The sequence below is a fragment of the Chiloscyllium plagiosum genome, unplaced genomic scaffold (assembly GCF_037043375.1).
Source record: "Chiloscyllium plagiosum isolate Xiang-an unplaced genomic scaffold, Cpla_swu_hap1 HiC_scaffold_12, whole genome shotgun sequence".
In the NCBI taxonomy this organism is placed as follows: Eukaryota; Metazoa; Chordata; class Chondrichthyes; order Orectolobiformes; family Hemiscylliidae; genus Chiloscyllium; species Chiloscyllium plagiosum.
This window is the reverse complement of record NW_028270150.1, coordinates 30,230,237-30,287,111: the sequence shown is the minus strand read 5'-3', so window position 1 is coordinate 30,287,111 and position 56,875 is coordinate 30,230,237. Positions and strand designations below refer to the sequence as shown.

General features: G+C 43.0%; 1 protein-coding gene across 1 annotated transcript; it reads left to right on the top strand.

Moving 5' to 3' along the window:
- The first annotated feature begins 1,921 nt into the window (after nt 1-1,921).
- Nucleotides 1,922-42,540, top strand: LOC122548070 (interferon alpha/beta receptor 2-like). The gene is made up of 9 exons (XM_043686636.2): nt 1,922-2,123; nt 3,093-3,221; nt 7,592-7,679; nt 11,268-11,397; nt 14,035-14,258; nt 14,832-15,010; nt 18,352-18,523; nt 26,487-26,605; nt 35,485-42,540. The coding sequence occupies exons 3-9, from the start codon at nt 7,631-7,633 to the stop codon at nt 36,109-36,111; spliced, it is 1,500 nt and encodes a 499-aa protein (XP_043542571.1). The 5' UTR covers nt 1,922-2,123; nt 3,093-3,221; nt 7,592-7,630; the 3' UTR covers nt 36,112-42,540.
- The last annotated feature ends 14,335 nt before the right edge of the window (nt 42,541-56,875 follow it).

The window sequence follows — 56,875 nt, the reverse complement described above, 5'->3', positions numbered from 1 at the left end:
CAAGTCCTTGACCTCCTCCACTGCCAAACTCAAGCCACACAATGCCTGGAGTAAGAACACCTCCAGTTTTTTGAAGAAGTAACAAAGAGGATTGATGAGGGCAGAGCGGTAAATGTGATCTATATGGACTTCGGTAAGGTGTCAACAAAGTTCCCCATGGGAGACTGGTGAGCAAGGTTAGATCTCTTGGAATACAGGAAGAACTCGCCATTTGGATGTAGAACTGGCTTAAAGGTAGAAGACAGAGAGTGGTGGTGGAGGGTTGTTTTTCAGATTGGAGGCCTGTGACCAGTCGAGTGCCAATCTGATCGGTGCTGGGTCCACTACTTTTCATCATTTATATAAATGATGTGGAAGTGAGCATAAGAGATATAGTTAGTAAGTTTGCTGATGACAACAAAATTGGAGGTGTAGTGGACTGAGAAGAAGGTTACCTCAGATTACAACGGGATCTTGATCAGATGGGCCAATGGGCTGAGAAGTGGTAGATGGAATTTAATTTAGATAAATGTGAGGTGCTGCGTTTTGGGAAAGCAAACCTTATCAGGACTTATACACTTAATGGTAAGGTCCTAGGGAGTGTTGCTGGACAAAGAGACCTTGGAGTGCAGGTTCATTGTTCCTCGAAAGTGGAGTCGCAGGTAGATAGGATGTTGAAGAAGGCGGTTGGTATGCTTTCCTTTATTGGTCAGAGTATTGAGTACAGGAGTTGAGAGGTCATGTTGCGGCTGTACAGGACATTGGTTAGGCCACTGTTGGAATATTGCATGCAATTCTGGTCTCCTTCCTATTGGAAAGATGTTGTGAAACTTGAAAGGGTTCAGAAAAGATTTACAAGAAAGTTGCCAGGGTTGGAGGATTTGAGCTATAGGGAGAGGTTGAATAGGCTGGGGCTGTTTTCCCTGGAGTATCAGAGGCTAAGGGGTGACCTTATCGAGGTTTATAAAATCATGAGGAGCATGGATAGGATAAATAGACAGGTTCTGGCAGGTGGACTAGATTGGGTTGGGATATCTGGTTCGCATGGACGAGTTGGACCAAAGGGTCTGTTTCCGTGCTGTACATCTCAATGACTCTATGAACTTATCTTCCACCTTGGGACCCTCCAACCACACAGAATCAATGTTGATTTCACCAGTTTCCTCATCTCCCCTGCCCCCACCTTATCCCAGATCGAACCCTCTAACTCAGCACCGCCCTATCTGTCCATCTCCCTTCTCACCTATATGCTCCACCCTCCACTCCGACCATCACCATCACCCCCCACCATTACCTACCTATCGCATTCTCAGCTACCTTCCCCCCAGCCCTGCACCCCTTCCCAGTTATCTATTAATCCCTTGCCTCCCACCCCCCCACCATTCCTGATGAAGAGCTTAGTCGACTCTCCTGTTCCTCGGATGCTGCCTGACCTGCTGTGCTTTTCTACACTTTTTGACTGATCTCTAGCATTTGCATTCCTCACTTTCTCCTTTGGAAAGTGCTGTCTGAGGAAACTGTTGCCACTGAAAGCCAGGGGTGAAGGGAGTGGACGTGATGCCATTCAAGCAGGTTGCTTCGTCCTGGGTAGTGTCAAGTCTTGTTTCAGTCCCACCCATCCTGGCCAGTAGGGAGTGATTTATGTTAAAAGTTCAATGTAAAGTTAATAACTGTGGGGCTGACGACCATGTGTTCTTTACAGGTACTTGTACGTGTAACAAGCAGGGGGAATTGCAGTATTCCACAGTATCTGTGTTGCTATGAGTAATAGTTGCCTCCCTCCCTTGCGCTTCCATTGGCAAGTCCAGCCCTGAGTCACGTGATTGTCAGTAAAGGCTGACAGCTGCGGGCTTTGTGACCTCACAATCTGTGGGCGGGGAAGGGGGAAATGGGTGTGATAGACAGGTCTCGGGGGCATGGCCCACCCACTGCGGCCTGCCAACGATATCGAACCGAGGCAAGGGAGACCGACGTTCATGGAGCCTGACGGGAAGCTGGAAGAGGAAGCTTTCGCCTCGGTGCTGTTGCTCTGATGTTTGTGGAGAAAGACGTTTAAATCTGTATGGGGCGGGGGGGAAACGCTAGAAAGGTCGTTTCTCTCCCACGTAACTAGCGGATTTTTATTTTCCTCTCACGGACATCAGGTAAGGTCCCGAAAATGAGAGATTTATTATTATTATTATTATTATTATTATTATTATTATTATTATTATTATTATTATTATTATTATTATTATCGGAGGGTGACGAGGAAGTGCAATGTTAGTGAGGTCGGGGGTTCAGGCTGAGGTTTGTTCTGACCTATTGAAACGGTGTAACGTTTTATTACAATGCACAGGTCACCTCCTCTTAAAACTTCCCCGTTTGAACCTCCCGCAAAAGTCTCCCAAAAAAAAAGGTTGAGATGAGCTTGCGAACATTTCAGTTTCAGGCCCCCAAAGGGAAGGGGATCCGTGTTAACTGTTATTTCTGCCGGCAGCCCTTGGGTTACAGGCTGTGGAAATGCCGCAGGTGGACAAGGTCAGAAAACGACCTAGTGTCGTTAGATTTTTGACCTTAGGCTACATGGTCCAGAACGAAGTGTTCATATTGTCAATATATCAGCTCGTATGAAGCCACTCGGGACCACGAACGCAGCATCTTCAAGTGAGTGTTAGAGTTAACAATTTTTTTTTGCGTTTGGAGCTTTTTCTACTACGGGTTCTTGTTTCTGTTTCACTGTAATGTTCAAACCTGTTGTTGTCTTAATTCGCAAGAGCCGGTCTTGGGCTGGGGTGGATAAAGTTTTAAAAATCACATAATTGAATTGCATTGAATTTATTGTCTCGCATACCGATGCACAATGAAAAGCTCTGTCTTGCGAACAATACAGGCAGATCACTTAGTTAAATAGCGTAGGTAAGTAAATAATAGGTAAACAGTGGCAAAAACTAAAACATACGTACAGGTAAATGCTAAGAGTTTGAGTCCATGCAGTATTCTAACAATAGGGTAGAAACTATTTTGAAACCAGCTGGTGCATGTGTTCAGGCTTCTGAACCTTCTCCCTGATGATAGAGGTTCTAGAAAAGCTTCATCAGTGACTTGTATTCCATCTAATGTCTGTATTAAAGGTCTGCATAGAATATGAATGATGGCCAAGCTGTAGGAATTTGAGGCCACTGAAAGATGAGTTGAAGTTGCAAGTGGGAAGACACAAGTGATGGAGTTTAAATGAGTCTGAGAAGGACAGTGATTGAAAGGTATGAAATTGTGCAGTGTGAATAATTTTAAGAAAGCTACAGTTATTTTTTTTCTCAGTGACTGAAAGAGCATTCTAGTTTTGAATTAATTACTGCCAGATTTGCGTTGCAGCCCTGCTTGCTGACAGCTTGATACTATGTACGATCAGTTTAGTTGAATTTGTAATGGATTAACCATGGCATATCTGCACTGAAAGGTATGCAGTTAGCAGATGAAATTAAATAGATTCGGGATGTCTTGGTTCTTTAAAGATGTGTCTTTGTTGTACATAGAATTCATTAGATTATTTGTGACTGACTCATGATTTTTTTTAAAAATGTATTGAAGCTAACTTTAAATTAAAATGTTTAAATTAGTTTGATTAAATCCTTGACTCTGCTGTGTGAAGAGGTTCTTGAAAATATAACTTTAATTTTGTACAAAAATTTGTACAATGTTCCATTATTCCATCCTGTACTGTGCCTTGCAACTACTTCTCAGACTCCCTTGCTAACTTATCTTTTATTTATGTTCAGGCCTGTTCATAATTATCCAGTTTAACTGTCCTCACTTCTAATCAAGCCATATATCACTCTGGCCAACATGTTAATTAACCATGTTCCAGCAACAGCTAGTTTTCTTCAAGCTTGTGACTATTACCATCTGAAACAACAAGGGTAGCAGATCAATGCTGAAACCAAATGGGGGTGGGTAAATGAATTTTCCCTAAAATTCCTGGGAAAGCTACAATTACGGGGGGATGAATCAAAGACTGACCGAATTAGTGAGGAGCTGCCCCTCCAATCATGGGCTAGTTCTGTCTTGCATTTGCTGTTCTGTTCTCTATGAAAGAAAGCGTTGAGGGGATTATTTTGACCATGCCACAGAGATGGGAACTTCACCTGCAAGTTCTCCTCCAAGCCAAATACCATCTTGGCTTTGAACTATATGGCAATTTCCTCAATACCACTGGGTCAAAATCCTGAAACTCCCTTGTGACAGCAATGTGGGGTACATTCGGACCATGATATCTGTTTGCTTAGTTGGCTAGATGACTGCTTTGCAACATTGCCAGCAGTGGAGTTTTAATTCCTGCATTGCATTGGTCACTGTGGTTCCATCCTCTCCACCTCACCCACTCGGGTGAGGGCTTTCTCGCTTGCTGTTTTTCTTTCTCGTTTCCGTGGTATGAGAGTCTCCAAATAAGTGGAAAGAATCTTCTGCTCATGAAAAGATTAGAGAAAAACAAGCCGCAAACATTAAAAATAAATAGCAAATGAAGCAAAAGTAATGAGAATTTTTTTTCTTTGAGCACTTAAAGTCTATAGTACACTGCCTGAGTGTGTGATGGAGACAGCTTCAATTGAAGCATTTGAAATGGATTCGTTTGTTGAGATGTAACAGGATTGAGGAGGGCAGAGCAATAAATATGATCTATATGGACTTCAGTAAGGCATTTGATGAGGTTTCTCAGAGGAGACTGGTTAGCAAGGTTAGATCTCATGGAATGTAGTGAGAATTAGCCATTTGGATACAGAATTGGCTTAAAGGTAGAAGACAGGGTGGAGGTGCATGGTTGCTTTTTATACTGGAGGCCTGTGGCCAGTTGTATGCCACAGATCGGTGCTCGGTCCGTTGCTTTTTTTTATATATATTATTTGGATGTGAATATTGGAGGTATAGTTAGTAAGATTACACCAAAATTGGAGGTGCAGTGGGATCTTTATCAGATGGGCCAATGGGCTGAGGAGTGTCAGATGGAGTTTAATTTAGATAAATGCGAGGTGCTGTATTTTGGAAATGCAAATCCGAGCAGGACTTATACACTTAATGGTAAGGTCCAGGGGAGTGTTGCTGAACAAGGATACCTTGGAGTACAGGTTCATAGTTCCTTGAAAATGGAGTCGTAGGTAGATAGGATGTTGAAGGCGGCGTTTGGTATGCTTTCCTTTATTGGTCAGACCATTGAATATAGGAGTTGGGAGGTCATGTTGCGGCTGCGCAGGATATTGATTAGGCCACTTTTGGAATATTGCGTGCAATTCTGGTCTCTACTAATCAGAAGGATGTTTTGAAATGTGAAAGAGTTCAGAAAGTATTTACAAGGATGTTGCCAGGGTTGGAAGGTTTGAGCTATAGGGAGATGCTGAATAGGCTGGGGCTGTCTTCCTAGAGTGTCAGAGGCTGAGGAGTAACCTTAGAGGTTTAACCTTAGAGGTTTATAAAATCACGAGGGGCATGGATAGGATAAATAGACAAGGTCTTTTCCCTGGGGTGGGGGAGTCCAAAACTGGAGGGCCTGGGTTTAGGATAAGAGGGAAATGATATAAAAGAGACCTAAGGAGCAATGTTTTCATGCAGAGGGTGGTGAGTGTATGGAGTGAGCTGCCAGAGGAAGTGGTGGAGGCTGGTACAAGTACAGTATTTAAATGGCATCTGGATGGGTATATGAATAGGAAGAGTTCAAAGGGATATGGGCCAAGTGCTCCCAAATGGGAGAAGGTTAGGTTAGGATATCTGGTTAGCATGGATGAGTTGGACTAAAGGCACTGCAATGATAATGTGTTGAGGATTTTATCTGAAGTTCAAATTTCCAAATTTAACAGTGCGGTTTAATTTGAAGAGAAAGTTTCACCATACAAAGTATGCTAATATAAAATATGGTCAAGCTTTTAAATTTTGTCATCTTGTATCAAATTGGTCATTTTCAGAATTGAGACCAGTAGGTAAGTGTTGAACACAGTGAAGAGAAATAAGGCATCTCTGTTCTTTGATTCTATGCAACAGGAAGATGTTGATTGAGGTTCCAAAAGGGAGTAACATACTGTGCAGCTGGCAAGTAACTATCTTTTAACAAGTGTGGCAAGGCAAATTTGAGGGAGGATCATTGCAAAAGATAGGGAAAGGTCTCATATGGTCCAGGCTCAAGTCCCATCTGTTCTAGAAGTATGAAAAAACATTTCTGAACAGGTTGATGAGAAAACACCTTTTTTTTTAATCATTGCTCGAGGCAAGAATCATTAGCAGTCTCAAAGGCAACCTATAAGTGACTAATTAGCATCAGTTACTCTGCCGTATTTAATGATGCCAGGTATTTGTGAAAGCTTAAATCAAATATTTGGAGCCTTCCTGTTAACCCCATCTGGAAATAGGTCAACTATTCCGATACCAAATTATTATAAAAGACCACAATAGGAAATGAGAGTTCTGGCAAGCACAAAATGTTCTGTAGTTGTGGCCAGTTTCTTGTTCTGCAGAGCAAGGTGTATGCTTTATCCAAAAATGAGCAGCTGAAATTAATTATGATCCAATATAGTGCATGAATTCTTCTAGTTTATCATGGGACTGAATTGCAGTTATTTATCAAATTGTTACATTCATATTGCTGTTAATGTTACCATCATGAGAGATTGACTGACAACATAAATTTCAGGTTTTGTTTTAATTCCCTCATGGGATGAGGGGGTCACTGTTCAGACCAGCATTTACTGCTGATCCTGAATTGCCTGGAGAGCAGTTGAGTCGGCCACATTACTGTGGGTCTGGAGTCTCTCACAAGCCAAATATCAGCTTCCCTAAAGGACATTGATGAATCAGGTGGGTTTTTCTGATAATTGGAAAAGGATTCATTGTCATCATTTAACTCTTAATTCCAGAGTTTTATTGAATTCAAATTCCATCACTTGCTGTGGCAGGATTCAAAGCTGGGTCCCCAGAGCATTACTTGGGTCTCTGGCTGAACAGTCCAGCAATATACCACTAGGTCTACTAGGAAAGCAAATTTGAGAACTAAAAATTATAAAGAGACTAACCAACTTGTTCTGCATAAATCTTACAGCTCTGCAATTAAACTTCTCACTTATGGTTTGTCATTATTCAAGATACTTTCTGCCAAGTCTCTCATATCTAACAAATTAACTCTTATCTGCAGTAGCAGCTGTGGTGAACATGGTCACCATATTCTACTTGGAGCAGTAAATACAATGTAGACCAAAGTTGAAGGAACTATATCATGAAACAGCAAGGAAATTTTAATAAGCTGTCAGGTATTACAGAATTTATAAAGGCTTATTTATTGGCACCTTGTAACTTGTTTCAGAAGGTGTAGAGATTCCTCAATGCAAGGGAAATCTTGTGTTATTTGAGGGCATGTTGTCACAAGAAAGCTGTGCCAAATATTAACTTTTCATTCCTGATGAAATCATCTCGTGGCAGGTTGGTTAACCAATTTAATCAGGAAAAAATAGTCTGGGTAGAAAACAAGTCTTGCTATTTGATTTCTACTTCAAAAAGCTGGTTAATTTGTTTGAATTTGTCTCTGCTCTTGAACTCTCTCCTTTTAATTATATGATGTAATGCATTACACTCTTTTAAATCTTTTTTATTATAGGATGAATGAAGGGGAGAGCTAACATTTTAATCAGACACAATGTTTATAATATTGGGCCTATTGTGTTCTCATCAATTTCTGAACACTGGTAAATATGCAATTTTTCATTGTAAAATCAGAACTGATATTTTTTTGCAGATGTCTCTACCATGTAATTTACCAGCCTAATATTTATTCAAAGATTTATTCTTTTTCTCCTGAAACTTGTGATTTTTTTATTGAAGTTGATATATTCCATATTTAGCTTCCAGAATTCAAATCCATTTCCAACTTAGTTTGAAAGCTCAGTTTGTGCTTCTGAGAATTATGGGTAAAGTTAGTGCGTTATTTTGATCTTGAAATATTGCTACTTTGGGTGTTACTATTGGCTTAGTTATAATGCCCCTGCCACTGGGAGAGATGAGGCTTCAAATTCTTTCCAAGGATTTGAGATCTCAATGAATATCTTTTGGTGCTGCATTGTCAAGGGTACTACTTCTTGGATGTAACTTTGAACCATGAGCTTCATCTGTCCTCACAAGTGTGCATGAAAGATAAAATAGAAGTGACCAAGAAAGTATCGAGGAATTCTTCCAATTTTGCACCTTACCCAATGTCGCCAAATTAGATTATCAGATCATTAATTTTATGCCTTCCAGTGATCCTGATTTCTGCAAAATTGATTACTGTCTTTCACTACACTACAGCAGTGACTGCACTTCAATGTACGCTAGTTGACAGAGGCATTTTGGCATGCTGTAATGTTGTGGTGACTGATTTCCTAATATTATGACAAGTATGAGAAAGATGCAAGCTCATCTTGCCATTTCTTCCACCCCAGCTTTAAAAGAGCTACTCTGAATCATGCAACAGCACAGTTGTAAGAAATGCCTCCATTAGATTGCTTTTGCTTAAGCTCTGTCCTTTGCTTATAATGATCACTATTCAATTTCTCAAGGTATTACTGATGCCGCGCTGAAGGAAATGGTATGCTCTTGAGCTGAGAGAGGTTGTTGAAATATTTCTAAAGCTAGCAGTTCCTGAAATTATTTTTGTGGTAGCAGTTCCATCCTATGGAGAAACACAAAATAGCAGCTATTAATGTTTCAGATAATATCTTTTTGATGCATTGCTGTACCTTCACCTTATAGTGGACCTTGCCTCAATCCATATTCCAGCTTCAGTTTCAGCCATATGTATTGAGCTTATGCTCAGGTGACACTAATGCCAACTAACCCTAAAATGATAGCTTTAAGTCCAATTCTTCAATTCTAGCACTTAACCTTCAGTCCCAATGGTACACTGTCTTCTCAGAAATGCTGTCTTTCACCTGAGACATTAAATTTGGACACTGCCATTTTATTTTTAATCTTACATAATTTAACATTTTAGAAAATGCTGGAGAATCTCTTCAGACGTCTGAAGAGATAAACAGTTAATATTTCAAGTCCAACGTGACTTCTTTTTGACAGGCTCAGCACTAATTTCAGCAGTGGATGCTGGATCAGTTTTTTTTGTTCAGCAATCTCAGATTTGAAATTATCTAAGTTATTAAAAGATATGAGCCAAAGACAGGAATATGGAATTAGGCCATAGATCAACCATGATCTCATTGAACTATCTTGAGGACTGAAGAGCCTGCACCCATTCTTATGTCCATATTTCCCCATCTCTTATCTGTTTATCTCTTCATAGTGAGTTGCCAACCTACTGCGTACCTCCAATATTTTCTGTTACTGCAGATGCTGAAAATGAAGAAAAATTTTGCTTTTTCTACCATTTACTTAATTTTGTTTTTTCCATTTGTAATTTATAGGATTTAGCTTTTTCCCCATTTATTATTTGGTTTGCTTAAGTAACAGTAAAGTCTATACTTGGAGCATTTTATTTCCATGATATCTTTTTAAAAATGATTATACTGATTTCCCCACTAGGTGTTTGAAGTTGATTCATCAGTTTACCCCGAGCATTCCATCAGCATTTTGACAAGTCTCCAATGTCTTTTTGACCTTTTTTCTCCAACAAAATATTGTGATGGAACTGCAGTCATAATTAGAGCATGCACTTTAAAAGCTATGTCGCAACTTAATATTTCAACTTCTTTGAAAGACAGTGCTTGTTTAAGATATGTTTTTTTTTTGCCACCTTGCAAGACCATGGGCAGCATCTTTCCTTTCAGTTCTCATTTTGATTTTATTTTACTTCAAGTACTTTGCTGCTGGAAGTTTGCAACACATCTCCTACTATCTAATCTCCAAGATGAATCTGGTGGATAGGTTGGTGTGTGTATTTCTAGCCTACCATATTCTGCAGTCTGCTGATTGTTGAGTAATGTTTGTAGGAAAAAGGACTGCAGATGCTGGAGAGTCAGTTGAAATGTGTGGCACTGGAAAAAGTACTGCGGAGCAGGACAGTCATACCTCTTTCCTATCACTATCCCATCTACTTTCCACGCCCCTCACCCACCCCCATCCCCTCTATTTATATCTCAGCCCACTTCCTTCTCCACATTCCTGATGGGCTTATGCCCTTTGATTCGCATGCTGCTCTGAGGCTACCTGATCCGCTGTGCTTTTACCTGCGCCTCACTTTTCAACTCTGCATAATGCATTTGCTAATCTGCTTGAATTTCGCCCATTGATGCAGAAACTATTAAAATTAGTGATGTGGGTTATTAAGGTTTTTTTGTTTCGTAATTTTAAAAGGCAAAACAGTTCACTCCTGGGGAATAACATTGAAATGCAATGAAGTATTGCTAATTTCAATAGAACTTCAGTTTAAAAATAAGTGGATCCCAAAATTAGGGACCACTAATGTCAGATGGTCATTATAAATCCAATAGGCAGCTCAGGAGCAACCTTTCTGTCCATGAGAATAGAGCGAATGTGGAACTCCTTCCCATAAGGTAATGCAGCATAGATGCATTCTTTTAGATGGGATAGAAGCATGTATTGGTAGAGAAGGATGAAGCTTGAGAGCATCTTCTGGGGGGCTGAATTGCTTTATTCTGTGCATAAATATCTGTATGCTTTGCAATTAGTCAGATATACAGCACGGAAACAGACCCTATGGTCCAACTTGTCCACGCCGACCAGATATCCCAACCTAATTTTAGTCTTACTTGCCAGCACCCTCCAAACCCTTCCTTTCTTCCTATTCATATACCGATCCAGATGCCTTTTAAAATGTTGCAATTATACTAGCCACTACCACTTCCTCTGGCAGCTCATTCCATACACATACCACTGTCTCTGTGAAAAGGTTGCCCCTTGGGTCTCTTTTATATCTTTCCCCTCTCACCCTAAACCTATGCCGTCTAGGTCTGGACTCCCCGACCCCAGGGAAAAGACTTTGTCTATTTATCCTATCCATGCCCCTCATGATTTTGTAAACCTCTAAGGTCACCCCTCAGCCTCGGACGCTCCAGAGCAAACAGCCCCAGCCTATTCAACCTCCCCCTACAGCTCACATCTTCCAACCCTGGCAATGTCCTTGTAAATCTCTTCTGAACCCTTGAAATAGATTATTCATTCCATCAATTTTAACTAATTAAAAGACACATGGATTCTCAGCATTTATTATCTGATCACAGTTGCTAGTAAAAGTGTAAGGGAATTTGAGATTTTTATGCATAACTGATTTTACTTCTGATTTTTCAAATGTAATTTGATGCTTATACATTGTTTAAATATTTCAGTTATTGCTGTACTGCTTCCACCTCACAATCTATCATATACATCAGAAAACTTTCATCCTGTCTTAATGTGGGAATCAGGGACGGACATGCCATTCCCTACACGCTATACAGTGGAATACATTGCTGTAAGGTTTGTATACAATGGTCTCTGTTTTCACAAGGCTATTATTTTCATCATTATTTCAGTTTATTCTGTGCAAGTCGAATTGTGTATTTGGATGGAGACTAGAATGGAGCAGCCTCCAAAATGACGAATGGAAAATGCATTCAAGACAAGGAAATAAAACTTCTTTAAATATTTTCATTAATGCCTCAATGATCAATGTAAAGGAACAAAGCAGTCCCTTCCCACTCTTCCCTTTCAGATTTGACATCCTCAGCATCCTCCACTTGCAGACTACCTCTACATTTCCAACCTTGTACCCTCTCTCCTCAGAGCATTTTTCTGTCTACCAAATCCACTTTGCTGTAATTCCATGTTTAAGATTTGCCAGTCAGTCTTTGTTTTTCACAACATTGATATCCCCCTAATTATGCAAATAACATTTCATGATAAACAGAATGCTAAGCATACTATGTAGCTTTGACAACTTAGCTCAAGACTAAGAAACCTAATTAATGTTTCAAGTTGTTAATTCTCTTTTGTCCAAGTCTTTGGTCACCCTCTTAATATTTTCATATGTAGTTTGCTGTCTTTTTTTTTTTGCCTGACTAGGAGGCAAGATATCATGGGGCAGTCTGAGTTGGAGTGACTGTTGTCAAATCAGAGGCTACATCTTCAATAAGAGATGAAATCCCCCGTTAGAATGACAAACGTTTAGAAGTATTTGTGTGATCACTGACCTCTGCTGGTTTTCAAGAAATTCATGGATTTGTCTTTGTTGCTTCTGTTATTTGATGTGCAGATTGTCACTTATGTTTGACCACAGTTCATCTGTTCATTCATGTTTACTTTGTTATTCTGAATGTTAGAGTATTGAGATAATGTTAACTGTTTGACTTAGTGGCCCTTCTTTAGTAAAATATCTTTTTGTTTGAAACTCTGGAAGCTTGTAGTTTTATTTTCTTAGGATTTCAAATTTTATTCACAACCAAAGCTACTGGTCCCCAGCTGGATCAGAATAAAATATGGGGGTCTCATGTGGGCTCAAGGCAAAGTTTGGGATCTCTGCTAGGATCGTAAAAGAATACATAAAAATCCGTAATCGCAGGAGCACAGGTAACTTGGAGGGTTGTGAAATTGGAAGGAAAGGCAATTGAGGAATTTGAGAAGTAAGAGTTTGCACAAACATTTCATGACCAGGATTTTGATGTCGGGGGGAAAAACAAGGGTGAGAGAGCAATGGAACATGCTGCGAATTAAATGATAGTTTGCAGGGTGTCCAATGTGTGACACAACCAGGAGTGCATTGAAATAATTGGTTCTAGAAGTAAATGCCTGGTTGAGGGTTTTAATGGCAAATGAGCTGATATATAGCAACAAAATCCAGCAATGTTACGGTGGAGAACAGGTGTAGTCTTAGTCTGGTACAAACAGGACATTGGAAACTCAACTGAAGATGAATTTGTAACCAAGCTCTCTTTCCCTCTCTCTTGATGGATGGAGAATGAACAGTGTAATAATGGTGCTGTTATTGTAATAAATCTAAATCACACTATTTAAAAGAAATACTTTTTTTAAAAAACCATCAGAAATAGGGGCTAATGGTAGTTTTTTTTTGTTTTGGAAGTTTACAAGTTGGATTTATTAAATTTCCCTATGACACTAACTTGATGGGGATAGTCAGTACTGAAGAGGACTGCAACAAATCATAGGGAAACAGTAGTAAAGTTCCAAAAGGACAGTCTGCAAATGAATTCCAACTCTGATAAATGCAAAGTTGGAAGAAGAGAACTTGCTGATTCCTTTTGAAGTGGATACAGAAAGTAATTGAGCATGTAGGACAAATATACCACTTGCTAAATGATGTGCCACAGTTAGTGAGAACTTAACAAAAAAGCAAGTTAAGCTCCAGTCTTGCCTTGACAGATTTGAATAGAATGGAGATTACATTAAACATTTATTGAACCTTAGTTAAAACTCTTAAACGTAGTCTGGCCACCGTATTATTAGAACAAGGTGCTGGAGAGAGTAAGTGATAGGTTTGTGAGGATAATGCCAGAAGTGCACAGGTATACATATAAGGAAAGGTTTGACAGGCTGGGGTTCTTTCTTGAAGAAAGAATGCTGAGTGTTTGGCTGAAAAACATTTATTCACAACTACGAAAGGATTCATTAGAGTGGATGTTGAATGAATGTTTCCTCTTATGAAAACAGCATTTCTCAATGGAAGGTACTTACCAAAAATGCAACAGGGAAATTTAAAAGAAACCTCTTTGCTTAAAGAGTAGTAAAAATGTTGAATTTGATGCCGCAAGAAGTAGTTGAAATGAACAGCTCAGATTTATTTAAGGGGCAGCAAGATAATCACATGAGGTACAAAGAATACGGGGTTACAGTGATAGATTCAGATAAGGAAAGATGGTCTAGAGCTCAAGTGAAGCATAATCACCAGCATGGATTGGATGGGTCAAATGGCTATTGCCCCATACCCTTAATATTTTTGAGTTCTAGTATAAATTGGCTTATTTAATCATGTTTCACCAAAATAGACAATAGCATGATTTTACTTGTGTAATTATTTGAGACATAATAAGAAAGAACATCTGCAAAGTGTTGTTTTGATATGACGCTCTTATTCAAAATATTTGTTTAAATTTTAAATAGCAAAATTGGTGCAGAAAACGAATCACCGACAATGAACCAAACAGACGATCCAAGTGATTTGTGGCTTGCTGCAGAAAACTGTTCGTTGATCTTGAGCCGAACATGTGATCTAACCAATCTCTTCACTGATGTATACGATTCTTATTTTACCCGAGTTAAAGCAGTCACAGAAATGGAAGAATCTGATTGGTCTTATTCAATGGAATTCCAACCCTTTCGAGACAGTAAGCTTACCATCTATCTTTGCTCTTGGATTGGTACAATATTTCTTGAAGCAATACTTGCATGAATTATGGTTTCCTCAATTTTTTTTGTCACTCCTATGTGCAATTATTTTAAAGTGTAACAACTTCTGTTTTGTCTTACACAAATTCTGATTTCTGACTCATTTATAATTTTGTGGCTTGTACTCTTTCTAGACTTGTAGAATCTATAGTGGGGGAATATTATTCAGATGTACATATCAATGTGCAAGTTAATTTGTGTAAATTAAATTTTACTACTTTTGTTGTTCCCATTTCTTGTTTCTCATAGTGAAGGTGAACGTAACCCCTAAAACTAAGCCAAATTCTAACTTGTTTGATTTAGATTTTAGCTTATTTAAAATAAAAATTGTAGTCAACTTTTGAGACCAATGATTTCGGGTCTATTCATTTCAACAGAACAAAATGCTGCTTTTTTTTTTAACCTAATAAATTCAAAGTTGCTTCCTGTTTCCAGTATTTAGTTTCTTTTAATAGTCTAATGTTTATCAATATTTTTACCTCATTTAATTCCGTTTTTTCTTTCTTCTACAGCAAAAATAAGGCCAGTTAATATTCAAATCTTTGAAAACCCTCTTGGAGTCCTCAAAATTAATTTTGATTCTCCTGCAACTCCTGCCTGTATTTATAACTTGGGATTAATATCTGTCCTAGATCTCCATGCAACATTGCAGTATCACATTTCAGTGCTTAAAAATGGAAAGTTGGAAAAGGTATGGTTTGAAAAGATTGAATAACGTATTTTAGACCAAGACAATTTGAGAGAAATTACGTCCAATACTATGTTGGGTAACTGGATAATAGATTTTTTTCACTTCTCTGTTCCAGTTATAAGCGCTACCTTGATCACCTGGGGAAACCTTTCCATGCAATCATGGAAATCATAGAAAACTTAATGTCACTGTAAAGAGTCCATTTTGAACTGTCATCAATTGACCCTTTTTAAGTAATTTGATCTTCTGTGCTACTGGCTTTCCTGTAAGATGGCTTCAAGTTAAATTTTAAAAATTCACAATATCTAAATTTATAGATTTATATGATTGTGCTATTTAAACATGTCATCCTTCATTTCTGTTCTTGGTCAAAAGTTTGCTTACTCACCACTGTACACTAGGTTTAGAATTCATTTGAGGTGTTCGATTCCAGGTTGTAACTACAACCTGTCCTTTTTAACAAGTGGAATTGCTGAAATACCACTGCAGGTGAAGTGGCAGTAAGTAGTTCCTTGGTGAATAAACCTGTCCCTTCTTGGGATTGAAACATCTTTCCTCCCTGTGCCACTGACACTCCCTGCCACCCAGCCCAGACTGCTACTGCTTTGCTGAAGTAGAGCTATCTAAACAGACATGCTTGAAGTTGACTTGTAAGGTCCTTCACTATCATGTTGAAGGTATTGAACCAGGCTAGGTTAATTGACAAAGTTAGTTTAAAATGTCAGTTTTGTACAATTTGTTTTTGTATTGTCCGAGGTGATGAACAGTAAGTACTGTAAGGATAAGTTGTGGTACTGTTGGTGAGTGGGGAATCGGCATTCAATAGTATTGCTATTAGATGAGCCAGTCAACCACAGTCTGACTAGAGGAGAACTATTTTGGTTGTCTTGTCTTTTTTTTTCCTCCCTCCAGCGATGGCTGTACACTAGTTAGAAGTGCTATCCCTTAATGGTGAGGTTGTGAGGCATGTGCCAGAGGGCACCAAATCTTGAATTGCTTTGGTGAGTACTGCAGTAGTCCTCCAGTGCAGTTCAGGATGCAGAACTATCACTTGAATATCTGTATGGTCTACTAATGCGGCTCCAGTCAATGGCATACAGTACCATAATTGCATGAGTAAGGTTCATTAACTTTGGATTTCTTATTTTCAGTACCACGGATGATGTTTTCACTGCCATATTGAGTAGATTAGAAAGCCTTAATCTACAGAGATGTGCTGTACTTGACTGGGTAGTCTTGATGCCTTGAGCTTTTGCCCGAAACGATTTTCCTGCTCCTCGGATGCTGCCCGACCTGCTGTGCTTTTCTAGCACCACTCTGATCTAAAGTCCTGATGCCTTGTCTGTGTTGTGCTTCCAGACACTCAACTATATAATTAGGCTGGTGCATGTGTGTTTTGGAGTACAATCTCATCTGATATTAAATTAAGTCTGCCCTTTCAAGAGATGTAAGGTATTCATCCTTCTATTTAAGGAAGAGGACATTGAGAAAGAATCAAATTTTTATTTAATACTAAGTGAAGAATGAATGGTCTTGATGCTGTGTAAAATGTGAAAATTGTAGCTCCACTCTTTGAACAAAACACCAGGTTTGCAAATGGCCTGCTTTTGTAAGTGTGCAAAAATGTAGAGGTTGGGTTTGTGGCAAGATTTCAAGGACATCTATAATCCCCTGCACCATTGCATTTTGCAGTCTCTCCATGTAAACAATACTCTGCCTTTTTGTTCTTTTTGTCAAAAAGGCAATTGCATTCACCCACCTTTTGACTCCACCTGCCAAATCTAACCACTTGCACCCTTTGCAGACTCTTTGTAGCCTCCATGCAACTTGCGTTCTGACCTGTTTTTGTATCGTTAGCAAGTTTTGGCTACAATGCACTCAGTCCCTTCATTCATGTCATTAATAGTAGATTGGAAATGTTTGAGGTCTCAACACTGAATTGTAATTTGCCATCCTGAAAAATCTTTCCTATTAGTCAGATCTCTGTCCATGTTAAAAGCCTTACTCCCAACCAATTGTTATGCCATTAACTTTATCTTGTATAGTAATTCTTTTATGACCCTCTTTTATTGAATGTTGTTTGGAAATTCAAACATTGTTGTAGCATTGTGTGCCTTAGAGTCATAGAGATGTACAGCACGGAAGCAGACCCTTTGGTCCAATTCGTCCATGCTAACCAGTTATCCTAATCTAGTCCCATTTGTGAGCACTTGGTCCATATCCCTCTAAGCCCTCCCTATTCATATAACCATCAGATGCCTTTTAAATTGTAATTGTACCAACCTCTCCCACTTTCTTTGGCAGTGTTCCATACACCTACCACTCTACATCAAAAAGCTGCCCCTTAGATCCCTTTTATATCTTCCCCTCTCACCCTAAACCTATGCCCTCTAGTTCTGGACTCCCTCACCCCTGGGAAAAGACTTTGTCTATTTATCTTATCCATTCCCCTCATGATTTTATAAACCCCTCTAAGGTCATCCCTCAGCCTCTGCTCCAGGTAAAACAGCCCCAGTCTATTCAACCTCTCCCTGTAGCTCCGATCCTCCACCTCTGGTAATATCCTTGAATCTCTTCTGAACCCTTTCAAGTTTCATGACCTCCTTCTGATAGGAGGGAGACCAGAATTGCATGCAGTATTTCAAAAGTGGCCTAGTCAATGTCCTGTACAGCTGCAACATGTCCTCCCAACTTATACTCAAATGAGTACCTTGATGAAGGGCTTTTGCCCGAAATGTCGATTTTTCCTGCTCCTCAGATGAAGCCTGAACTACTCTGCTTTTCCAGCACCACCCTAATCCAGAATCTGGTTTCTAGCATCTATAGTAATTGTTTTTACACAATACAGGATTCTGACCCAACAACACTGAAGGATTGGCAATATATTTCTATTGGTATGTGGCCTGGAGGGGAGCCCACAGGTGGTGGTGTTACCATGCATCTGCTGCCAGATACCTTCTAGATGCAAGTGGTTTTGATACCTCCTTCGACCTCCTTAGTTCGTCACATACGGTGCACCTTTCTGGTAGTGGCTTTCTTTGTAAAGGAATGGTAAATGAGGTGAATCAACGAGCTGGTGTTGGGTCCATAAGTGAGTTGGGTTTTCAAAATAAGTTTTCTACCTCCTGTCAGCTTAAGCTTGAATGGAGATGAGAGAATTTCTAAAACTACAATGAACCAGTGCTGCTGATAGTTTAATTCTGTACAGGCATCACTGCACGCTTAAAAACTGGTGTTGAAACATTTGAATGCAATATTTTGTTAACTTATAAACTTAAATCTTCTGTGATTAAGTCATCCTGTTGATTTGATTGTAACTCTGATTTTGTTTCTTTTAACAGAATAGAGAAGTGTTTGGTAGTACAAGGGACACTAGTGTTAAAGAACAGATTGACAATTTACAACCTAACACACAATACTGTGTCTCAATAAAAATGTTTTCTTCTGAAGAAGATCACTCTGACCCCGTGGAAACAAAATGTGTACTCTCTCAACACGTGAAGAAAAGCCAAGGTGAGGATGATTGCACCAGCCCTCTTGCTTTGTTAAATTGAAGACGTTTTCCATTTTTTGCTGTGTTTTTGTGATTTCATGCAATTTGAGTGCTACTTTAGATTAAAGTTGAAGTAAGGTGACTGAAATTTAGGAGTAATTTTAGTCTTGCATTCCTGACTAGAAACTGAAATTTAATGGAATGCCAGTTTCATTCCCAGTCTAATATTGCTCTCAATTAACTTCAATTAATAAGTATAAATCAGCATTAGGAGATAATTTGTAATAACTATGAATATAATCAGTCTTGTCTCTTGCGTTTGTAAGGCAGTTTTCACATTTCCAAGACATCCCAAAGCAGACACTGCAGAAATTCAGTAGAGTTGCTTAGAGAACCTTCCAAACCCATTACCACCGCCTCTAGGGAAACAAATACATGGTGAAAACCATCACCTGCAGGTTCCCCTCCAAGTTGTTCGCCATCCTGACTTGGAAATATATTCTGAGAAAGTGATTGCAAATGCTGGAGATCAGTCAAGTGTATGGTGCGTCCAAGGAGCAGGTCAGTCGACATTTCGGGCAAGAGCTGATTCCTGAAGAAGGGCTGTTGCCCAAAACATTGATTTTTTCTGCTCCTTGGATGCTGCCTGACCTGTGCTTTTCTAGCACCATGCTCTCAACTTATAAATATATTGCCAGTTATAGAGATGTACAGCACGGAAACAGACCCTTTGGTCCAACTTGTCCATGCCCACCAGATATCACAACCTAACCTCGTCCCACTTGCCAGCACCCAGCCCATGTCCCTCCAAACCCTTCCTATTCATCTACCTATCCAAATGCCTTTTAAGTTGCAATTGTACGAGCCTCCTCCATTTCCTCTAGTAGCTCCATTCCATACACGTACCACTCTCTGCGTGAAAACGTTGCCCCTTAGGTCTCTTTTATATCTTTCCCTTCTCACCCTAAACCTATGCCATCTAATTCTGGACTCTCCCGCCCCAGGGAAAAGACCTTGTTTACTTACCCTATCCATGCCCTTCATGACTTTATAAACCTCTAAGGTCACCCCTCACTCCAGGGAAAACAGCCCCAGCCTATTTAACCTCTGAAATTCTCCAGCCCTGGCAACATCCTTGTAAATCTTCTCTGAACCTTTTCAAGTTTCACAACATCCTTCTGATAGAGACCAGAATTGCATACAATATTCCAAAAGTGCCCTAACCAATATCCTGTACAGCCACAATATGACCTCCCAACTCCTATACTCTGACCAATAAAGGAAAGCATCTGGGGTGGCACAGTGGCTCAATGGTTAGCTCTGCAGCCTCACAGCACCAGCATCCCAGGTTCGATTCCAGCCTTGGGTGACTGCCTGTGTGGAGTTGGTACATTCTCCCCGTGTCTGCGTGGGTTTCCTTTGGGTACTCCAGTTTCCTCCCACAATCCAAAGATGTGCAGGTCAGGTGAATTGGCCCGAAACGTCGATTCTCCTGTTCCCTGGATGCTGCCTGACCTCTGCGCTTTTCCAGCAACACATTTTCAGCTCATGCCAAATTGTCCATAGTGTTAGGTGCATCAGTCAGAGGGAAATGGGTCTAGGTGGGTTACTCTTCGGAGGGTCAGTGTGGACTGGTTGGGTCAAAGGGCCTGTTTCTACACTTTAGGGAACCTAATCTAATACTGAACGCCGCCTTCACTATCCTATCTACCTGCGACTCCACTTTCAAGGAGCTATGAACCTGCACTCCAAGGTCTCTTGTTCAGCAACACTCCCTCTGGCCTTTAAGTGTATAAGTCCTGCTCTGATTTGCTTTCCTAAAATGCGCCATCTCACATTTATCTAAATTAAACTCCATCTGGGATGATGCAGCCCATTGACCCATCTGATCAAGGTCCCGCTATACTGAGGTAATCACCTTCGTTGTTCACTACACCTCCAATTTTAGTGTCATCTGCAAACTTACTCAATATACCTGCTATGTTCACATCCAAATTATTCATAAATGATAAAGTAGTGGACGCAGCACTGGTCCTTGTGGCACTCCACTGGTCACAGGCCTCCAGTCTGAAAATCAAACCATCCATCACCACCCTCTGTTTTTTACCTTCAAGCCAGTTCTGTATCCAAATGACTATTTCTCCTTGTATTCAATGAGATCTAACCTTGCTAACCAGTCTTCCGTGGAGAACCTTGTTGAAAGCCTTACTGAAGTCCGTATAGATCACATCGGCCGCTCTGCCCTCATCAATCCACGATGTGACTACTTCAAAAAAAACTCAAGTTCGTGAGGCAAGATTTCCCATGTGCAAAGCAATGTTGACTATTCTTAATCAGCCCTTGCCTTTCCAAATACGTGCAAGTCCTGTCCCTCGGGATTCCTTCCAACAACCTGCCCACCACTGATGTCAAGATCACAGGTCTATAGTTCCCTGGCTTTTCCTTACCACCTTTCTTAAATAGTGGCACCATGTTAGCCAACCTCCAGTCTTCCACCACTTCACCTGTGACTATCAATGATACAAATATCTCAGCAAGGGGCCCAGCAATCACTTCTCTAGCTTCCCACTGAGTTCTCGGGTACACCTGATCAGGTCCTGGGGATTTATCCACCTTTGTTTAAAGACATCCAGAACTTCCTCCTCTGTAATATGGGCATTTTCAAGATGTCATTCTATATATTGTATATCTTCTGTGTTCTCAACAGTAAACACTGATGCAAAATATACATTTAAAAACTTCCCCCATCTCCTGTGACTCCACACAAAGGCCACCTTGCTGATCTTTGAAGGGCCTATTCTCTTCCTAGTTACCATTTTGTCCTTAAATGTATTTGTAAAAACCCTCTGGATTCTCTTTAACCCCATTTGCCAAAGCTATCTCGCATCTGCTTTTTGCCCTCCTGGTTTCCCTCTTAAGTATACTCGTCCTGCATTTATACTCTTCTAAGGATTCACTCAATCTATCTTGTCTATACCTGACATATGCTTCGTTTTGTTTTCTTAACCAAACTCTCAATTTCTCTAGTCATCCAGCATTTCCTCCATGCACCAGCCTTTTCTTTCACCCTAACAGGAACATACTGTCTCTGGATTCTAGTGAACTCATTTCTGAAGGCTTCCCATTTTTCAGCTGTCCCTTTACTTGCAAACATCTGCACCCGATTAGCTTTTGAAAGTTCTTGTCTAATACCATCAAAGTTAGCCCTCCTCCAATTTAGAACTTCAACTTTTAAATCTGATCTGTCCTTCTCCATCACTATTTTAAAACAAATAGAATTATGGTTGCTGGCCCCAAAGTGCATCCCTGCTGACACCTCAGTCACCTGCTCTGCTTATTTCTCAAAATAAGGTCAAGTTTTGCATCATCTTTAGTAGGTACATCCACATACTGGCTCAAATTTTTCTTGTACACACTTAACAAATTCTTTTCCATCTAAACCTTAACACTATGGCAGTCTCAGTCTATGTTTGAATAGTTTAAATTCCCCTACCATAAACACCCTATTATTCATTACAGATCACTGAAATCTCCTTACAAATTTGTTTCTCAATTTCCTGCTGACTAGGGAGTCTATAAATACAATTCCAGTAAGGTGACCATTCCTTTTTATTTCTCAGTTCCACCAAATACTCCCAGACATACAGAAGTTATCCCCCCCCCCCCCCCCCCCAGTACAGCTATAATGCTACCTCTTATCAAAAACTCCACTCCCCCTCCTCCCTTGCCTCCCTCTCTATCCTTCCTATAGCATTTGAATCCTGGAACATTAAGCTGCCAGTCCTGTCCACCCCTGAGCCATGTTTCTGTAATTGCTGTGATATCCCAGTCCCATGTTCCTAACCATGCCCTGAGTTAATCTGCCTTCCCTGTTAGGTCCCTTGCGTTGAAATAAATAGCTTAATTTATCAGTCCTACATCATTCTCTGCTTTGTCCTTGTCTGCCCTGAGTGCTTGACACATACTTTTCTCAACTGTACTAGTCTCGGATGATCTCTTTCCTCATTATCTCTCTGGGTTCCCCCCTCCCCACCTTAATAATTTAAATCCTCCTGAGCAGCTCCAGCAAATCCCCCTGCCAGTATATTAGTTCCCTTCCAACTCGGGTGCAATCCACCCTTGTAGGGATCACTTCCACCCCCAGCAGAGATTCCAACGATCTAAAAATGTGAATTATTCTCCCATATACCAGCTCTTCAGCCATGCATACTTTTGTTCTCTCCTCCTATTCCCACTCTCACTAGCTCGCAGCACCGGGAGTAATCCAGATATTACTACTTTCGAGGATCTCAATTTTACGTTCCTGCCTAACTTCCTATATTCTCCCTTCACAATCTCATCTTTTTCCCTTCCTCTGTCATTGGGTCCAATGTGTACAGTGACCTCCTGCTGGTCCCTCTTCCTTTTTGCGAACATTCTGCACCCCCTGAGACCTCCTTGATCCTGCTACCAGGGAGCCAATACACCATTCTGACTTTTCCCTGCTGGCTACAGAAACGCCTGTCTGTGCCTCTGACTAGAGTCCCTGAACACAATAGGTCGCTTGGAACCCGATGTACCCCTCATTTAATTAGAGCCAGTCTTGATATCAGCAACTTAGCCATTTGTGCTGCATTCCCCTGAGAATCCATTTTCCAAAACCAGTATATTTGTTTGAAATGGAGATAGCTGCAGAAGACTCCTGCCTATCTCTCACCTTTCCTGGAGTTAACTCATCTATGTGACTGTGTATCTGCAGCTTTTCTTCCTTCCTATAACTGTTGCCCATGACACTTCCTTGCTCCTGTAAATTCCTCATTGCCTCTAACTGTGGCTCCAACCGATACATTCGATCTGCTAGGATTTGCAGCAAGCAGTATTTGTTGCAGATATAATCCTCAGTAACATGTAAACTCTCCCTAAACTACCACATTCTACAAGAACTGCATATCACTCTACTAAAGGCCATTTTTGCTTCCAATCTACAAACCCAGAAAATAGCAGTCTTATTCCTCCACAAAACACTACTTCAGGCTAACTTAATACTTATATTTTATTGAGATATGCCTCTGAAGTCATATCAATAAAGAACTTGTTTGTGTTATGACCTCTTCCAAACAGAATCCTCCAAGATCAGTTGTGAATTTCACTGTTTAAGTTTTTCTAGACACACTCCAATGTCCAGCAATGCATGAATTCAAACAGCAAAGGCAGTAATAGCACAGGTTCAGTAAGTCAGTTAGCAGTGTAGGTTCCTTCCGTCCGTCCGTTATGACTTTTGTTGCACTCAAGTTCCGGAACAATGCAACATATAAAACAGTATTTGCTACTCCTGGCATTTGGGGGAATCATCTCCAACACCTAAAATACCTCAAAAACCTTGAGTGTCTTTGACTAAAATTCCTGGAACTCCTTCTGTGATGGCATTGGAATATACTTACACCCCAAGGACTGCAATTGTTCAAGAAAGCTGCTCGCACCACTACCTTCAGGACAGTTCAAAGATAGGTCATAAACACTGACAATGCTCACACCTCAAATGATTTTTTTTAAAAATTAGAACATAGGAAATGCAGTAGCCGTCACCCCAAAGGCTCCCACAAGTAGCTATAGGGTTTTCTTTAAGTCAATTTGCACAAAAGTCTTGCAAAGCAGTTGTACACTGATCAGGATGGTTTTTTTGGTGTTGCTTGAGGAATGATTAGTGACTAAAATATCCACATTCATTTTTTCCCCCCTTTCACCAGCTTATGCCCATGAGAGAGGCTACTAATTCCATAATAGGAACAGGTGAAAGCCGTTATGCTACTCCAGCTTGCTCCACCATTGGTCCATGCTTGATCTTGCACTCCAAGTCCACTTTCCTGTCATTTTTCTGTAACCCTTCATTTCCCTACTGATCAACAATCTATCTCAGCCTTAAATATATACAAGAACTCTGTCCCAACAGTTCGGTTTCATGGAGTTCAAAACAGACTCCACCTAAAGCAGTTCCTCCTCATCTTAGTCTTACATTGACATCCCTTTATGTTGAGACGATGCCCTCTGGTCCTAGACTCCCCTTGAGGGGAAATGTACTCAGCATTTACCCTGTCAAACTCCTTAATCTTTCACATTTCAATGTGATCATCTCTCATTCTAAATTCCAATGAGTAGAGTCCCGACCTGTTAAGTTTCTTTGTAAGACAATCCCTCCATACTGGGGATCATCCTAGTGAGCTTTCTCTCTGAACTTAATACAATGAAATAATATTTCCTTTAAGGGAACCCACTCTTCTACTTGAACAGCCTTGAAATAAGGCCCAACATTCCATGAGTCTTCCTGATTACTTGCTGCACCTATGGACTAGCTTTGTGTTTTCTGTATAAGTCCACTGGAATTGCTTTATGCTGTAGGTTTCTACAGTTTTCTCCATTTTAAATGTACTGTTCTCGTTCCAAAATGAACAGTTCACCTTTTCCCACACCTCCATTTGGTAACTCTTTTTTTTGCCCACTTGTTTCATCTATTGCAGTCATTGTTTGGTCCACAACTTCAAAATTGTAATCCCTTTACACAGGTATAATTGTCCTAAAACTGCCCTTGATAGGTTTCATGATATTCCTCTGTCCAAAATATCCATTCTCTGTGCTCTGTCTTCTACCTGTTAACTTGATAAATAGCCAAGTTATCTACCCCTTTAACCCCCCCTTTCTGCCCCAACCGCACTCCCCAAAGCTTCCATTTTCCAACTAAATCCTTTAAAGTCTCTATACACTATGGCAGTGCACTAGCTTTAATTTTCTCCTCATTGAAGATCTCCAATTGGTTAGTCTGGCTTTTTTTTCTACTAAATCTGTGCTAGCTATAATTTTACTAATCCTTGCTTCTCCAAGTAAATATTTTATCCCTGAATCTGGTTTCTTGTAATTTTCTCACCACTGGTGTCAAATGACTGTGTGGCAATGACAAACAGGAACCTTGTATCATTTGAAACAACACTTGCTTAACTCTACTGGTCCTATTCTAATACTTTTCTAATCTGTATTGCTCAGGGGTTTACAAACCTTATGATAACCTGTACAAGTACAAAGACCGGGTTAATCTCCTTTGTGGTGTTTGCAAGTAAGCTTTGATACTGTAATTGGTCAAGCAATGTTAAGCTGAAATCCCATTAGTTTAGCCAGATGCTTTTTCAACCCGTGTAAATGTCTGTCATGAAAGCAACTCCTATTCCTGGCCATGCAATTTAGGTTGTCACAATTGAGACATGGTTTTGCATAAAAACAGATTTCCCAAAAAAGACAGCCAAGTAATTGGTATGAATAGGCTGATGTGCTAAAACAATATTTGGCCAAGTTCTCATATGACTTGGTCACCAATAATAATATTCCTATGTTTGATACTTAATCTTTTATTACATACAGGGGAAAAAGATTCCTTTACCTCATGAGTGCTAATTTGTATGAAATTCTCTACTGTCCAGAAACAATTGAAGCAAATTTCATAAATACTATTAAAGGGAAGTTAGATAAACATATGAAAGAATGGAATAAATAATAGATTTTAGATGAGAACCTAGGAGGTGGCTTGAGTGGATCATGAGCACCAGCAAGGGCAGGTTGGACCAAGGAGCCTGTTTCTGTACTAAGTAATAAAAGCTGGAAAAACTCAGCAAGTCAGGCAGCATCTTTTGAGAGAGTTAAAAGTTTTCAGTTTGACCATTTCAGTAGATGTTCTGAAACATTAACTATTATAGTCAGACTTCCAGCTATTTCTGCATTTGTATGGCCTGTTTGTCATCTGTATCCAATGTAATGTGATGCAATATTCAGATACAAATATTAGTGTGGACCGAAGAAATTTTTAGAAAGAAATCGTGCTAAATTTAATGAGTATAGATTATTTTTGCTGGGTTTAAATCTAGAAGTGAGGCTTCTTACTGGATTTAATTTGGGTAATCCCAAGAATGGGGGGCAAACTGGCACAAAGGAATGCTTCTGATGTATCCTATTCTTTTGCAGTACCTCAGATTCTGATAGCACTTATAACCATCTTGGTGTTTGGCTTGGCCATTATCAGCATTGTACTATACAAAGGAGGTTTTCTTGGTTTTTTGAATAAATATGGTCCACAAGCTCTGGTATGTAAATTTTCACTCATTATCAAACTGCTTTCAGTGCTCAATTAAAGTTATGGGATCTCCAAGATTTTTGTTAAAGTTTGCACACAACTTCTAAAGATGCTATGTACAGTTTTAGCAGAAGTTCAGTCCTTTTTGCACTGGAAAGAGTAGCATTCCTCTCTTAGGATAATTTTGAACTTTAGGCATCTTGAAGACAAAGTTAGTTTCTATTTCCTGATGCACTCGCTAATTCTCATTGGTGTGTGTGCTAATCAAGACAGTTACAGATGTTATGCCAGCTAAATTTATGAAACCATGAATAAATGACAAGTAATGCTTTGCATTAGAGAGACCAGCTAAAAACGAGTGATCATGTAACTTAGAAAAGATGCTTTATCTATGGCTCCATTTGCAGTCTGGTTAGCCAGTTGGAAACCTGAGCTACAGATAAGATAGAATACGTAGTGAACAGTCAGATACAGTGTGCAGAGAGCCTGTGAGGATAGATAGGCCCTTGATAGGGGAAAGGTGCAGTCAGTGTAATGGATTGAAGTATCAGGAGTAAGGGTGACAAATTCAGTGTGGATCAGTGCTTGGAACTGTGTTGTGGCCACTATGGAGATTTGGATATCACCAGGGGCAGGCATGATTGGGTATTCCAAGGTTTAGAAATTTCAAAAGGAATGGGGGTGAATGTGAAATAATGGAGGGATGGCATTGCTAATCAGGGATAGTAACACAGCTGCAGAAAGGGTGCTCATTGAGGATAATTTTGTCTACAGAGTCAGTATAGGTGGAAGTCAGAAACATGAAAGGGGCAGTCAATTTATTGGGAGTTTTCTACAGCGTTCTCTCTTCGCTCTTTCTTCCGCCTCCGCCCCCCTCCCCCGTCTCTTCCCCCTTCCCCCTTTCCCCCTTCCCCCCCACCCCTTCCCCCTTTCCCCCTTCCCCCCCACCCCGTCCCTTCCCCCCTCCCCCCCCACCCCATCCCTTCCCCCTTCCCCCCCTCCCCCCCCACCCCATCCCTTCCCCCTTCTCCCCCCCCCCCCACCCCATCCCTTCCCCCTTCTCCCCCCCCCCCACCCCGTCCCTTCCCCCTTCTCCCCCCCCCCCACCCCGTCCCTTCCCCCTTCTCCCCCCCCCCCACCCCGTCCCTTCCCCCTTCTCCCCCCCACCCCGTCCCTTCCCCCTTCTCCCCCCCACCCCGTCCCTTCCCCCTTCTCCCCCCCACCCCGTCCCTTCCCCCTTCTCCCCCCCACCCCGTCCCTTCCCCCTTCTCCCCCTCACCCCGTCTCTTCCCCCTTCTCCCCCCCCCCACCCCGTCTCTTCCCCCTTCTCCCCCCCCACCCCGTCTCTTCCCCTTCTCCCCCCCTCCCGTCTCTTCCCCCTCCCCCCCTCCCCCCTCCCCCCCCCTCCCGTCTCTTCCCCCTTCTCCCCCCCCCCGTCTCTTCCCCCTTCTCCCCCCCCCCCCGTCTCTTCCCCCTTCTCCCCCCCCCCCCCGTCTCTTCCCCCTTCTCCCCCCCCCCCCGTCTCTTCCCCCTTCTCCCCCCCCCCGTCTCTTCCCCCTACTCCCCCCCCGTCTCTTCCCCCTTCCCCCCCCCCCCCCCCCCCCGTCTCTTCCCCCTTCTCCCCCCCACCCCGTCCCTTCCCCCTTCTCCCCCTCACCCCGTCTCTTCCCCCTTCTCCCCCCCCCCCACCCCGTCTCTTCCCCCTTCTCCCCCCCCACCCCGTCTCTTCCCCTTCTCCCCCCCTCCCGTCTCTTCCCCCTCCCCCCCCTCCCCCCTCCCCCCCCTCCCGTCTCTTCCCCCTTCTCCCCCCCCCCGTCTCTTCCCCCTTCTCCCCCCCCCCCCCGTCTCTTCCCCCTTCTCCCCCCCCCCCGTCTCTTCCCCCTTCTCCCCCCCCCCCCGTCTCTTCCCCCTTCTCCCCCCCCCCCCGTCTCTTCCCCCTTCTCCCCCCCCCCCCCCGTCTCTTCCCCCTTCTCCCCCCCCCCCCCGTCTCTTCCCCCTTCTCCCCCCCCCCCCGTCTCTTCCCCCTTCTCCCCCCCCCCCCGTCTCTTCCCCCTTCTCCCCCCCCCCCCCCGTCTCTTCCCCCTTCTCCCCCCCCCCCGTCTCTTCCCCCTTCTCCCCCCCCCCCCCGTCTCTTCCCCCTTCTCCCCCCCCCCCCCCGTCTCTTCCCCCTTCCCCCCCCCCCGTCTCTTCCCCCTTCCCGCCCCCCCGTCTCTTCCCCCTCCCTTCCCCCCCGTCTCTTCCCCCCCTTCCCTTCCCCCTTTCTCCCCCCCCGTCTCTTTCCCCCCCTTCCCCCTCTCTCCCCCCGTCTCTTTCCCCCCTTCCCCCTCTCTCCCCCCCCGTCTCTTCTTCCCCCTTCCCCCTCTCTCCCCCCGTCTCTTTCCCCCTTCCCCCTCTCTCCCCCCGTCTCTTTCCCCCCTTCCCCCTCTCTCCCCCCCGTCTCTTCTTCCCCCCTTTCCCCCCCCCTTCCCCTTTCCCCCCACTTCCCCTTCTCCCCCCCCCCCCTTCCCCTTCTCCCCCCCCCCCCTTCCCCTTCTCCCCCCCCCCCTTCCCCTTCTCCCCCCCCCTTCCCCTTCTCCCCCCCCCCCTTCCCCTTCTCCCCCCCCCCCCCTTCCCCTTCCCCCCTTCCCCTTCCCCCCTTCCCCTTCCCCCCTTCCCCTTCCCCCCTTCCCCTTCCCCCCTTCCCCTTCCCCCCTTCCCCTTCCCCTTCCCCTTCCCCTTCCCCTTCCCCTTCCCCTTCCCCTTCCCCTTCCCCTTCCCCTTCCCCTTCCCCTTCCCCTTCCCCTTCCCCTTCCCCTTCCCCTTCCCCTTCCCCTTCCCCTTCCCCTTCCCCTTCCCCTTCCCCCTTCTCTTCCCCCTTCTCCCCCCCCCGTCTTCTTCCCCCTTCTCCCCCCCCCCCGTCTCTTCCCCCTTCTCCCCCCCCCCCGTCTCTTCCCCCTTCTCCCCCCCCCCCCGTCTCTTCCCCCTTCTCCCCCCCCCCCCGTCTCTTCCCCCTTCTCCCCCCCCCCCGTCTCTTCCCCCTTCTCCCCCCCCCCCCGTCTCTTCCCCTTCTCCCCCCCCCCGTCTCTTCCCCCTTCTCTCCCCCCCCCCCCCGTCTCTTCCCCCTTCTCTCCCCCCCCCCTGTCTCTTCCCCCTTCTCCCCCCCCCCCCCCCTGTCTCTTCCCCCTTCTCCCCCCCCCGTCTCTTCCCCCTTCTCCCCCCCCCCGTCTCTTCCCCCTTCTCCCCCCCCCCCCGTCTCTTCCCCCTTCTCCCCCCCCCCCCCCCGTCTCTTCCCCCTTTCCCTCCCCCCCCCCCCCGTCTCTTCCCCCTTCCCCCCCCTTCCCGTCTCTTCCCCCTTCCCCCCCCCTTCCCGTCTCTTCCCCTTCCCCCCCCCCCCGTCTCTTCCCCCTTCCCCCCCCCCCCGTCTCTTCCCCCCCTTCCCGCCCCCCCGTCTCTTACCCCCTTCCCGCCCCCCGTCTCTTCCCCCTTCCCCCCCCCCCGTCTCTTCCCCCTTCCCCCCCCCCCGTCTCTTCCCCCTTCCCCCCCCCCCGTCTCTTCCCCTTCCCCCCCCCCGTCTCTTCCCCCTTCCCCCCCCCCCCGTCTCTTCCCCCTTCCCGCCCCCCCGTCTCTTCCCCCCTTCCCTTCCCCCTTTCTCCCCCCCCGTCTCTTTCCCCTTTCTCCCCCCCCCGTCTCTTCCCCCTTCCCGCCCCCCCGTCTCTTCCCCCCTTCCCTTCCCCCTTTCTCCCCCCCCGTCTCTTTCCCCTTTCTCCCCCCCCGTCTCTTTCCCCCCTTCCCCCTCTCTCCCCCCGTCTCTTCTTCCCCCCTTCCCCCTCTCTCCCCCCGTCTCTTCTTCCCCCTTCCCCCCTTCCCCCCCCCTTCCCCCCCCTTCCCCCCCCCCCCCCCGTCTCTTCCCCCTTCCCCCCCCCCTTCCCGTCTCTTCCCCCTTCCCCCCCCCCTTCCCGTCTCTTCCCCCTTCCCGCCCCCCCGTCTCTTCCCCCCTTCCCTTCCCCCTTTCTCCCCCCCCGTCTCTTTCCCCTTTCTCCCCCCCCCCGTCTCTTTCCCCCCTTCCCCCTCTCTCCCCCGTCTCTTCTTCCCCCCCTTCCCCCTCTCTCCCCCTGTCTCTTCTTCCCCTTCCCCCCCTTCCCCCCCCTTCCCCCCCTTCCCCCCCCTTCCCCCCCCTTCCCCCCCTTCCCCCCCTTCCCCCCCCTTCCCCCCCCTTCCCCCCCCTTCCCCCCCCCCTTCCCCCCCCTTCCCCCCCCCTTCCCCCCCCCTTCCCCCCCCCTTCCCCCCCCCCTTCCCCCCCCTTCCCCCCCCCTTCCCCCCCTTCCCCCCCTTCCCCCCCCTTCCCCCCCCTTCCTCCCCCCCCTTCCCCCCCCCTTCCCCCCCCCTTCCCCCCCCTTTCCCCCCCCCTTCCCCCCCCCTTCCCCCCCCTTCCCCCCCCCCCCTTCCCCCCCCCCCCCTTCCCCCCCCCTTCCCCCCCCCTTCCCCCCCCTTTCCCCCCCCCCTTTCCCCCCCCCCTTTCCCCCCCCCTTTCCCCCCCCCCTTTCCCCCCCCCTTTCCCCCCCCCTTTCCCCTTTCCCCTTTCCCCTTTCCCCTTTCCTTTCCCCTTTCCCCTTTCCCCTTTCCCCTTTCCCCTTCCCTTCCCCTTTCCCCTTTCCCCTTTCCCCTTCCCCCTTCCCCCTTCCCCCTTCCCCCTTCCCCCTTCCCCCTTCCCCCTTTCCCCCTTTCCCCCTTTCCCCCTTTCCCCCTTTCCCCCTTCCCCCTTCCCCCTTCCCCCTTTCCCCCTTCCCCCTTCCCCCTTCCCCCTTCCCCCTTCCCCCTTCCCCCTTCCCCCTTCCCCCTTCCCCCTTCCCCCTTCCCCCTTCCCCCTTCCCCCTTCCCCTTCCCCCTTCCCCCTTCCCCCTTCCCCCTTCCCCCTTCCCCCTTCCCCCTTCCCCCTTCCCCCTTCCCCCTTCCCCCTTCCCCCTTCCCCCTTCCCCCTTCCCCCTTCCCCCTTCCCCCTTCCCCCTTCCCCCTTCCCCCTTCCCCCTTCCCCCCTTCCCCCTTCCCCCTTCCCCCTTCCCCCTTCCCCCTTCCCCTTCCCCCTTCCCCCTTCCCCCTTCCCCCTTCCCCCTTCCCCTTCCCCCTTCCCCCTTCCCCCTTCCCCCTTCCCCCTTCCCCCTTCCCCCTTCCCCCTTCCCCTTCCCCCTTCCCCTTCCCCCTTCCCCCTTCCCCCTTCCCCCTTCCCCCTTCCCCCTTCCCCCTTCCCCCTTCCCCCTTCCCCCTTCCCCCTTCCCCCTTCCCCCTTCCCCCTTCCCCCTTCCCCCTTCCCCCTTCCCCCTTCCCCCTTCCCCCTTCCCCCTTCCCCCTCCCCCTTCCCCCTTCCCCCTTCCCCCTTCCCCCTTCCCCCCTTCCCCCTTCCCCTTCCCCCCTTCCCCTTCCCCCTTCCCCCTTCCCCCTTCCCCCTTCCCCTTCCCCCTTCCCCCTTCCCCCTTCCCCCTTCCCCCTTCCCCCTTCCCCCTTCCCCCTTCCCCCTTCCCCCTTCCCCCTTCCCCCTTCCCCCTTCCCCCTTCCCCCTTCCCCCTTCCCCCTTCCCCCTTCCCCCTTCCCCCTTCCCCCTTCCCCCTTCCCCCTTCCCCCTTCCCCCTTCCCCTTTCCCCCTTCCCCCTTCCCCCTTCCCCCTTCCCCCTTCCCCCTTCCCCCTTCCCCCTTCCCCCTTCCCCCTTCCCCCTTCCCCCTTCCCCCTTCCCCCTTCCCCCTTCCCCCTTCCCCCTTCCCCCTTCCCCCTTCCCCCTTCCCCTTCCCCCTTCCCCCTTCCCCCTTCCCCCTTTCCCCCTTCCCCCTTTCCCCCTTCCCCCTTTCCCCCCTTCCCCCTTTCCCCCTTCCCCCCTTCCCCCTTCCCCCTTTCCCCTTTCCCCTTCCCCCTTTCCCCCTTCCCCCCTTCCCCTTTCCCCTTTCCCCTTTCCCCTTTCCCCTTTCCCCTTTCCCCTTCCCCCTTTCCCCCTTTCCCCTTTCCCCTTTCCCCTTTCCCCTTTCCCCTTCTCCCCCTCTCTTCACCCACCCCCTCCCTCTGTCTGTCCCTCTGTCATGTGTAGCAGTAACGGGATTGTAGTCATGGGTGACTTTAACTTCCCTGATATTGACTGGACCCTACTTAATTTGAATAATTTGGATGGAGCAGTTTTTGTCAGGTGTATCCAGGAAGGGTACCTGATGCAATATGTAGGTTTGCTGACTAGAGGGGAGGCCATGTTAGATTCGGTGCTTGGCAATGAACCATGGCAGGTGTCCGATCTCTAGCATTTTGGTGATAGTGATCACCACTCTGCGACAGAAATGTGGAGGTTGTTTAGGAAACATCTGATAGTGCTGGACAGGTTTGTCCCACAAAAGCAAGCAAGGAAGGGATGGTAGGTTGACAGACCCTTGGCTGATAAGGAAGAAGGAAGCTTACTTAAGGTTGAGGAGACAAGGGTCAGACAGGGCTCTAGAGGATTACAAAGTAGCTAGGAAAGAACTGAAGAATGGACTTACAAGAGCTAGAAAGGGCCACAACGACAATTTAGTGGGTAGGATTAAGAAGAACCTTAGGCGTTCTTCATTTAATTGAGGAACAAGAAGACAGCCAAGATGAGGCTAGGGCCGATCAGGGAAAGTGGAGGGAGCTTGCACCTGGAGTCTCCTGAGGAAGTGGTTGAGGTCCTTACTGAATACTTTGTTTCAGTTTTCAGTACTGAGAGGGACCTTGATGTTTGAGGACAGCGTTGAACACTGATGCTAGAACAGGTGGTTGTTAGGAATGAGTATGTTCTGAAAATTTTGAAAAATCTAAGGATAGACAGATCCCATTGGGCCAGATGGCGCATACACTAGGTTACTCTCGGAAGCAACAAGACATTGCTGCATCTTTGGCGATAATCTATGCATCCTCACTGTCCACTGCAGTAGTCAGATGGGAGGGTGTGAAATCTTATTTCCTTCAAGAAAGGGAATAGGGATAATCATGGGGACTACAGACAAGTCAGTCTTACGTCTGGTGTGCGACGTATTGGAGAGGATTCTGAGAGACAGGATTTGAGTACTTGGAAAAGCGTAGTTTGATTAGAGATAGCATGGTTTTGAGAGGGGTAGGTCATGCCTCACAAACCTTATTGAATTCTTTGAGGATGTGACAAAACACATTGAAGGTGTTCACACAGTGGATGTGGAGGACATGGATTTTAGCAAGGCATTTGATAATGTTCCCTGTGGTAGGCTCATTCAGAAAGTAAGGAGGCATGGGATACAGGAAACCTGTCTGTCTGTCTATATACAGAATTGGCTGGCCATAGAACACGAGGGTGTTGGTAGTTGGAAAGTATTTAGCCTGGAGCTTGGTGACCATGTGGTGTTCCGCAGGGATCTGGTCTGGGACCTCTACTCTGATTTTTATAAATGCCTTGGATGAGTAAGTGGAAGGTGGTGTTAGTAAGTTTGCCAATGACACACAGACTGGTGGAGTTGTGGATAGTGTGGAGGACTGTTGTAAGTTGCAACGAGACATTGACAGTGTAGAACTGTGCTGATGAGTGGCAGTTGGAGGTCAATGTGGAAAAGTATGAAGTGATTCGCTTTAGAAGGTTGAATTTTAATGTAGAATGTAGGGTTAAATGCAGGATTCTTGGCAGTGTGGAGGAACAGAGGGACCTTGGGGTCCATGTCCATAGATCCCTCAAAGTTGCCACCCAGGTTGATAGGATTGTTAAGAAGCTGTATGGTGTGTTGGCTTTCACTAGCAAGGTGATTAAATTTACGAGCTGCAAGGTTATGCTGCAGCTCAAGAGCCCTAGTTAGACCACACTTGAAATATTGTCCTCAGTTCTGGTCACCTCACTATAGGAAAGATGTGGAAGCTTTAGAAGGAGTGTAGAGGAGATTTACCAGGATGCTGCCTGGACTGGAGGGTATGTCTTGTGAAGAAACATTTGAGGGAGCTAGGGCTTTTCTCATTGGAGTGAAGAAGGATGAGCAGTAACTTGATAGAAGTATGCCTCTCAACATCTCGTATAGGTCGAGTGGATAGCCAGAGACTTTTTCCCATGGTGGAATTGTCTGTCACAAGCGGGCATAATTTTTGATTTTGGAGGAAGGTTATAGGGAGATGTCAGAGGTAGGTTCGTTACTGAGTGGGTGTGTGGAATGCTCTGCCAGCAGTGGTTGTAGGGTCAGGTACATTGGGGGCATGGAAGTTAGTACAATGAAGGATATGTAGATTAGTCTGATCTTAGTTGGATAGAAAGCCAGCACAACATCAACGGCTGAAGGGCCTGTACTGTGCTGTAATGTTCTTTGTTCTAAGTGTGGTGTTCATAATAGCAAATGAGAATAAAGCCCAAATATTAAAATGGGATTGATCTTTGCATAAAGAGGTAAAGGTGTTGAATGTCATGACTCTTTTAAATATCCTATTTTGTTCATGCTATTTTTAGATTGCACCAGAATGACAGTAGTTTAATGATTTGTTAAAACTTATGGTCTGGAAAGACTATGGTGACACACCAAACTCCATTGTTTTTAATGACTAAATTTCAATGAGATGTAGATGTTCAATATCCCCAGGCCACACTCTTTATAATCTTAGTTGGAATACTTCCTTTAGTGGATAAATGTACCAAGTGGTGTGCTGTGTTATCATACAATCGGAAGGGGACCAACATTGACCTTTCCTCATTTGTGATGAACTTGACCTGATGTGCCAAATAGTCCTAAGGTTACTCTAATTGATGCACCAAGAGTAAGAATCTAACATTACAGTTTCTGTGCAAATGTATTCATTTTCAGCAAACTTTTGTATGTTAGACAGGATTGGATCAGATTTGATAAGTAACTGAAAATTAAGAATTTTAATGTCATTTGAATATGTAAATTGAATGTATCTTATTTGGTCTGTCTTAGAATAATTTGAAACACCTCCATCCTGTTTGCACTTGTGATAATGTGCAAGAAAAGCTCAGTACTTTGGAACAAGGTTGTTTTAATGTAAAGAAAATTGAAAACATTGAAGACGACAGTGAAGACGAGCTAATGAATTACGGTGAGGAAGCTGGCTATGAAAGTAATGCACTGAATATGCCTTTGCACTGTACTCAGCGTTCCAGTGCGTCTTCTAAACTAGAAACAGATGACTCTGACACTAAATTATGTGATGATCGATGGTGTGATTCAGTACCTGAACATTTTCTCTCTAATTTCGATGAGTGTCAAATGACTACACCAACTACAATGCAAACTGAATGCCCACATGCTGAGTCTATGATGCAAGCAACGCACAGCAGAAGGAATAGTTCAACCTCTGCAACCAATAACATTTCTGATGTCCCATTGTGGTCTATCCAAATTCAAGATCCAGACTGCTTTGAAAATTGCTCAAATGAAAGTTTGTGTAATCCGAAGATAGATGAATTTGATATTATACAACATGATTCAAATGACTTGTTGTCTAAGATTTCTGAAAATACTGTAGTTTATGAATATGAAAAACCCAGTGTCTCTCTTATATCAAGTAGTTCATCACTTCCCTAGGCTTTGCATGCTGATATGCAACATTGATGTAATTTGACTTGATTGATTTTGCAAAACTGTCTAGAATACCCTGAGCTTGGAGTGACAAACATTGCTGCTTAGCATTTTCAATGTCTTCACCTGAAAAGGTTTGGCTGATGGAACTTCCCTTTTGGATCTTAATATAACTGCCTGGAGCACCATAAGCTGCTGTAAGGATTTGTAATATATAATTAAGCTTCCCAAAACAAACAATTATTGAGTTTGTTTCAACAACCCCATTGAATATTTGATTACTATTTCAGTTTCAGCTTGGTGCTAGCATATTTTATCCTGCTGTCAGATTTGTTAATCTGCTAAAACTTGGTCAGAGGGAAAGGGTTATAAGTAACTTGTTAGACATGGAAAGACGTTCTTCAGGTAAGCAATAAGCTGCTGCAAAGTACTGAAAAGTATTGATGAGATGGATACAAGAGAAGACCATTTCTTATTAACAGTACTAGCAGGCGTAATGAGTGCACTTGTGCAGGAACACAGCACTGCAATGCAACACAGTCCAGCGATGGAGCTGGCTGCCACAAATTGGTATACCTTTCACCAATTGTCATCCTGAAATATGGAAAACAAAGGTTCTTGGTGAGGAAAGGAAATGTGTATCACTTGATTATTCTCATTTTAGGGAACAAAGTGATACTTATAATTGCATTTTCATGCATTGCAATTGAGCCGAATGGTCTTTTGCACCCCTATCTCGCTCTATTGTCTTTATTTGTGGTAATCTAGAATATTTTAAATTTCATTTTTAGTCATTTTGAAAAGTTTTCACTTTGGCTTGTTCCTCCAAAATACAAAAATGCAAAATATTCCTTTTTTCAGAAAGTTGGTTTTAAAAATCATGAATTTTTTTCACACTGGTATCGGCTATTCCATCTTGGAAAATTGACGAGCGAATCATAGTTTATCTTCATCTCCAAGCATGTTTCTAAGCTGAAACAAAATGCTGGAAATCTGGCAATATTCATAGTGGACTAAGGAAATGTCAGTGAGCTTTTGCTGTCTGTTCATTTGTTTCCTGCTGAAAATGTAGCTGCATTCTAATTACCTCAAATAATGGCTCTTATTGTAAATAACCAAGTCTTCACTGTTTACTGCAGTTGGAGAATGGATGTGGTGTGGCTTAAAGATTGTCTTTGTATGTGGTTATATCAAAGTTTATTGTACTTAAGCTGTTCTCTAAAAATAAGAAAACATATGTAAAGTCTTATGCAATTTTACTTTTTAGAATTTGTAAACTGCTTTCAATTGAATTTGAATTCCATTGAATATGCAGGGGCACAAAATACCTCCAAGGTGAACCCCTTCCCTGCCTCTGGGCCGCTATTGTGTTCAGATCGTTATCCGCATGAGGAAAATCTTCAAATCCAGTTAGCCTGACATTGGTTACTGGAAAAGTGCTGGAATCTATTAAGGAAGCCTTAATGCACATAGAAATCATAGTATGATAAAAGTGTGGTGTTATGCAAGATAGATCACACTTGACCAAGTTTCTTACACTTCCAAGGGTGTGACTAGGGACCTCTTAGCTTTCCAAAAGGCATTCAATAAGGTGCCACACAAAGGCTTAATTGGAAGATGAGAGCTTGTTGAGTTAGGGACAGTGGTTAACACAGATGAAAGATAGGACAAGGTAACAACTGGGGAGAAAAGGGACTACTTCACGCTGGTAGGCTCTGGTTTGAGTGCTGGAAGAATCCATGCTGAAGCCTTAACAGAAAGGTGTAAATAGACCAAGAAATTTGGATGGGACTGTAAAGCTGTGAAGAGGTCAGTAAGTCTACAAATAGTCTGTTTAATTGAGTGGTTAGCAAGATATATAATGTGGATAAGCATGAGGTCATTCACATTGCTCCTAAGAATAGAATTAAACAGTACGTTTCAGAAGGGGAGACTATTTTAATGCTGATGTTCAGAATGTCTTGGGTCTACTCGTGCAAAGTAGGCAGATAGGAAAGCAAATGATATGTTTGGCCTTTTTTTAACACTGGATTTGGAGTTCGAGTAATGAAATTGTGCTATATTTGTATTTTAGTGAGACTACTCCTGGAGAATTGTAGGAATCAAACTCCAGATCGAAGGATAGGTATGCTTGCAAAAGGTGAAAGTTCACTAGATCCAGTCCTGGGATGATAGGATTATTCTGAAATGTAAATTGGCTTGTGCACATTGGAGTTTAGGAAAAATAAAAGATGAGCCTTTGAAACAGGAATCATTCTGAAGGAGCTTGACAGTAGCCAGTGGTTGTTTCCCCAGTCTGGGAAATTAGCACAGTAGGGCATACTCGTTAAAGTTAAATCACTTGGGATCAAGAAAGAGGAGACATTTCTTCAACTGGTGAATATTTGGACTTGTCTGTCCCAGAAAGCTATGGATGTTCCATAGTTAAGCATGTTAGATTTTTTTTGCTCTAAAATAAAGGAAATAGAACTTTGATAGATCATCCATGGTTTTATTGAATGGTGGAGGAGGTACAAGAGGCTGCGTTGGCTACTCTTATTTCTTATGTCCTTAGGGGAAGTAGTTCAGAAATGAGCATTCGGGTGGTATTTGCCTTTGTGTGCTGCACGTTGGCAGGCTGAGGTGGAGATTTAGAAGACATTGTCTTCACTGCCTCCAAAAATTGTCAAGCATCTTCCCTTGCCTTCAAGATCAATTAAGTCAATAGCTGGACAGAGAGCAGGCTGAAAGTTTTTAAAGCCATACATAAATCAATTCAAACTGCCTGCAACCTCTTGTCACAGGACAAATAGTTTCATTTTGTCATTGAAATTTGGACTAAAACCAATGCCTCCTATTTCAGTTCTACAGCTATAAAAGGAGAAATGAATAAGCATCTTGCTAAGAAGCTAGCTGAAGCATATTGGACTGTCCATGTGTACTAGACATGTAGAGCTTTTGACAAATTTGAGCTGTTATCCCAATAGGATAAAAACTTCTGGCACTGCTTTATATTATCAGAATGCAGATGACATGGCACTAGGTGCTATCAGGACATGCAGGGTATTCTGTGGAAATTGTAATCTTTAATCCCATTGCAAATTTTGATTTGCAGTTTCTGTGGGAATAATTGTAATTATAATGTGAAACATGAAAGTGCTCAAACTGAAAATGGCAAAATAAATGACAAATACTTAATCTCTATATACTGATTGAAAACTGCAATGACACTACTGTCATGCAGTCCTTTGAGCCTCCTTCACCATTCAATAAGATCACGTCTGATTTCAATTTAAGCTCCATTCTACGTTTCTGTGCATTCCTGATCATCATTCATCCCCATGATCTTGAACCTATTTCCCTCTTTAAAAATTTAAAGATTCTACAATACTGCTTTGTGAAGAAGGGAATATTAAAGACCGTCAACGCTGGAGGGGGGAATAAAGAAATACTCATCTCTGCTTTAAAAATAAGGATTGCCCATTTAGGCGATGATCCCTTTGTTCTCAATTCTTTCACAAAAGGAAACATCCTTTCAACAGTAGTCCAGTCCCCTCAGGATGTTGCATGTTTCAATTAAGTTATCTGACTCTTATCTCTAGAGGGTAAAGGCCTAATCTATGGAGCCTTTCCTCCATAATGTAATGCATTCCAGGTATTTGTCTACTACAGTGACCAGTATGGTACACAGTACTCCAGATGCAGTCTTGCCAATGTCCTATATAATTAAAACATCACTACCTCCCTATTCATACGTTCAAGTTCCCCCTGCAATGAAAAATAAATTTCTATTAGGGCATTTGGGTCTCTCTGCAACACAGATAATGTGCTTTTTTTGATGTGCCAAATTATAAATTTCTCACTTTCCCACTTGGTACTGCACTTGTTAGATCTTTACTAATTCACTTAATCCATCTCTGTTCCTTTTTAAAGGATCCCTTGTCATCTCAACTCACTTTCCAACCTATCTTTGTCATCAGCAAATTTAGCTACCATACATTCAATGTCTTCCTTCATACAAATTCTTTAAATTGTAGAGAGTTGAGGCTCCAGCAGTGACCCTTGTGGTGCACCTTATGACACCTTGCAAGCATGTTTTTTAAAAAAAACATTCCTTGGATTGTAAATTTGCTTGCTGAGCTGGTAAACTTGTTCTCGCATTTTGTCACCATGATCGGTAACATCAGTGGGCCTCCAGTGAAGTGTTGGTGTTCTGTCCTGTTTGCTATTTATCTGTCTCGGTGTGTGGTGGGTGATATCACTTCTGATTCTGTTTGAGGTTGGGAAATGGGCTCCAAATCAATTGTTTGTTAACGGAGTTCTGGTTTGAATGCCAGGCCTCCAGGAATTCCCATGCATGTCTTTGTTTAGCCTGTCCCGGTGTCCTCCTTTTTTTTTGTCTGTATGTGTGAATACTAGTGATAGTTGGTCAGTCATGTTTTTTTGGTGGCTAGTTGGTGCTCATGTATTCTGGTGGCTAGTTTCCTGCCTATTCATCCTATGAAGATGTGGGTGTACTGTATCTTTAAGAAAGTTAAAAGCTAGCAGAACCACCTAACAGCACCAAGTGTTCTCAAGTTATAGTGTAGCATGTGATCCAGCAGTTAGTAGAGCTGGTTGCGACAAAAACAAATTCAAATTTGGCCAATCGGTTTAAATTATAACCCAAAATATCAACCGCCAATCAAGGTAGAATTTAGTATATTGACTTTTTTAAAAAACTAATGAAACAATCCAATGCTTTGGGATATAAAACCAGGGAAAATTGAACACCTTGGAAGAGAACTGCCACTAGACCAATGGATGTAGACTGCTAGTCAGTATTGTCTGAGAGGTACCTTTCTAGAGGAGGAGTTTGTACAGAGAAAGACTTAACACCAACCTGGCAAGCAAATCTGTAAAAAGAAGATTCGACAGCTGGCTGGTTTTGAAATTTGAATTTTTCGATAAATTTTAATCAGCTTTATCGGGCAAGTATTATAGAGAAAGTAAAAGGTAGGTTAGAGGAAGGAGTTGTAAATAGTTGTTTAATTATTCTCTTATACTTTAATAAATTTGTTACTTTAAATAATTCTTGGCCTCTTGAATTTTCAGATTACTGTACAGGATAAATCTTGGGTTGCTGGTTTAAATTGAGCAGGAGGGTTTACCTTTGTCAGAACAGTCCAATGTAATGTTTGTTGCAGTCCTCAAGATTTTGTATATGACATTTGTTCTGGTTGTTGGCACTGGGTCCTTTATATTCATCAGGAGCTGTTTGTGTGGTGGCAGATGTGTGGGCTACCATGTTGCCAAGGGGCCCAAGTAGTCTGGTTGTCACCTCTGAGATATCATTTGAATGACAGGGTGGCTAGAGTCTCTGGGTGTGTCGTGTTGACTTCTTTAGGTCGGTTGTGCAGGAATCGGTGGACTACGCTTTATCGGGTACCTGTCATTCCTGAAAACGTTGTAGAGGTGTTTTTCCTTGGATTCAATTAGTTCCTAGATGCTGCAGTGTGGTGTGGCTTGTTGAAGTGTTCTGCTGCAGCTCCACTTGTGGTTGTTGGATGATTGCTCCTGGAGTTGAGTATTTGGTCTGGTGGGATGGGTGGGTGTGTTCTGTCGATGCTGGTATGCAGTTTTCTGTTGGCTTTTCATTCCACTGTGACGTCTGGGAAGGGGAGTCTGTTGTTGTTCTCTTCCTCTTTGATGAACCTTATACCGGTAAGGATGTTTGTGGGTTTCTTTTTAACTTGAGTTTTGTAGTGACAAAGGTGTCATCCACAGACCGAACCCGAAGCTTGGGCTGGATTGTGGGAAGGCCTGTTCATCTAACCTCTGCATAACTGCTTCTCTAACAAACCCATAGATTGGACCCCCTTTACCAATCTTTCAGAAACAGAACCAGAAATTATATCTCCCACCACAACAACCAAGACACATAAATAGCAAGTGGAACAGAACACTAGTGCTTCACCCAAGGTTCACTGATGTAACCAAGCATGGTGACATAATGTCGGAGAATTTCAGTTCACTGAACAAATTTAGTGTGATCCACAACCTGAGATACAAATCTTCCCCCAAATCTCAGACCCATATTTCTATTCTGCTTGTTAGCAAGTCAATCTTCTGTCCATGTCAATATGTCATCCCATACACTGATTTAAGTTTCTGCAGTAGGTAAGAGGTGTGAATGGATGATTTTTCCCATTCCTCCACTGATCACATCAATGTTTCAACTTAAACAGGGATTTATGTTTCTGGAATTAATGTGATATGTCAGCCATATACCTTAAGTAACAAATAATGAACTTGTTGTTGCAATTTATTCCAAAGATGTAAAACTTATCAAGGCTTAAATGGTGCAAGTATATTGTTCCTCTTAATGCATACAATGTTCCAACCTGGGAAGAAATATAAAACTGCAAAATGCTTTGTCAAATGTACTTTTCCCAAATAAACTTTAAATTCAGAGAAGAGTTACACTCTGATTGAAATGCTGGTCTGCTGAAGTGCCTTTCCACACCAGTTGTTGGCACCGGGATTTCCTCCTGGTTCAGTACTGGCTATCTGAATTGGCTTTTTCCAGAGACAGTGGCAAATTCTATTTTAAGGAGAACCCTCCTCTTGTGTTGAGTCTGTCAGTGGGTTCTCAACTCAAACTTTGAGAGATTTCGGAGAAAAGCAAAAGATGACCATGCTATTGTCAGTGTTGAGAATTCTCCTCCGCTCATCCTCTGACCCAGCTTTGTGTCATCTGCAAACTTGGAGATATCATACTTAGTTCCATGATGTAAAATAATATGTTGTGATTAGCTGGGGTGCAAGAACTGATCCCTGCAGTACCCCACTAGTCACTGCTTACCACTCAAAGGCACTTTTATTCCTACTCATTGTTACCTGTCTGGTAACTTGCTCTCTAAGCATGTCAGTACTCTACTCTCAATCTCATACATTTTAATTTACATGCTAATCTCTTATCTGAGCCCACATTGGAAGCCTTCAGAAAGTCCAAGTAAGCCACATCCATCCTCCTACCAATTATCCGAGTTCCATTCTCTCAAAATCCCAGTAGATTGGTCATGTGTGATTTTTTTTTTTCCCCTTCTGTAAATCCATGCTGACTGTCTAATTCTATCACTGTTTTCCAAGTGCTCTGATTGATTAAACCTTTTGTAATGGATTTTAGCATTTTCCACACTACTAATATCAGGCTAATGGGCCTATAACACAGTGTTTATTTTGTCCACCCCCTTTTGTAGTGGAGTTACATTTGTACTTTCCAATTCCAAGTCTTTCGGATCTTGAAAGATGGCCAACAATGCACTAGGCCCACTTCATTGATCACCTTGAAATGTACGTTTTCAGTCATTTAATCCCATCAATTTCCCCAATTTTCTCTACTAATGCTGGCTTAATTCAGTTGCTCCCTTTCACTAGACCCTGTGTTCCCCAACATCTTGAAGTTATTTGGGTCTTTCTTCATGAAGAACCAAAACATGTATTTAGTTGGTTTGCCATTTTTGTTTCCCATCATACCCACCCCATTTCTGACTATAAGCTCCTATGTATCTTCAATCTATTCCTCCTCTTGTACCTGATTGAAAAAGCTTTTTCAATCTGTGAACTTAATTGTACTCTTTTCCCCCTTTAATCCCTTTGTCCTCCATTGTTGAATTTTAAATTGCTCCCAGTCCTTGGGTTTGCTGTGGGGTTTTTATTTTAGCCAATTTGAATTTTTTTGGATCTAAATCATCCCTAATTGATCTTGTTAGCTATAGTCACCTTTTTTAAGGTTTCATTTTTATATTGGACAGGAATAAGCACTTGCATTAATCCATGCAAGATGTTTGTCATTGCCAATCTGCCATCATCCCTTTAAGTAACATGCCCCAATTTATCATAACCTTCATGTTTCCTTTCTTTAGATTCAGGACCCCACTCTCCGAATCAACTATGTCACTCTACATCTTTAATGAAGAATTCTTTCATATATTATGGTCACTCTTCCCAAGAGTCCACCCACTGCAAGATTGTTAATTATTCCTTTTTCATTTCAGAATACCCAGTCTAGGATGACTTGTTCTCTAGGCAAAAGTGAGGACTGCAGATGCTGGAAACCAGAGTTTAGATCAGTGGTGCTGGAAAAGCATAGCCAGTCAGGCAGCATCCAAGGAGCAGGAAAATCGACGTTTCAGGCAAAAGCCCTTCATCAGGAATAGACAGTAACCTCCAGGCTAGAGAGAGAATTATTGTTCTCTAGTTGGTTCCTAAATGTATTAATTCAGGAAACCATCTCAGGAATTCCTCCTCTCTGGTATTGTTGATTTTGATTTGTACAAATCTATATCCAGATTAAAATCACCCACAATTGCCAATGAACCTTTATTGTTTGCATCTCTAATTTCCAGTTTAATGCCTTCCTCTACATTTACCACTACAGTTTTGAACTCTATTGCTTCTTCCCCTTGGTTCCAAGATCTACCATACAGATTCCACTTCACCAGAGTTGATCTTTCCTCACTATTGCTTAAATGTCCTCCTTCAACCAGCAATGTTACCCCACCTCCTTTTCATTTCATTTCCTCTGCCCTTCCTAAAATCTGAATCCACCTGAGATTCCATTCCAAATAAAAATCAATATTATAGTCCTTTATACCTTTCAAATTTTTAAAGCTCAGTGACTTTAGCTATCAGTCCTATTTCTCAATGAAACCTTTAAAAGCTAAGCGGTTACTGTATTATAACTTTTTTAGAACAGCCAATGCAGAAGCATCTATCCAGCTTTCCACAATCTAGCATAGGGGTGCCCATGGGCTCATATGACATGCCAGAGCTTCTTGCACAGCCTGATTTCTGCTTTACTTACAGAAGTTTATAGTTCAACCATAAAGGTTCTCGCCATTAGTAATAGACTTACACAAGGATCATTTGACAGTAGAAATTTAATATGTTTAACATAAGTAAAACTAACTTTGGTAAACATTAAAAGCTAAATATCTTCTACAATTCTGTTCAATTTTCCAAAATTTGTGGTCCATATAACATTACTTCTAGGTCTGTCTGGCCTATCATGTAAAACGGTTAGCACCTCTCATCTCATGTTCTCTTTTTGATTTATTTCCTCCAGAATTGTTTCAAACAGTTGCAATGTAGAAAACTCAGTTAATTTAGTTTCACCGATTTTCAGCATTTTCCAAACCTGCAAACCCTATCATCCTGAAAAGCAAAGCCAAAGATGCATGGGAACACCAATTGTTGGTCAAAACTGAGAAAAGGAATTAGACTGCGCAGCACACGTCAGTTAGACCAAATAAAAAATAAGTATCTTGTGATGGTAAAGGGGGGAAAAAACAATCTGTATAAGAAATTGCACAAATAATAGTGCAGGCATTGAAAAGTATAGAAAAATAAAAATGAGTTGATGCTGCTCAGAGGGTGATCAATTGGCTCCTAACACTGTCTATGCCAGCTGTCCACAGGAGCAATTTACTTCATGCCATTCCCTGCCTCGTACGCAAACAGAAAAGCAGAGTTAATGTGATTTCTTCACAACCTGGGGTTTCACGGCAAGAGGTCAGAAAAAGCGATGTCGTAGAATCAAAGCATTAACTGTTTCTCTCCCCACAAATGCTACCAGATCTGCTGGATTTTTGTTTCAGATTTCCAGTATTTTGCTTTCATTCCTGACCCTAACAACTCTGAAAGCATTTTTGTGTAGATGTACAGAGGAAACTAGAAGTGAAGATTATTAAAATTAAAATGGGTGATTGTTTATCATCTCAGATCATCATGCGCATCATGCTTTTAAACTAAATAGCTCACCTAGATTTTTCAATTCATTGCTCTTCATGATTTATGAATATCACTAAGAATATTATATCAAAACTGCATTCTCCATTTGTTTTAAAAAAACTTAACTTCTCAAAACAAATACTATAAATCCAACTTTTCTTAGTAATATTCAATCGTCTGATACTCTCCATAGACCTGTAAATTCTGTTTTGTTCTAGAAAATATTGTTTGCAAAAAAGACAACCAGCTTGATTCCATTTCTGAGTTACTGCTCCATAGCTCTAAGATATTGCATTTAGTGGTGATATTTGACATTGAAGCAGGACAGTGGGGAAAATTCTAATTTGGTTAACGTGGAATTTTTTAAAGAATACTTACAATAGAATTTTAAGAATTTGTGGTAATTGGAAAATAAATTGTAACTTTGAAATAAGAATATTGGTCCATGTGATTTGATGACCCTTGACATTGAAGCTGTACCAACTGGAAGGGAATTGAGATATAAAAAGCCATGACCTGAGTCAGATAAGCAAAGAAGTTACTGTTGTAAAAGATAAACGAATGTAACAAGCAAGAGATCTGAAGGATGAAGCTGATCAGCTCACAGACACATGGATGCCAATATAATAATAAAACGCAAAGATAAACCCAGAATTTGTGAGAAGAAGCCAGCAAAATATTATGAAAGAGTACAAACTGGAGAAACTGTCAGTCTGGTTGCATATGTGGAGAGAGCAACACGATTAACATTTTAAGTTCAATGTGATGCTTACGTTCGATGAAATAATTAGTTTACTGTGGCGAGCAACAATAAAAATAGAATTCCAGAAGCTTTTGGGAAGCACATGTACGAGTGAGTTAAAAGAGACGGAATTTGAAAAAAATGTCCAAATACTGCAAATGAGCTAAGAGTCTCCAGAAGACCAGACTAGGAATTGAATGTTTTGGTTATTTGACTGCAAAGGCCGACCAACAGGACTTTCTTGATCTGAGGAGAGTCCGGGTTTGTAAAAGCATATCTTGTTAGTGATAATCTTACCAGTCAAACTCAGAGGTGAAAATGTTAAAGTAGAAATTCAAAAAGTGAAATCTTGGTGGTAATTTCTTTATTTGAGGTCATTTAATAAAGTCAGTTATTTTAGTTTATGGTTCATCGACATAATCCCTTAAACGCATGCACAGAACTATACACAATTCTCTACTGTGATTCAACTAGTGTTTCAAACTTTACAAGTATATAAAGTTAAGGGGAACACCAACATTTACACCGCAAGAGAGGAGAGTGCTAATTGTTTGGCAAGTAGATTCTGATTGGTAGAGGTATTGTCATGGCGAATGCATATTGATTAACAATTAACAGCCAAATTTGTTAAATTTTAAACCAAGGAGGCTGTCTCTGTGAAGTAAACCAGCAAATGGTAGTTACTTGTTTTGTTGAATTGAAACAAAGTGTGTGTATGTGTTCTTTCTATCTGCAAAGAGCAGGGCTGTAAATGTGAATATATGTAGCTTCCAGCACATATAAGTGTGCCATACAGTGAGTCTGAAATGTGGTGCTGGAAAAGCACAGCAAGTCAGACAGCATCTGAGGAGCAGGAGAATCGATGTTTCGGGCAAAAGCCCTTCATCAGGAATAAGCCCTTCCTGCTCCCTGGATGTTGCCTGACCTGCTGTGCTTTTCCAGCACCACACACTCGACTCTGATCTCTGCAGTCCTCACTACCAATCCTAAATTGATTATCAGCATAGTTATTCACACTTCCGAGGTTTCCAGTAAATGTCCAATTGCAGAATCACATTTCATGTTAGATTCTGCTTTAGAAGTTTTGCAAACACAGACTAGTTAGGCATGATTACTAATGTGCTTGTTGTAAACAGCCTAAGGGATATGCTGTTTGATAAGTGTCAGCTTTGGGATACACAGCCCACATACTTGGCATCATACTGTTAATGACATTCATATATCACATTACTCATCTGTGTGAAAAGTCTATCAAACAGAAAACAAGATATTACTTTCTTCTCAAGAAACCAGATTGCTAGTTTCTAATTACCTCATAGCTATCAATATAATGTATCCCGAATGATTTCTCCTGATACTTTGTTGACACTGATGTAAAACTAATGAGCTCAGAATTCTTGTTGCATTCTTTCAATGTTTATGGGTATCCCAGTTGCCCTGGAATTGATGGTGATGAGCTGCCATTTTGAACTGCTGTAGTTCTTGAGGTGTAGGGTACCCTGTTAGGAAGCAAGTTCCAGGATTTTGACCCAGTGACGGTGAGGGAAAAGCGAAATACTTTCAGGTCAGGATGGTGTGTAGCTTCTGAAGCCATTTGTGTTTTTGCGTATGGTAGCCCCTGTAACAAATGCCACAAATGTCAGGTTCTTGAAAGACAGATGTCATGAATTTTATTTACTAGCTATTTACAACAATAAAATAATAATCCAAAGACTATTTTAAGAAACATGTTTGCACAATATTGCAGACTCGCACACATCATCTGGGTTCTATGCTTACTGTTAGTCAGGAAAAAAGCCTTATCACAATTGCGTACTCTGCTATCACCCTCCCAACATTTACTGTCCGATTACTGCCATTGACTTCCTGATTTGATGAACATTTAGTAGCCATTTGCTACCACCATGATGCCATTTGTCATTTTATATATGTTAGCCATGTGATATATACCACAAAGATTCTGGTGCTTGTAAAACAGGTGTCTTTAAGTTTATTGACATCGCTAACTATATTAACAAAGTAACAACATCCCAGACTTACAGTCTCTGTTTTGTACATACTTATGCTACTAAGTGTTACATAGCTAACTGACTACATCATTACAAAGAGAGAGTGCAGGTGAGCAGGGTACCTTTATACCAGAATGTCACATGTTGTAACACCATGTAAGTGTCTTAAAGGTACAGTCCTGTATTGTCTGTAATTTGTACAGTAACACAACAGCTTAGAAGGGAACCTACAGGGGGTGGTGTCTTCAGGCATTACTTCTCTTTCTAGGTGGTAGTTGTCATGGGTTTGGAAGATGCTGTCAAAGGAACCTGTGTTGATGTTTCTGGAAAGGCATTAACACTTCAGATCTAGCAGCCCTTCACAGGAGCAGGATAATGTTTTAGATGTAACAAATTCTAAGCACATGCTGAAAAAAGAGGCAACGGGGAGGACAATAACATGAGTCAATGTATCCTGTGGCTCCATAATCTTGCCATAGTTTTTGCAAGGGGTTTGAGTGAAAATGTAAACAACAATGTTTAAAACAAATGGTACAAAAGGATTGAGCAGAAACAATATGATATTTCTTAAGATGGAAGGGTAGAATAATAACGTGTTGAGCTAGGACACTTTTCCACCAGGGACGATGCTTTTTGAGCTATAGATGTACCCCTATGTCTCCTAAATTAATTCTGAGACCCACCTTTAAAACGTTGGCTATCAAATTTTATTTTGATATATTTCACAGCGGCTTATTCTGTTATCTCTGATTATTAAATGCCTAACATGAAAAACTATTAATATCACCATCATTTCAGCTTCCTCTTCCCAACAATTATTTAGGTACATTTTTGAAAATCCCTTTAAATGAACCTAAAATAACACCAAATCCAAAGATTATTGTGAACTTACCGTAATTTGTTTGTGCCTGAACACTATTTTAAGAAATATGTTCAAATCATATTCATTTCAGTTTTCTATTTCCAGCCTGGGTTCAATTCCTGCACAACCTAAAGTTAAACTCAGATTAAACTCATTATGAGACAATGAAGCTAATTCAAATCAATTTATTTCATAATCAAATGCACTCAACAAAAAAATAAAAGTAAAGTTGCCATAATCTCAGAGGATCATGGGGCTGCTCTCTTATGACGTAGATAACTGGTAATGAATTCAAACTGAGGGCCATCACTTCGCAGGCAAAGGACAAGGGATGAGGTTGAGAAGGAAGTCCCTTTGTGGTAACCTCAGGTGGTGCAGGAATTGAACCGATTCTGCTGACATCACTCCACTTTGCAAACTAGCTGCCAACTAATTGACTTCCCACCCAGCATAGGAAGTTATGGAATCCCTATTCTCCTCCTAAAGTAGATATGCTAATCATATTAAAATAAATCAGACAGTCTGGCCATGAGGGGTCATTATGGCCGATTGCCTGCCCCTCTTCCGTAGTTATGTCCGGGCTTGGGTGTCCTTGGAGAAGGAGCATGTGGTGTCTACCAAAACACTTGAGGTTTTCAGAGAGAGGTGGGGACTACAGGGTGTGGAGTGCTTTATTTCCCCCTCTGACTCTATTTTGATTTAATCTCTCCCCGCCCTTTCACTTTTCTTGATCATTCAGCATTCCCTTTTTTGAGAGCAGCACTGCTTGTCACTGGCCACTTAGGTGTTCTTTCCTCTCTTCCTGGTGGTGGAATATAAATAAAGATTTCTGCACTCATCGTTCTTCTCTGTGTCCTACACCAAAAAGTGCTGATAAAGGTCAGCAGGTCTGGCAGCAACTGTGGAAAGAGAAATAAAGTTCGTGTTTCTGGTACGACTCTTCTTTGGAAGCATAGTTTTCTTTTAGTTAATAATATGTTTTTTTATCCCATCAACACCCTAATTAAATTGACTGCATCTCTTCCCAGTTCTGATGAAAGGTCATAGATCTGAATTTAACTCGATTTCGGTCTTTTGCTTATGGCAGTATCTGTTCCAATGCTATTAACTTGTGATGTTAAGTATATCCATAAAAATATGTTGCTTGACCAGATTTGTTTGACCAGATGCTGCCATTATAGTATTTTTGGGTTTTATTTCAGATTTCCAGTATCTGCAGTATTCTTTTTAATAACAATTCATTTTGGGTTGGCAAGTCTACAAATCTTAAGCAACCTATTTGGAAGGATTTTGAATGTATTTAAAAACAGCTCTGAAAAGAGCTTGAAGGAATAAGAACTTACAATTTTATGATAGTTTTCAGGTTTAAAAAAAGGCATCTCCATGGACTTTAACTGATGGAGATTTTTTTCTTACAGTGAGAAAGGTACGAGACCGATAAAGAGAAATACACTAGTGGTCAAAAATAATGTAAACATTTTTTTGCAGATGTAAAATGTAAAAAATGTTTTTAAAATTATTTTGAAAGCAAAGACTAAAGTAGCAAGATGGAGAGCTAATAGGCACATTGTAGTGGGGGGACTTGGAAGAGAGGATCCAAGGCATCAAGGTTGTTATGGCTAAAGTAACTGCATAGATGGTATACTGGATAACAATTCCACTGATGTCAGAGAAACAAATAGCATCTTTGCAAAGGACTATCTGGTATAGATCCCTGAGGTGTGAATAGGACAGACATACAGGCAAAAGTGAGGACTGCAGATGCTGGAGATAAGAGGGTGCTGGAAAAGCACAGCAGGTCAGGCAGCATCCAAGGAGCATAAGGGAATGAAGGCAGGGAGCCTTCGGGGTGGAGAGATAAATGAGAGGAGGGTGGGGCTGGGGAGAAGGTAGCCAAGAGTACAATAGGTGGATGGAGGTGGGGGTGAAGGTAATAGGTTGGAGCAGATAGGTGGGAAGGAAGTTTGGCAGGTAGTGCTTTTCCAGCACCACTCTAATCTAGGATAGACATACAACTAATTGTTTCATCTTGTACTCAAGGCTCTACTTTTGTCTTAACCTTGAAGATCACTTGTTTTCCTTTGCTAAATTGGTTATCAAAGCAGCTGTAACAAAACAATGGAGCACTTTTTGCAATAAACACATGTCCTTGATAGCCGAGTGATTCTGGCAAATAGTTTATTGAATTGAATTTATTGTCATGTGTACCGAGGCACAGTGAAAAGCTTTGTCTTGCGAGTAATACAGGCAGATCACAGAGTTAAACAGCATAGATAAGTAAGTAATAGATAAACAGCAGCAAAAACCAAAACACAGGTACAGGCAAATGTTAAGTGTTTGTGAGTCCATTCAATATTCTAACAACAGTAGAGTAGAAACTGTTTCAAAACTGCTGGTGCATGTGTTCAGGATTCTGTACCTTCTCCCCAATGGTAGAGGTTGTAGAAAAGCATTGCCAGGGTGGGATGGATCTTTGAGAATGCTGTCGGCCTTTCCTTGACAGCGAGCCTGGTAGATGGATTCTATTGATGGGAGATTGGCCTTTGTGATTGTCCGGGCCGAGTTCACCACTCTCTGTAACCGTCTCCGTTCTTGAATGGTACAGTTGCCATACCAGGTAGTGATACATCCAGACAGAATGCTCTCAATGGTGCACCTATAAAAGTTGGCAAGGATATTCACCGTCATGCCAAGTTTCCTCAGCTACCTGAGGAAGAAGAGACATTGTTGGACCTTTATAACCAGTACATCCACATGAATAGTCCAAGAAAGCTTGTTGTGGATGACCACTGCCATGAGCTTGACATTCTCCACTCGTTCACCTCTGTGTTGTTTAATTGTTGGGGGGGGGGGACATGAGTAACATCCCGCCGAAAGCCAATAATGAGTTCCTTGGTTTTGCCGACATTGAGAGCTAGTGCACCATTTCTCTCGGTCTTCCACCTCCCGTCTTTAGTCTGTTTCGTTGCCATCTGTGACACAATAGGAGAGAGAACACAATCATGACTGCACCAGAAAATAGGGTCAGTGAGGGGAAATGGTGAGGATACAGAAATAATGGCTCTTTATCTGAAGGCATGCAGTATTCATAACAGTTTGAAATTATTAATAGCACAAATAAAAATAAATAGGTATAATAGAAAAGCCTTTACAGAAATGTGATTGCAAAGTCGTCAAAGCTGGGAACTGAGTCGTCAAGGTATTTTGTGGATAAGAAGAAAAGGAGTTGGGGTAATCGTGTTAATAAAGGATGAGATTGATTCAGAGGTAGATTAGAATGAGTGGCAATAATCAAAAGAAATCATTGCTGGGAGTAGTTTTTAGGCCACTTAACAGTACTTTATTTCTCGGACAGAATATAAATCAAGACATATGAGGGCTTGTAAGAAAGGTACAGTAGTAGTCATAGGAGTGATTGTAATCTTCATATAGTCGGTCACATGGGTGAATGTACCCTAAACGATAAGTTCATAAAGTGTATTCATGATAATTTCTTCTGTCATCTCATGGCTACTTTCAACACATCTAAACCATTTTCATCTACCTATAGTCCCCATGATGAGCTGTTCTTTCTCCCTGGCACACAATCATCCACCCCTTTGTCTATCTAACTGCTTTTTTCTCTTTCTCTCTCTGGGTTCCATATATGTCTATCTCCTCACCCCTCCTCCCCCATCCTCTATCTTCAGTGTATATACCACCTTTTCCTAGCTATTATCAGTTCTGAAGAAGTGTCACTGGACCTGTCTTCTCTACACAGGTGCTGCCAGACTTGCTGAGTTCCTCCAGCAATTCTTGCTCTGGTTACAAATTTCCAGCATCTGCCTTATTTTGTTTTACATGAGTAGGGAGGTTATGCTTCAGCTGGACAGGCCATTACTGAGACAACATCTGAAGGGCATTGTACCATTTTGGTCTCCTTAAACAAGGAAATAGGTAAATGTGAGGCAAACATTGAGGCTTACTAGAGAAATACCTGCAATGGTGGTTGTCTTATGAGCAAATATTGGATAGGATCACTTAGTATTCACTGGAGATGAGAAGAATAAGAGGCGACTTGATTGAGATATATCAGATCTGAGGGGTCTTGATAGGGTGTATTTGGGAGATTCCAAAATGTTTAAAAATAAGAGGTTGCCTATTTACAACAGAAAGTTGGGGAAATATTTTCTCATAGAGGGTCTTAAGCCTTTCAATCCCTCTTCCATGAAAGGATGTTGAAGTAGTCTTTGAATTAGATTACTAGATTACATTACAGTGTGGAAACAGGCCCTTCGGCCCAACAAGTCCACACCGATCCCCCGAAGCGCAACCCACCCATACCCCTACATTTACCCCTTACCTAACACTACGGGCAATTTAGCATGGCCAATTCACCTGACCTGCACATCTTTGGACTGTGGGAGGAAACCGGAGCACCCAGAGGAAACCCACGCAGACACGGGGAGAATGTGCAAACTCCAGTCGCCTGAGGCAGGAATTGAACCCGGGTCTCTGGAGCTGTGAGGCAGCAGTGCTAACCACTGTGCCACCATGCCACCCACTAAGAATCTTTTTAATGAAGAGTTTGGTAGATTCTTGATTTGAGAAAAGGCTGAAAGGTTATCATGCTTAGATGGGAATGTGATCAAACATTAGATCAATAATCCAGGCCACAGTTCTACTGATGACTCTTCACATTTGAATCAATTGCTATTATTTGAAACACATTTCTCTCTTTGAGGCATCCCAGTGCTGGGGTGACCATCTCCTATGAAATAAAGTAAGATAAGCTTCAACCATGGGTTTCTGATAACCACAAAAACTGGGAAGTGTGTTGGGGTGGGCGGGGTTGGAGATAGGGAACATCATGCCTTTTAAGGCAATCACAGCTGACAACTTCTAATGTGGAGTTGCAACATTATCATTTCTAACCTGACTCAGCCCTGCAGTCCTGCACAAATCACCTAACACAGACGCCAAGGCTACCCGAGAATGTGGGGCAACAGGCATCTGTTAAGGGGTGCAGGAAAAGGAGCCAAAGTAAAAATAAGGGGCAGTTGGTCACCTTCTCCAAGACAGTTGCATGATTTGCAGCTTCAAACATCTGCACCTGATGTGTTCTGCAACTCTTATCAACATTTCTTGTGATGGGTTTTTCTCCAAACAACTCCATTTGCATAAAAGAAATTGCACTATCATTTATAATTTAAACTTACCTGTTATGAATGGTTAATCAAGAAAGTTATCACTCATGGAAAAACAACTACTGTTCACTTATTCTCTCCCGCACTTGACTGTCTCTTCACAGACATTGCAAAAGTATATTTCAAGACGGCAGATAATCTAATGATATGCAAGCATTGTTCGTTTGCTTTCCAGTTCATTTTGAGAAACATAGGACTTCGGAACAGGAGTACGCCGTTTGGTCCTTTGAGTCTGCATCACCATTCAATAAGATCATATGAGAACAGAAGTTGGGGACAGGAACTCACCCTTTGAACCTGCCCTCCCATTCATTAACTGGGAGATAGGACTGCAGATGCTGGAAGTCAGGCTTTTCTCTAAAGATGGAGCTGGAAAAACACAGCAGGTCAGACAGCATTGGAGGAGCAGGAATGTCAACGTTTCAGATCAGGTCCCAACAAAATGACTTTCCTGCTATTCAATAAGGTCATATTTGATCTAATTATTCCACATCCCCATGATAACCTTTCAGTCCCTTGTTTATCAAGAATCTACTTAACTCCTAGAGCAGCTCAGAATCTATTCTGAGCTTTTTGTGGTATTGGAACTTCAGTGAGGAGTGTCCTAAGAACAATAGGCACAGCTCCTTGCATCCTGTTGTTCATTTACCAACTGCATGAAATTTGGAACTGCAAGAAATATAACTTAAAAATTAAAACATACAGTCAGTGACTAATAACATGGAGAAAATGAGGACTGCAGATGCTGGAGAGTCAAAGTCAAAACGTATGGCACTGGAAAAGCACAGCAGGTCAGGCAGCATCTGAGGAGCAGGAGAGTCAACATTTCGGGCAGAAGCTCTTCATCAGGAATTTGGGAGTGGGAGGTAGAAGGAGGGTGAGAGATAAATAGGAGGGTGGGGTTGAGGGGAAGGTAGCTGGGAAGGTGATAGGTGGATGCGGGTGGGGGGTGACTGTGATAGGTTGGAGGGGAGGGTGGAACAGATAGGTGGAAGGGGAGATGGACAGGTGGGTCAGTCCAAGAGGGTGGTGCCAGGTTGGAGGGTTGAATCTGAGATGAGGTGGGAGGAGGGGAGACTTGGAAACTAGTAAATCGATGTTGATGCCGTGTGGTTGAAGGGTCGCAAGGTGGAAGATGAGGTGTTCTTCCTCGAGTTGTTGGGTGGCTTGGATTTGGCAGTGGAGGAGGCCCAGGACTTGCATGTACTTGGTGGAGTGGGAGGGGAAGTTGAAGAGGTTGGCCACAAGGCATGGGGGTTGTTTGGTGCGTTTGTCCCAGACTGGTTCTGCAAGTTGTTGTCCTGTCTCCCCAATGTAGAGGAGACCACATCGAGAGCAAAGGACACAGTAGATGGATGTGCAGGAAAATCTCCACTGGATTTGAAAGATTCTTTGGGGCCCTAATTGGAGGTGAAGGGTGAGGTGTGGGCACAGGCTTGTGGTGGCAAGAGAAGGTGCCAGGTGTGGAGGGTGGGTTGGTTAGGGGGATGGGGGGTGTGTGGGCCAAACGAGAGAGTCATGGAGGGAATGGTCTCTGCGACACGCAGATAGTGTGGGGAGGGAAATATATCTCTGGTCTGATTGTAAGTGGTGGAAATGGCAGAGGATAATGTGCTGTATTCGGATATTCATGGGGTAGAAGGTGAGGACCTGGGCTGGGAGGGGGGGTTCTATCCTTGTTGTAGTTGGAAGGATAGAGTTCATGGGCAGAGGTGTAGGAAATGGAGAAGATGCTCTGGACGGCAATGTTGATCATGTGGGAGGGGAAGTTGTGGTCCTTGAAATTGGAGGCCATCTGGGATGTCCTGGAGTGGAATTGCTCCTCTTGGGAGCAGATATGGTGGAGGTGGAGGTGGAGGAATTGGGAGTAAGGGATAGCATTTTTACGGGGGTGTGGTGGGACGAGGTGTAGTGGGAGGAGGTACAGTCCAGATAGCTGTGGGAGTTGGTGGCTTTGAAATAGATGTCCGTGTTGAGTCGGTCACAGGAGATGGATACAGAGAGGTCCAGGAAGGGGAGGGAGGTGTCCGAGATGGTCCAGGTGAACTTATGGTCAGAGTGGAAGGTATTAGTGAAGTTGATGAACTGTTTAACCTCCTCATGGGAGCACAAGGTGGCGCCGGTACAGTCATCAATGTAGCGGAGGAACAGGTGAGAAGTGGTGCCGGTGTAACTGCGGAAGATGGAATGTTCCACGTATCCGATGAAGAAGCTGGCA

What these genes read in the sequence shown, in the direction of transcription:
- LOC122548070 (XM_043686636.2), top strand. Translation starts at nt 7,631, where the DNA reads ATGTTTATAATATTGGGCCTATTGTGTTCTCATCAATTTCTGAACACT. An exon ending in AAAATGGAAAGTTGGAAAAG is followed by an intron (nt 15,011 to 18,351) that starts GTATGGTTTGAA and finishes TTCTTTTAACAG; the next exon opens with AATAGAGAAGTGTTTGGTAG. An exon ending in ACACGTGAAGAAAAGCCAAG is followed by an intron (nt 18,524 to 26,486) that starts GTGAGGATGATT and finishes ATTCTTTTGCAG; the next exon opens with TACCTCAGATTCTGATAGCA.